At 41.1% G+C, this 72,089-nt stretch overlaps 1 protein-coding gene across 1 annotated transcript; it reads right to left on the bottom strand.

Annotated features, from left to right (window-relative positions):
• Positions 1 to 4,075: 4,075 nt before the first annotated feature.
• On the bottom strand, positions 4,076 to 25,067 carry Gtpbp4 (GTP binding protein 4). The gene is made up of 17 exons (XM_027405073.2): positions 24,912 to 25,067; positions 21,690 to 21,860; positions 19,731 to 19,834; positions 19,512 to 19,648; positions 18,502 to 18,602; positions 16,889 to 16,981; positions 15,804 to 15,995; positions 15,283 to 15,348; positions 12,677 to 12,766; positions 12,027 to 12,137; positions 10,518 to 10,595; positions 10,083 to 10,134; positions 9,623 to 9,723; positions 8,382 to 8,579; positions 6,860 to 6,925; positions 6,114 to 6,257; positions 4,076 to 5,070 (listed from the first exon to the last, which is right to left on the bottom strand). The coding sequence occupies exons 1-17, from the start codon at positions 24,957 to 24,959 to the stop codon at positions 4,918 to 4,920; spliced, it is 1,905 nt and encodes a 634-aa protein (XP_027260874.1). The 5' UTR covers positions 24,960 to 25,067; the 3' UTR covers positions 4,076 to 4,917.
• Positions 25,068 to 72,089: the final 47,022 nt, after the last annotated feature.

Genomic DNA, 72,089 nt, shown 5'->3' on the forward strand with positions numbered 1-72,089 from the left:
CAGGACACTTTACAGACTCCTTTTCTAATCACCCTTTATACATGCCCGATGAGCTGGAAGAGAAAGATGCCTTGGGAGGAGGGCAGCCCTTAGATGTCTGCAGGCTGAGCTGGGCATCTCCCAGGACCAGGTGGTACTCACTCACTCCATTATGGGACTCAATGAAGGTTTTCATGTGCTCAGGGATCTGTTTAATAGTTATAGTGTCACATGACAGTGCTGTCAATTTCATCCATCAAAATGCTATGACTTGGGAGTGGCTGCTGGGCTAACATGCTTCTGCCTTGCATAAGAAACAGCTTTCCTGTGGAAGTGTCTCAAGCCTGGTCCACAGGACAGGCTGTGAAACTAATCACTGTATTGGAGCTCAAGTGTTTCTCATTTCCATTCTGTTTAGCCTCATGTCCTGTATACATGTGGTCTTCATTGGGAATGAAAAATGACAACACCGTGGCCAGGAATTGTGCAGCCTTCAATATGATCTACCTAACATCTAATTAAAGCTAAAGTGCTTGTGTGGCACTCTGTGAGAAGGAATGAACTGTTTTCTATCTTAATTCTCATTTTCTCTATTATTGAACTAATACTGTATCAACTTTGACAGATTTTCATGAAGGACATAATTATGAACGGAATCTACCACAAGAGTCCTTCTGATGACATGTGGGGAGGCCATGAGATTGGCTTCCTGTTTCTTTGATGGCCTTCTTCAGAGGATGTGTCTCCATTCATTGAGCCTGACAGGATATATGAACTGTGAGGAATAAGAAAAGTAATGTTCAAAGCAGGGATTGGGGTTGAGATGACTCAGCAGTTAAAAGTACTTGCTGCTCTTGCAGAGAACAGGGTTCCATTGCCAGCATCCACATTGTGACTCACAACTATTCATAACTTCAGTTCCAAAGAATACTCTTGTGACATCAGTGGGTACTGGCATGCACAAAGTGGTGTATACACAGACAAATGCAAATAACTCATGCACATAAAATTTCAAAATATCAATAATGAGTAAAACTCATAATCTTTATTATCCAAATTGTATTAAATTCAGTCATCAGAAAATTTGGAAAAGAATAATTTACCTGATTTCTTTTCATTATTTGCATAATGAAGAACTTCTATTTCAAACTCCTTGCTGTCTGTAGTTATATTAGATAATTTCCTTTTTTTTTTTTTGCCCCAAGATACAGCCTCACTATGTACCTCTCTGGCTGTCCTAGAACTCATTCTGTAGACCAGGCTAGCCTCCCACTCAGAGATCCATGTGCCTCTGCCTCTCAGGTGCTGGACTTAAAGGCACATGCCATTATCCAGAAATTGCTTAGTCCATGAGGCTGAATGTTTCAGCTGATTTTCAGTGTATGCTGGAATCCCAAATAAGTAGGCTCTAATTCCAGTGAAGGAATGGACTTGCTACTAGGTGAGAACAAGCAGGCCAAAAGCAGAACCTCCTTCTTCCAAGTCCTTATATAGGCTTCCAGCAGAAGGTGTGGCCCAAATTAGAGGTGTGCTTCCCACCTCAAAAGATCTGGATTAAAGCTGTTATCTCCCCAACCTCAAAGATCCCAAAGAGACATAGCTCTTCCCACTTCAAATTAAGCAAAAATCCCTCACAGATGTGCTCTCCATTTTTGTGTTTTAGTTAATTCCAAATGGAGTCAATTTGACAACCAAGAATAGCCATCACACCACCCCATTGTGAACAATTTTACTTTGATGGAAATAGACCCTACTTCAGATCACTGTATTAGTGGCATGATAACAGAAAGACCTAGAGAACAAATCTAGACCTAGTGAACAAAATAGCCTAGTAAAAAAATAGATTTTTCTGGCCAGGCGGTGGCAAAGCAGGCAGATCTCTGTGAGTTCCAGGACAGCCAGGACTGTTTCACAGAGAAACCCTGTCTCAAAAAACAAAAAAATCGATTTTCTGATCATAAACATTTCTTTTTATGTATTATCTCAGGAATAGAATAAACATGAAATTATCATTCTTACAAACAAGACTGGTATCTTTAGAAAAAAATAGTAAAAATGAGGAAGACAGCTTTTCAAAATATAATCAGTGATTTTCCTCAAGCAAGGATCACCTGAGTACCAAACGGGCCAAGCAGCAAGGCATGATGAGGTCTCTCACAGCCATCTGTGTTCTTTCTCTATTCCATGCATGTTAGATGTTTGGCAAGCACTCTACCAAATACCTAACAGGAGCACTGCAAGGGAAGGGTTTACATTGACTCCCATGCTCACCCACTTCCCGCCACTGTTTGATCTGGCCAATGGGTGTGCAGTAGTGTTTTCTCACTGGTTTGTATTTGTATTTCCCTAATGATTAGGTGATACTGAACATCTTCTTTCTCATGTACTTCTCTGAACATTTGACTATCTTGTTTGGAGAAATATACATCCAGATACTTGCCAGTGTTTGAGTTGATCACCGTTGAATTTTACAAACCATGTATCACTCATATCCCTGATTATATGCCACCTGCAAATCTTTTCTTTCATTCTGTAGTCTCCTTTGATGCAAAAGGATTTTGATGTAGTCCTATTTGTCTACTTTAACCTTTGTTGCCTAAACCTTTGATGTCATATCCAAGAAACTGTCTAATCTAACCTTTTTTTAAAAAAAAGATTTTATTTATTTATTATGTATACAACATTCTGCTTCCATGTATATCTGCACACCAGAAGAGGGCACCAGATCTCACTACAGATGGTTGTGAGCCACCATGTGGTTGCTGGGAATTGAACTCAGGACCTCTGGAAGAGCAGTCGGTGCTCTTAACCTCTGAGCCATCTCTCCAGGCCCTCGAATCTAATCTTAAGATGGTTTTACCATTTTCTTTGAGGCTTTGTAGTTTGGGGGTCTTATACTTAGCCTTTTTTTAAAAGTGTATGTTTCTAGTGTGGTACACGGTAGAGCTTGACTTTAGCCTACACATATCAACATTTTCCCAAAGAGGCTGGTTGGAGACAGTCCTTTTTCTCAATTGTAAGTTCTGGTACATTGTTTAGGATAATTTGTCTATATTTAAAAGGTTTTATTTCAGAGTTGTCTACCTTGTACCATCAGTCCGCATGGCTGTCTTTATGACTATCACAATGTCATCATCATTACTTTGTGGTGTGTTTACAAATCAGAATGAGTCCTAACATTTTTCTTGTTTTGACTATTAAGAGTATCTCTAGAGGGGTTATTGTTGAATCCCTGCTAGTAACCAGCACTACTAAAGGAGCTGGTCAGCAGAAAGATAACTCAGTGCCTACCAATCAGCATCCACTGCCCATTCTAACAGTGATGAGAGCAGATTGTTAATAATGTTAAACTTAACAGTGTTCTGGTCCTAAATAAGCTTAACTCTTGTTTTCAACAGTATTGTTTAGAGATGTCTTTAAAAAAGAAAAAAACAGTATTATGTATGTCAACGATCCTGGTTTCGTAATTCAAGCAGAATTTTCCTAACTTTTGCCAGAGTAGATACAAACTACACTCTAGGTTACACTTGTTTTTCTTTTCCCTTTAATTGTTCCTGGTTCTCTTCCCTTCCTCACTATCTCAGAAAAATAAGTAAAGAAAAAAGATCCTTTAAGAAAAGATCCTTTAAGTAAAAGAACATCTTCTAGAACTTCTACCATAATGTAATCAAGTTATTAGGCACATCAATGGTTATAGACTTTAAGACAGTCACTCCCCATCTAGACATTCAAAAAATGATCAAGATGTTGAATTGCATCAAGGAACACATTAAAAAGCTACTTTAAAAAAAGTCTCAATAGATTATTTCCATATAATTTTAGGAGTTTCTTTGAATGTGTATAACATGTCACTGGGTTTTGACAGAGGTCTGAATTGAAGCTGTTGCTCTGACAGAAAGTACAGACATTTTGAAGACTGTCTTCTATTGTGTGAACAAGTGATGTAGTTCCAGCTGTACTGATTCCTCTCATTAATATTTTTTGTAAGTTTCAGAACACCAATCTTTTGTTTTCAGCTTATTCCTAAGTTTCCATTCTTTCTTGTAAATGGAATTGTTTCTTAATTCAGCAATGGTTCATAAAAGAAGACATCACATTTAATTGTTGCAATAATCCAGGCATTTATTTCCCTGAAAAAGTATTTTTGCAAAGTTCTATCTTTTTGTCTTTGGCCACCATAGCAACTTGTAATTAAATCAAACAATACTTAAGTAATCAAAACTACATTTTTGCTGGAGGTTTATTTTGAATAAAATGGTTGAAATTACAATGATACATTGTACTGAAGGTCTGGAAAATAATTTAAGAGAGTAATTTAAGTTCTGACACACTCCTAAATGTGCCTGTACCCAGGTCCTTAGAAAGGTTATACTTCCCAATGGGGATGTTTTCTTCACAAAAAATACGTACTTTGGATAACAAAGCCATGTTCCACTACAAAATAAAGTTTTTCTCCACCAAAAGCAGCCTACTTATACCAATAAATCTTTACTTTTTTTTTTTTTTTTTTTTGCTTTTTGAAAAAGGGTTTCTATGTGTAGAGCTGGCTGTTCTGGAACCTGCTCTGTAGCTCGGACTGGTTTCGAATTCAAGAGATCTACCTGCCCCTGCCTTCCAAGTGCTGGGATTAAAGACATGTACCACCACTGCCCAGCCACCAATAAAACTTTCCAACAAAATTAGTCCTGCAGCTGTGAAACTATCACATCATTAAGAACAGAATGCTCTGTACTTAGACATCTGTATTATGCAGTGAGCACAACTCGGCATGCCTAATCAGGTTTATCAGTTTTCAGCAAAGCAACAAGTATTTTTAAGTCATTTCCATTGTCTCTTCCAAGTTAACAGATGGTGATTCCAAGTTATATAAAGGGCATCATACCATACCCAGAAATAAACAGTAAGAGTCCAGTCAAAGCACACCAACTGAAGAGAACACTATCTCCTGTCCTTTTTACCAGCTTTCCTCTTCCCAGAGAGCAAGTGCTTGGGCTTCATATCAAACACATGCCTATCTGCTTCCCCTTTCTTCCCCAAGCGATTCATCTTCTTCTGGGCTTTCTTCATCATAGTCTTGGCTTTCTTCACCATCTATACAGGAGAATACATATTCATGAAAACCACATTGCTATCCTGCATTGTAATTACCTGAGAAACATTTTATGACAGCAGATACGAACTATAAAGACCCTGTTGAGTCTCAGTCACTGTTTTCTCTCAGACCACCACACTGTCTGCAGAAACTCAATGACTGTCTAAATATACTGGAGGCCTTTAGAATTAGAAGACTACAGAATATCTGCTCAGACTTTCTGGGTAACACACTGAAACTGAAGAGAGCGCATACTGCCACATCTGACTCCTAACTGTCAATGCCACTATCGAAACCCACAGTTCAGTAGTGCACACTTGTAATCCCTGCTGAAGATGGAAGCTGGGGAAGGAGAACTGTGAGTTTGGACTACAGAGCAAGCCTGACCAACATGGGAAACATAGTAAAACACTGTCTCAACTCAGCACACACTTTCTAGACTTCCAGATGAAGATGACACATAAAAAAGAAAAACTCAGCCTTTCACTAAGTAGACAGTTTGCCAGTTTACATAGGTTTTCTCTTATATTTGAACTTGCAAAACCCTAAAGTTGAAAATAAAATTGTTTTCCTCAAAAAAGAAATTTCATTGAGATTTTAAACACCCATTACATCTTTGCAAAACACACTATAAATAATAACATACTGATCCAGGTTACCACCTCAAGGGGAAAAATTCTAATAACTTAAAAAGACACACAGTATCATCTGGAACTGAACCGAGGCTTCACTGGGCCACTTCCTCACAGGGGAAATGGAAGCCACATCCCAGTATTTTCCAAAAAGCTGGGATCAAAGCTCAGACTGTTCATATCAGATCATGTTTCTGTCCATTCTCCAGAGTAAGAGTTTTGGATCAAGGGGGATCCAACTGCTTCCTGCCCAAGTGCCTCTCCAAAGGACTCCAACAAACTAGAGAATGGAATGAACAGCTAAGCTCTTACTCCACAACCGTGCTCCTCTGAACAACTGTTTGCTGGAGGTTTTGGACGATAAACACCCTGAAGGCTCCTTTCTTCTGTTCCCTATCAAGGAAACTCACCTTGACATCCCGAAGACCAGAAACATCACGTGGAGTTCGAGAACAACTCCGACTCCGGGCTATAGAAGAGGGTGGAACAGATTCTTCTCGTTTTCTTTTCCTAGTGACGCTCCGAGATCTTCTTGCCTGGACTGCATAGTGGGCCTGAAACGCACAAATAGTAAACCCCGTAACAACCAAAATTACTCCTAAGAGAAGACAGTTAAGATTTTAAGAACTATTATCATGCAAGGAAGACTTTGGAATATCTATTGAGATTTACTGGCACAGGGTCTGGGGTGAAGCAAACTAAAGGTCAAAAGCATCAGCACACGGCTATTGTCCCTCCTGGACAATAGAATGTCCAGCTCAGCACCCATGCTGTTGGTAAATCAGATGGTGCTTTTGAGCTGCTGTTCTTGCACCCTGAACCTGAGGATGAACAGGGATTCTCTCTGTGTTAATGTTCTCCCTTCACCCCAAATAGTCTAGGTAGTAGACATATTCACCAGCCAAGCTTATGTATATTATGTGCATGCTATGACACTCACATAATAAAATCACCTAGTGACAGACTGCTCAGAACATATCCACATCGTTAAGCAACCCATGACTGTATGCACATGCCTGACTACTAGCCCTGGAGAACTAGAGGCAGGGAAATACTGAGCTTGAAGCTATAGGTTGGGCTACCTAGTGAGACAATGCCTCAAAACAACAAAAGCACAAATCCTATCTGAAACCATGCTGCTCCTCCACAGACTTACATTGTCTTTATCATCCATGTCAACACCAAGACTACGCATCTCATTCTCCAAGTCTGCCCGTTGAACCTGAAGTGAGGAAGAAAGATAACTTGTTTTAAGTAAAATGTCTGGTGAAATTTAATTTTGAAAGAAAAAAAAGGGGAAAATATACAGATGATACTCTGATACAGATAGGTAAGCAGGCAGGTAAACACATGTTCTGTCCACACTTACTGGATCCCAATCTTCATAAACCCTGTCATTTCCTCGGGGACTGGAACAGAAAAGTAGTGTTTTCCCCAATTTTGTGAAGTACTCTAGTAAATAAATCAAACTCAAAGAGAAGGTCACAGGAATCGTTCTTTGTAGCTGGAGAGCCAAGCTCTGGAGGCCCGACTTATGCTGATGTTTTTAAGTGGGACTACTCTGGCAGAAGGGAACCTTCAGCTTCTCAGATTTGATGTTACCTCCAGGTAGAGGCAGATGATGGGAGAAGTGAACTAAATTAGGGGATACCCAACAGCATCTTCTGAAGGACTGATTGCTTGACGGGTTGACAAGAAGCACAAACATGTCTGCAACTATTAGCAGACACTCAATCACAGGAAAACAGTATTTCCAAAATCAAGAAAGTTCATTATGGTACCTACAGTGCCAAATTCCACTCCTTACCCTCCTGTTATATTTTAACTTCCCAGAACCTTGTCTCTTTTGGGAGCCTGCCACTCCTTTACCCCAACTTTCAGGGAAGCTATAGTCAAAAGGGTAGACATGTGATATGGGCCTGTCATCTAGACGAAAGCAGAAGTAGGAGACAATGACATCCCAATATGAAGCCAAGAAATGGGAAGAATCTGATGTCTTCCATTCACACCTACAGAGGTTCTCCCTAGATTCACCAGTAACAGGGACTGATAAACTGCCCTGTGGATTTAGAAATCTTAATCAATAGAGAAATTAAACAATAAAATAATGTTGGCACTGTGTATGGTGGCACACAGCTTTAATCCTGGCACTTACAGAGTAGGAATCAGGAGTTCCCTGGCAACAAAGCAAGTTTAAGGCTAGCCTAGAGAACGTGAGACCCTATTTAAAAATTAAGCATGGTGTGGTGGCGCATGCCTTTAATCCCAGCACTTAGGAGTCAGGTGCAGACAGATATCTGTGAGTTCAAGGCCAGCCTGGTCTACAAATTGTTCCAGGACAAATGGAGTACACAGAGAAACTCGTGTGTGTGTGTGTGTTGGGGGGAGGGGTCGGGGGGGGGAGGATAACAAACATCTTCAAATTTCAAGAAGTTTAGTTTTAACTTACATAACTGGAGCAATGAGTCAGTTTATAACAGGGATTGACTTGGAGTTGCAGTCCACGAAGAAAAGATACAAAAGTCACAATGTAACAGCTCAAGGCAAAGAATCTTGTAAGTTAGTATAACTCAGTCCCTCAGTGTGCCACCTGACATCCCCAAGGGGTGGAAGAGTGGCCGTTTACACAGGACCCAGCATGAGAGCTCAGCCCTACTTCTGCAATGCTTAAGACTGACCTTCTTAGCAGTTCGGGGCATCCTGGGTCCCTGTGTATTCTTTTCTTTGGACTGTAGAATTTTCAACTTCTTTTTTTCTCTAATTTGTTTTGCCAGCTGTCGGATTTCCATCATTTCCTCATCTTCACTTTCAGAGTCACTGTCATACTCCCCAGCAGCTGTTCTTAGCTCTTCTTCTTTTTCTAACTCTTCCAATTTCTTTAAAAAAGAACCATAAAATTAATAAAGAAAAACTTGCAAGGAAGTTAAGTGTAGCAACATATTTATAGGATCATGTTTCCTTAAGTCTTTGAAAATATGACAATGCTGTGTCATGGTCTAGCCACAACTGGGCCCCACTTGTACATAGCCAATCTCACAGGAAAGGAGATATATGAGGGCCACAGAGACAGCATGAACACTGCATGCTTTATTTTCTGCGGATTCTGTTTTGTCTTTACATTCATCCTCTCAAATAACATCCTCAACACAGTCACACTGTTCACAAAATAAGACAAAATGAAAATTTAAATACATATGTGGGGTTGGGGGTATAGCTATATGGCAAAGTCCTGGCCTAACAAGCACAAGACCCTGGGTTGATCCCCAGAAACAAGAACGCGCGCGCGCACACACATCAACCAACCAACCAACCAACCAACCAATGATGTACATGTGTAAACACTGACATGTAATGAAAAAGCAAGTAAGAGTTGGGTACCAAGGTAGGAAAAAGGTCAGTGATGGCACAGCTTTCTGGGAGAATGTATCTAAGAAAAGGCAGGACCCACTGAAGTTAAACCCCTCTTTCAGATCTAAACATAAACGAGTCAATGAAACACAGAATCTGGAAATCAGAGTTCACACTCCATGGACTCAGTATTCTTGGGAAATTGATGTCACCTGCTGGACTAGCAAAAGGAGAGAGCAGGAGTTCTGAGAATATGAAGAAATTATCTACAACAGTTATAGAGACAAGACTGAACCAGTGACAGGATCACCACACTACAGTACCAATGCAAGTCAAAATGGCACAGCCCATTACAGGCCAGTGTGAAAGGCCTGGGCATCACTAGAACTGCATAGGACAAAGGAAGCATAGTGTCATCTAAGTGGAAGAGTGATGTCTCCAAGTAATGAGAGAACATAGTGGAAGGATGCCTAGGGCATAGAACAAAGAGAGAGCAAAGGGGTAAGAGTCGAAGTTTTGTTTGAATCTTCTAGTCATGTTGAGCGAGGGGTAATTAAAACGGGATACAGACCTTCATGATAGCAGGATCGATATAATCAGCAACATTATGGCCTTCCCAGATCTCTGGTATCTTATCATATTTCTCGGATGAATTCATTAAGTCCCAGTATTCTAACATTCAAAAAAAAAAAAAAAAAAAGAGGTTATGTTTATGGCAGTTTCTAGTATCTTCAAGTACTGTGTCACCAAACTGATGATTCTGGATGTCAAGTAAATCACTTTACAGGGTAACAAAATAGTTGTGTCCAACACTGCCTAAGTTATACTAACAAAATTGACACTGACCAATATCTGTATGTCCAATCTTCAAATACTAAAAAAATAATTCTATCATCTCAAACAAAGGAAAAATAGCACGGAAGACATTTTACACAGTGCTGCAACTTTTATGTAATCTTCAAAAAAAAAAACCCAAACAAACAAACAAAAAAACAAAACAACAACAACAATTAAAAACTCTTATTACTTACTCTGAAGATCCAAAATATAATCATCTCCCATTTCCAGCTCAAGATCTCGTTCCTGAAAAAAACAAACAAAAACAAAAAAACCCCAAAAGTTTACTTTAGCTTTTATGCTCCCAAATGCTTTGCTACCTCCTTGCCAATAACTAGCCTCTGGCCTTTCTGTATCTTTGTGGATCAGGAGGGCTGCAGTATGTCTTGCTCACTGTGATAGAGTAAAGAGTGTGTGTGTTAAGGATTCACCACTCTGTCTGTGAACCTTACAGGGCCAAACCCTGAGCACTCTCAGTTTGAGTCTACTGGATCAAGCCTCCTTCTTGTGACTAAAGCCCCTAGGCCTCTGTTACACACCCAACACCCAACGCTGCTTTTTCTGCTGCACAGGCAAGTCTTTTGTTACACTCCAATAAGAAACCCAGACAAAGAGGTACAGTGACCTACCCTCTTCTTCCTGGGCTCTACAATCTCCATTCTTTTCCTTCGAGCTACCACTCCTTCTGGGATGAAAGGGGGTCGCTCCTAAGAACACATTATTGAAAAAATGTGAAATGCCTTCCAGAATATAAGAGAAACTGAAAAGAAAGCAAAAACTAAAAACAAAGGCAGTATACAAGAGAAACACAAAACCACCAACCAACTGAAACAAAGTGCATTCTAGCGAGGGAGTTTCAGGGCCAGAATGGGCCTGAAAGAAGATGAAACAACCCTCAAAACTGATTGCAGAGTTCATTGGGCAAAAATAAAAAGTATCCAGAAAAATTATATAAGAGAGTAAGACAGGAAAATAGATCAACCAATGAAATAAATCCAAGACATAAATCCAAGTATGTTTAGAATACAATGGCATTAAATTCACTGGTTAGTTGAGACCAATGACTACCCCATGAAACTAGGCCCACAAGCAATAAACCACACCTCCCTCAAAACAAAATAAATCTAGCACACAAACCTTCTATCCAGAAGAGAAATTAAAGCAAAACAAAACCAGGAAAATCATACTTTAGGAGGGAATATAGCTTGTTCTCTGTAGAACTCAAAACCTAACAACTATGAAAGAAGTATTATGTGTCAATAGTCTGAAAATTTGTAGCTTCTTTGAGATGTTAAAAAAAAAAAAAAAAATGAGGCTGGCAGTGGTGGTATACACCTTTAATCCCAGCACTCTGGAGGCAGAGGCAAATGGATCTCTGTGAGTTCCAAGCCAGCCTGGCCTACAGAATGAGTTCTGGGACAGCTAGGACTGTTTAAACAGAGAAACCCTGTCTCAAAAAACAAAACAAAAAATGAGGCATTGAAAATATGGCTCAGTAGTTAAGAGCACTTGTTGCTCCTGCAAACCTGAGTTCAGTTCCCAGCACTCATGTGGCGTCACCACTGTCTATGACTCCAGTTCCAGTGGATCCCATGCCCTCTTTTGGCCTCCATAGACACCAGGACACATAGTGTACATACTTACCAAACAGGAAAGACACTCATACACACAACAGAAAAATAAAAGTATTAAAAAAATGACAAAGATACACTGGGAGGTGGTGGTGCACACCTTTAGTCCCAGCACTAGGAGGCAGAGGCAGGCAGATCTCTGTGATTTTGAGACCAGCCTGGTCTATAAGAGCTAGTTCCAAGACAGCTTCCAAAGCCACAGAGAAACCCTGTCTTAAAAAAACAAAAACAAAAACTTCCATTGGCTCAATTGAAAAAAAAGGGTTGTGGTGGTTTTACATCCAAGCCACTTCTAAGGAACAAACAAAATAGTTCTGGCAGTAAGAAGCAGGGTGCAGAGCTTTTCTTTACTTTGGTTCTTTCCCTCAGGCCCATGTGACTATCTCTATGTGAAGTCCATTTGTTAAACAATCTTCAACACCAAGAAAAGACGTGTGGCAAGCACCCACTGACCAAGTACAGCAACAACCAGTGAATGGCAAAGGCTCATGCAAAGGGCCACCTTACCTTATCATCTCTCTTGTTTGGCACAGCTAAATGCAATCTGTTCAGAACCTCATTCACTTTATTTCCTTTCATTTTTGTTTCGACTCGATGAGCCAAAAGCCTATCACAAGCCTAAGAAAGTACAAAAGCAAGGCAGTCACAAAGCCATACTACACCAGGCCCCTGCCCCACGTAATTACAAGACTCAAGTGCCCCACACAGGTTGACAACTGTGTATGGAACTTCCTCCACATTGTCCTTCAGCAGGTGGGAAGACCAATTTTCAGCCAGCTTTTTCTGGGCTGAAGGCCAACCTAAGTCTAGATCCTGAAGCAGCTGGGGATGCTTACCCCATTCTTCCTCAAACACATACAAACACACAAAAGTTCCCCCATAGATCTCTAGCAATTTGAATTAATCCTATACAAAGAAAATGAAGCTGGGCGTTGGTGGCGCACACCTTTAATCCCAGCACTCGGGAGGCAGAGGCAGGCGGATCTCTGAGTTCAAGGTCAGCCTGGTCTACAAGAGGTAGTTCTAGGACAGCCTCCAAAGCCACAGGGAAACCCTGTCTCGAAAAACCAAAAAAAAAAAAAAAAAAAAAAAAAGAAAGAAAGAAAGAAAATGAAAAACCATCTGACGTTTCTAAAACAAAAACAGGAAGCACCAACCTCTGTTTTAACCTGAATGACACCTTCCTCAGTCAGGGTGCTGGTCTCGATGACAGGGAATCCTTCAGCCTGCAAGTCGGTAAATATTTTCTAGAATACAAAGAAAATAAGTGAAACATGCACTGTTATTTTCCAGTTTCCCAAATCCCAAATCACTAACACCCTAGAGAAGGGACTTGGTATGTCCTCCATCAAATGTCATGTTTACAACTACAATGCAAGCTGTATTGTTTTGGTTTTGCAAATGGAAGCTGCAAACATTATTTGTTCAAAAGCCATGATTTGTTTTTAACCCCTGAAGAACAAACAGCTGTAAGTTAATTTTTCCAATATTCTTATACAACTGAAAATAACAGAATCAATGTCACATCAATCCAAAGCTCTACAGAACATTCTATAAGATCTCCCCTCCCATCCAACTCATAGTACCAGAACTAAGCTGCCACTGACCTATTTCCCCAGCCCCAAGATGTAATTTTTGTTGTGTTTTGTTTTAAAAGGGCAGGGGCCTGATTTGTAGCTCAGGCTGGCCTAGAACACAATATGGAACACAGGGCGGCTTCTACCCCAGCCTCCACCTGCTGGAATTGAATGCCTATCTCTTTATGTAGAAAAGACAAACTTTCAAAAGATGTTTTCAATGCTACTTATTATTTTAAAGTTTCTGCCAAAATAGCTCAAGAGAACTCTTAGGAAAGTATAAAAATCGTTTATTAATCTATCATTTTATGAATCACTAACACCCTAGAGAAGGGACTTGGTATGTCCTCCATCAAATGTCATGTTTACAACTACATGACACCTCCCTAGTTTAGAGGCAAGTGACCAACTCCCAATAGACAGACACTAAGGTTCCCCATGAACAAGGTCAACTTCTGTTATCAAGGGACTAAAGCATGGTTCGAGAGAATCAGGGTCTGAGCAACAAATGACCTGGTGCGTTAATGGAGTCATGAGTCTCTGTGCATGTCATTGTTACTACCATGTGATGATAATATTGTTGAAGGACCGGATAAGTAAAAGGACTGGCTCCATTATACAAATGTTAAGCAAGCTGTAGATTTTTAACAGCATCCATTTCCCAACTACTGTAATACTAACAACTGAAGATGTAGGCATTACCTTTACTAGAGAGATAAGTCAGGGTCTAGAAAGATGACCTAAGGTGATGTCAGTTCTCTATTACACAGCTGGCAAGTAATTAATTATCTAGACATTGCCTTCAATAGACAGACAACTGGGCCTCAGAAGAGCGACTCACTTTCCTACCACACTGTTGGTTGAGTAGTGAAGCTGGATCTGAGCCTGACCCCAAAGCCTGAACATCTGACCAGTTTGTTTTACTTCTCAAGCCTTCCTAGTGCTACCCACTCTTCAGTGCCTTTCAGATCAACAAAGTGAAATTACTTAAAAGATGTAACAGTTGTTTGTTTTTAAGACAAAATGATTCTGACATCAATGGCAGCTAATTATTAACTTAAAGAATCCAGGGAGGATCAAGAGTTCAAGGCCACTCTGACTTATACTACACCTGTCTTTAAATAATCACCAAACAAAACCAAACAACACTGTGTTCTAATCTAAGTAGACAACTTAAGATAAGCCAATCCTTACTATTTATAAAATACCCCCAAAGAAGAGTCCTTACCACCTAGAAAATACTCCAATAGAAGAGAGCAGGAAACAGATGCTCTCAGAAAATAAAACGTCCTGCCTACCTCAGGAATATTCTACCTTAATTCAAGTATTACAAAAGATATAGCCAGATAGCCTTTTCCATTCTAGTATACTGGTTTTCAGAAAGCCAGTGTGCACCAATTACCTACGCAAACTCATACTGTTAACATACCCCAGAGGTTTGGACCAGGGGTCTGTGGGCCCAAAAATATTAATTTTTGACAAGCTATCAGGTAAATGTGAAGAAAGCTTCTAGTCAGGGACCATGGCAAGAACACTGTGAGAGTACGTGTCTTTCCGAGCATTTATCCTGAAAACTGTCTAATAAAAGGGTCAGTTATTTGAAAACTTATGTCTACCAACACTGCCTGCCTCATGGATACTATTGGCAGATGTGGCAGCATGTTCACAGCTCTGCACAGGACTTATTCTGGGAGCTTATAGATTCCTGTCCCCTTTCACTCACTTCTCAACTGTGTTTACCCACAGACTCCTTTACATAATAAAGTAGTAACAAAGTAAACCATACTCCCTTTCTAAAAAGAAACTTGCAGGAAATGCTCCCCTAGATCACCTGATACCCTAAGGCCTGGGAAAGATAAAATCGAACATCAAGGTACCTGGCTGCCTCTTGGGTACCAATTTAAAAGCAGTCCTTTCCTCGGTAACCACATTTCCCATTGGTTCAGCATAGCAACCCCCTAAAACACAACTGTTTCCACAGACTGAAGACAAAGCAGGAAACTATATTTCAGGTTTAATGTCCTGCCACTAAACCACAGAGGGTAATCTTAGTTTCTAGAATAAAAAAGTGGTCTAGAAGAAGTAAAATCCCTTCTAAATGAACATCTGAGGATTCAAATTGGTTTTTTAAAAAAAGTATATATATAAATATACTTTGGTATGTTTAATATACCAAAGAGGTTTACCTGATCTTCTTCAGAAAGCTCAGTTATTCTCTTCACATCACATTTGTTTGCTACAACAATAAGAGGCTAGCAAGAAAGAAAAGAAATTAGTACTTTCACACTACAGAATGACACAATCCCACTACTTGTCCATGCCTTTGCTTTCTGCAATTTCATTTACCCAAGCTAAGATCAACTACTGCTGGAAATAGAAACTGGATAGTTCTATAAATAATTTGTAAGTCTAAATTGTGGCTCATCCTAAGCAGTGCAATGAAACCTTTTGTCTTAGTGCTGCATTCCACCCAGGACACAAACCATCCTTTTGTCTGGCTTATTCACTGTGTATGCTACCAGGCACCAGCCACTTGGTTTGTGTCAGTTATCACATCAACTGTCACAGTACTGTTTGTGGTCACGAAATATAGAACATTCAGTATCAGCTATGGTTTCAGATGTCCACAGTGATTGTCTTAGAACCCATTACCTATGGGTAAGAAGGTACTGGTGTGTAAATTAAAGTATATTTTTACCATACTTACCTTGTTGATAAACAGAGGTCTGATATTCTGGAAGAGTTCTAATTGCTCCTTCAACCCATGTCCACACTGCTCAGACAAATCCATCACATACAGAACTGCAGCTCGGAGGTGGGCCAGGGCTGTGATAGCTTGCATTTCAATGGTGTTCCGATCCTCCAAAGGATGATCCAAAATCCCTGGGGTATCTACAACCTAAGAATCAGGCTTCATTACCCAAAGTACACTCATTCAAAAATGCCTTGGCTGGTCCCAGATTCATTCTCTTACACCCAAACCAGTTCTAGCAAAACTAATACATAAAATACTACATCAGAACCTGGCCATGATAAAATAAACAAAGGAACAAGAAAAAATTACATATTTCTTTATAAAGCAAAAACCAAATCCAGGAGCCTGTAATCCCAGCACCAAAGAAGTAGAAACAGGGAGGACTGCCATGAGTCTAAGGCTAGAGTGACCTACACAGTGAGCTTAAGGACACCCTGGCTAGAGTGAGGCCCTGAATCCAAAGGACAGATACAGGGATCTAAAGAAACCTGCAGAGCCCATTAAAGAGATACTGGCCTTGAGAGAAATGAGCCCTCTTTTCACACAATCATCAAAACACAGAGAAACTTTATAAATGATAGCTCTCCCAACTCCCAAGATTTGGATTCTTCATCTTTTATAAAATTAGATTTGAGTGTAAGCTAGACTGTTTCATGCTTTTCAATAATAAATGCTATTTCTAGTGACAGAGCTCAAAATAACACAGACAGTATTTTATTCATTAGAGGTGTCACTGGGGAAATGAAATCATCCCTGCAGGAGCAATGCAGAAATCCATAAGGTAGCTGCCAGCTTCCTCTCTGTTACATAAATATGATCTGTCATTACACATCTCCAATGGTAGGGCCAGTTCTCTTTATCATGAGGGAGAGATCTCAAGTTCTTGGTGAGACCAGAGAAACTATCCCCCACCTCTGAATTGTCCCTAGAGGATGCTGCTCACCACTGACTATACTAAGTGCACTATGGGACGGAGATATGCTACAGCTCCTAAGAAATCATCAAATGTTTGTTCTATGTTTAGAGACGAGACTCACCTGCCAGCGCAAGTACTTATAATCCATGTGCCCAACAAACAGAGATTTGGTGGTAAATGCATAGGGCTGAACATCCACATCTGCTCTTGTCACCTTGAAGGAGACAAAAATGATACTTTCACAGTCAAAAATGATACTTTCCCCCCAAACAATCTAAGCATGGTACCCACACTTTATCAAGACTAATTTTAGACAAACACAACACTGCTCAAGTCCCAGCCACACAGGGTACTGATGCAGGAAGATAACAGGCTCAAAGTCAGTCTGGGCAACTGGGAAAGATTATCTCAAAATTAAAAGCTTGGTGATAGCAGTTAGTGGAAGAGCACTACTTAGTAAGTGTGAGGCACTGAGTTCAATACACACACACACCCTCCCTCCCTCTCCACCTTTTTGGTAGAAAATAAAATCCCAAGGGACTGTATATGAGTAAACTACACAGGACAGATATTATTTTCTTGGCAAATGCCTGGCTCCTCTTCCCTTAAACGGAGTGACCAGCCACTCTCTATTCTTCAAGGTTCAATACACAGTTCATGTCACTCAGGAACTGAAATTTTCATCTTGCCGAATTAGTTTAAACCCACTGTACTCCCCTCCCCCACCAGAGCACAGAAGAGTCATAGCAGATTTAGAGCAAGCTGACAGGCATTTGAAACTTCCATTAGAACCCTGAGAATGTTGTTTGCTACCAAGTCGTTGTTTGCTACTAAGTCAGGGCAAATCGTGAGCAAAAATAAAACCTACTGGGCCAGCAAGGTGGCTCAGTAGGTAAAGGTGCCTGCCACCAAGCCTGATAACCTGAGTTCAATCCAGGACTCACATGAACCAACTCCTGCAAGTTATTCCCTGACCATCACACACACAAACTCACACACACACAAAGCTTCAAAGCAAATATGTTCTAGCCCTGGGTGGGTGAGCCCTAATATATCCAGAAATTACTTTTCATTAAATGTCACACCAGAGCATAATAATTCTACTCTGGTAAAGGAAGACACAGCCCAGGCATGGAGCCTTATATAATCCCTGCACTCTGGAAGGCAAGAAGATAGCAGGCTCAAGGTCAGCCTGGGCTACATAACATGACCCTGTGTCAGAAAGAAAGAAAAAGAAAGTAAAGAGAGATTCAGAAAATCTCTACTACAATGGAACATAGTTCATATGAAAGCTGACACAATCACCAAGGTAACAAATCACCCAAGTAGCTTTAGGCTGGGACACTCTAGCTCAGAGAGTGCCACCAGGAATATCAGAGAACTCCCAGAATGAGCTGACACAACACTATCATGAAAACCTCTCCGTCAGTTAACAAAAATTTAACGGAGATGTCTCCTACTCCTGAGAATTTGTAGGGTACACAAGAATCAAAATGAATGGTGCTGGCAATCACTACATAAATCTAGGTTCAGACAATGAGTTAACCCCCTCCTGAAAGGAACCTGGATGTGCTTACACATCAGAACATAGCAAAGACAAGGGCAATCCTTATTAATGGCTACTCAAAATATTCCCAAGCCCATCCTGAATCCAACAAAGGAAATGTGGTTAGTACTTTGACCTAAATTAAGAGGCTGCTTTACAAAAACAAACAAACAAACAAACATACCCACCTTATTGATGAAGCTGGATTTCCCAACATTTGGATACCCACACAAAAGCAGAGTCCTTGTATTTGGATCAATGGTTGGCAAGCGGGATAAATGTTGACGTACTATAAAGAGTTAAAAATTAGAATTTAAGATTGGCTTGAAATTTTACTTTCTATTGAGTCATATTCCAGGCTCATTGTTATTTTAATAAACTAAGATGGTACAAATTCCTCACTGTAGCTTTTTGTGGGGCAACAGGAGTATACTGGTTGTTGAACCTAGGGCCTTACCATGCTAGGAAAGAGCTGTAACAATGAGCTACATCCCCAACCCTACCTTTTATTTTGAGACTTCACTAAGGCAGGCTTTGCACTCACTCTAGCGCCAACAGGCCTTGACCTTGCACTCCTACCTCAGCCTCCCCAGTGGCTGGGATTACACTTTTATAACCCCCAAAATGATGGAGAAAATGAGGGGGGTAAGGAATAACTGTAGAAACTACAAAAGAGCATTTCCAAATGTGGCCACACCAAGAGTCATGTTTAATTTACCAACCTGCTATTTTGGTTGCTTTAGTCAAAGTGAGACTAAGAACCATGCTTGGTAAAAATTATAACTGATAATTGGTCTACAGTATATTCTGAAGCATGCACATGCTGTTACTTGAACTATTTGCTTAGTTACCTCACCTGTAACACCAGCAAAACTCTAGCATATGGTGCCCACTGGGCTATCATGAGACCCACACATCTGTGGGAAACACATCCAAAGAACCTTGACAAATCATTTCAGGGAAAGAGAACAATGCCAATCAAAATGATTGTAGGGATAGGGGTGTAGCACAAGGTCCAGATTTCCAGCTGTGGTTAGAAATTATCCTACTAAATAAAGTACTTTTAGGAGTATGTTTTACTTACTAAATACTAAAAACATGTATTTCCCAAACCTCCAAAAGGAAAACAAAGTCAAGAATAAGTCCTGAACATAAACGAACACCGTAAAACCCATTTCCGCTTATGTGTAACAAGTACCTTGTTCCAAATACTCCAAACTCTGTTTCTGTCTCTTGATAATAGTACACATGCGCCCAAGGGCAGCGCGCTTCAGCTGCTTGCAGCGGTACAGAGAATCACCGTATTTCATAAGCCGCACATAATCTTTAGCAACACTTAGAAAAAGAGAAAATATCTAAGATTTTTTTTGTATATTTATAATAACTTACAAGATACTATAGTAAGAAAATACCTTACTTGTCCACCAAATTTTTGGCAATATTTATTTGACCTAGAGCCAACTTGTAATGATCTTTGTCATAGAGAATATTCATCAAGTCAGCGTAAAATGGATGGATATCCTATAATGAAAAAGTGAAATATACAATGTCACTGTGGTGCAATAGTTTCATAGTCTTATGCAACAAACAGTAGAGACTAATTTCCCTTTCCTCTAACCTCTGATCCTCTAACCCATCTCTTTTCCAGTAACCATGTCAAATTACTCCTCTAAGGAAACAGAAGCAATCCCCAGGGAAGGAGCTAGAGTCACTTGCACTCACCCCAACCTCCATCCTATGACAGTGTCAGAACTACTTAGGACAACATGCATGCACGCGCACGCGCACGCCCCTCCAGGAACTTAGCTGATGCTGGCAGGAAGGGAGGCATTTCACCTTTTCTTTCCACTTGAACACACTTAACCAGAATTTTTATGAGCTTAAGTTGACTAATAACTCCCCAACTGCTAATTCTCACTTCACACACCTGATGCTTACTCTGCCTACACAAGTCACTCTCCAATTCTCTCAGTCTCCCTGCAGACACCTTATTTCCTAACTAAGCTTTCTTTCTTTGATATGACATGCTACATATTTTTATGTTTATAAGCTCACTCTACTAGAAATTTGTTTTGTTTTGTTATGAGACAATCTCTTTATTAGCCTTAGCTGTCCTGGAACTCACTATGTAGATCAGGCTGGCCTCACACTCACAGAGATCTTCCTACCTCTGCCTCTAAGCACTAATAATTTTAACCTGCTTTTCAAACATGTTTTGTAGCAGACATTGTCATGCAGGCCTTTAGATCCAGCACCAGGGAGAGAGGCAAGTAGGTCTGTGAGCAAAAAGCCAGCCTGGGATACAAAGTGAGTTCCAGACCAGCCAGGGCTCTAGTCACAGTCTCACAGGAAAAAACAAACAAACAAATCCAAAACTGTTTCTTTCTATGTGTTATGTTTTTGACAGCTGCATTATGCATCCTAGGCTGGTGAAGATCCTCTAGCTCAGCAGAGGAGAGTATCTTTACCGCTGTTCTATCCCTAGTGCTTGGAACTGTGCTCTCCATATAATGTTTTCAATGACTTAGAATTCCAAAAACTGTATCCACCTGAAAACAATTTCAGAGTAGCAGGGGAGACTGCCACTAGGCAGTAATAATAGAACAGGCAAGTGTTTGAGTTCTCCGGCTCTCTCATGCATAAAAAAATGAAGAAGATATATGTAAAAAGAACCACAAAAACTTGATTATAACTACTTTAAAATACAGTTTACTAATAATCGAGTATTTACTAATATTAAATCAGTTTAGATCATTTCATTCTTTTTTCTAACCCTCAAGTGCTTTCTAACACTTGGCCTTTCCCAAGAAATGAACAATGTCTCTGCTCTTCTGTTTCTGAAGCTGAATAAACACGTGACAGCAGTCAACTGCAGGGAAGTGAAGTGTGTTCAGTGGTTGTTTACAGCTCTCTGTGCTATCCCTTGTCAGTAAAGGAAATTGTCAGTGCTGAACTAACCATCACCCACAAAGTCACAAGCTCACAAACTTTGGCCACTCATTCTGTTGAACCCAGAGGAAAAGGAGCCCTCAGAACAAGGAAGGGTGAAGGTTAGACAAGCCATAGGCCACCCAAGAAACCTGGGCTTCAGAATATGCAATCAACAGCTTTCATCTAAGCCAACATTGGCACTGGCAAGTCCAGACACTCACTACAAATAAAGCCTGGGGAGATAGCTTTGGGACTACTGAGACAGGGTTTGGGAAGAACACTAAAGATTCAGAAAGAACCTGGATTCCAAAACTAGCTTTGTCACTGAATCACTTAGTAACCGACAAATCAATTATTCCACTTCTCTGACAAATGAATACATCAAACTGGCTAACCATTGATTCTCTGAAGGCTTACATCTGTATAAATCATCCATGTCACTTACATCCAATTTGGGGAAATCTGTCAAAATCTGTGACAGTCTGTCATGGTAATTCTGTTGAGTAAATTTGACTTTTCTCATATAAAAATGTCGAATTCGGTGAATTTGATAATGTTTGTGAATAACTGTTGGAGTCTTTCTTTGAGTCTTCGATAATGTCAGATCAATAAAGTCCTATGATTAAAGAAAATAATTAAGACACAATTATTACTTTCCATCCATTTACTTACTACTGTCTTAAAACACTAATTCAGTACATGTTTTAAGTACAAAATTTACTTTTCTAACTCTCTCTCTCTCTCTACACACACACACAACACACACACACACACACACACACACACACAAAAAAAAAAAAAAAAAAAAAAAAACTTGGCTCATCTTTATAGTTTCTGGCCTTTAGGAAAACTTGCTAGCAGCTACCAAGACCAAGATTGCTGGGAGACTCTCCACTTTCCTCAAGAATGCCTGAGCAAAAAGGGCCAGTGTTGATGATGTCCATTGGTGTCAGAAGCCTTGCTTTAATTATGCCCCCACTCAGCCCCTACACCAAGTATGCCACCAGGATTACCAGGCCACAACTACCCAGCACCTCTTCCAGACAGTGGGAAAATGCTTGATGTGCCTAGCCATACCCAGGCCCTTCACCTGGAACGGCTGAAAATCCTGTGAGTACTCCCAACTGATGGAAGAGGCCCCTCCAGGAAAAATTGGGGCGGGGCAACTTGTTAAATGATTGTTGAGATATATTTTACCCCATGCTTTTTAAAAATGCTATTTTAGCTTTCAAATCTCTAGGAAAAGTCAAGAATAAATCAGAAAAACTACTGAAAAAAAGTCAGTATATCAATTCCAAGGTCTTTGCAGCTTTAATTATAAGAGGATAGAAAATGAAAAATATTAAAACCTATCATCTAAAATTTCCTATGCATATAAAGAACAATTTGAGGATTTACATTTATTTTTTGTATTTACTCCTCAGTAGTAGGGGTGAGAGGAGACCCTGCTTCTCTATCTTGTGTCTCCTCAGTCACTTCTACACCATATAAAGCTATTTTAATTCCCCTTGATCACTTCCATTAATTCAACAACATTGACCATTTCCTATAAAAGATAAAATGGATACAATGCTGAAGATAAATAGTGAACAGAACACCAGAATCCAGTGACAGGAGAAAAAAAAAAAAAGAAGAGCAAACAGGCAATCACATACAGTCTGTCAAGGATTATGAAGAACATGGATGCTCCTACCTGCCACTCCTCTCCTCCTTTCCATGGTCACATCTTTAAGGTGACAGTTTAAAAGATGCCTACTAAAACGCATCCCTAGACTGCCCCCCCACCCGCCCAGCCCCAGCCCCTGCCCCCGCCCCCCCACCCCCAGACAGGCTCTGTGTAACTTTGGAGCCTATCCTGGCACTCACTCTGTAGACCAGGATGGCTTTGAACTTACAAGAGATCTGCCTGTCTCTGCCTGGAAAGTGTCGGGATTAAAGGCGTGAGCCACCACTGGCTATCTATATATTCTTATTCTATATATACTGATCTAGATCCTTGGTATTTATGGGGAATTTGTATTCAGCCCCCCCCTCCAAAAAAACAAGTAAACATTTGACTTCATTATAGAAAATAGCACAGTTCTTACACAGAAGAATCACATACACCTGTCATATACTTTAAATAGCTCTAACACTATACGAAGGGGATGTTTTTAAAAGTCTGTGCACCAGGCCTTTGCATGGTAGCTCATGCCTTGAATAACAAGTCTGGAGGCAGATTTAGGTTAAGTTCCAGGCTAGCAAGGGCAGCATAATAAGACCACATCTCAAAATAAATGGGAAAGAGAGAGAGAGGGAGGAAGGGAAGGAGAGAAGACGAACAGTCTGTACATTAAATATAGATCAATTTTCAAATAGCGTTTTTGATCTACAGTTGGTTGAATCTGGATTTGGAATTCACAAACACAGAGGGCCAACTGTATTTTGTCACATATTTCTCCATCATACTGTGGCTATAAAAGCATTTATTTATTCTTTAGAAAATGATTCTTAAGCTATTATTTTATCTTGTGTAAATTTATACACAGTACTTAGCACACACTTTTACAAACGTATCCCATACTCTTCAGATTGAATTTTTATTTCAAACCCCCACAGAATAACCATCGCTTATCTTCTACACACATGCAAACTCATTTATTTTCTAGAAACAGAATTCATCAGGACAACCGAGATACATGCTGTACTAAAATGTTTTCAAAAATTCTTCAACTAAAACACAGGATGTGATTCCTACATCCAGTTTCTTTCCAAATATTACAAACTAGTGAAAAATTTACCAGAATGATTATCAGAAAGAGGGAGAAATAACAAAGACATGTAAGGAAAACAACTCTGTATGTCACTTATGAAAAATATGTTTATGTATTTTTGAGACAGGTCTCTCTAGATCCACCTGCCTGTGCCTCCCTAGGACTGGGATTAAAGGTGTGCACCACCATACCCACTAGAAAATACTAGTTCTTCACAAAATTTTTCAAAACACGCTCATTCAGAAAGGGGGATACAGAAAATACCCACGCTGCTGTAAACTGAATGACAACAGTTCCTTCTCTGAATTGATCCTACAATTCAATGCCCAGAGCTTGCCAAAGAAACGCCGTGTATCCCCCGGAGGTTCTTTAACTTAGCTAACTGATACGACACTTTAGGGGATGTATCTTGCTACGTTACACAAATATGGCCTGGCTACGTTCACCTTGGCATGCTTAAAACCAATTACATTTCCCAAGTCCAACGACAGATGACAACTACCTACAAATTCTTCGGCTGTTACATCAATGAATAAAGTTTAACTTAATCCTAAAGCAGGGATCGCTCGACGCTCACCACTGAACAGCTCAGGCTTCCTGCCTCGCTCCTCACTGTGGCCACCACCCAGTGGTGTCACATCGGCTGACCATACAAGAATCACAGCTTCAGGAGGGGTCTTGGAGGGGCTCTAGGTTTGGGAGACCCACGGACAGGAGTGGGGTTTGGATTCAGAGACTGGGCCTGATCTAGGAAGATCCCTAAGACAAAGCCTAGCAAGTGGAACCCGGCACTGAGGGCCGAGCGGATCTACGGGAGCCCCCCTCTCCCAGCCCCGGGGATACAAGCCTGGACCGTCCCTGGCGACTTGTCAGGGAAAAGGGAAATAAATGGGAACGACCTCTGTCGCCCCTACCTTGGCAGACGGCACCACCGTAATCTTCTTGAAGTTGTAGTGCGCCATGCCGGCGGTGGAAGACACGAGGAAACCTGAAGACGCGGAGGACCGGACTTCCGTTGCCGGGGGCGGGCGGGACTTCCTCCATTCTGAGTGACACAACTTTAGCCGCTGGGGTCAAGCGTTGCGTCACTTCCTGAATATGGGCGGGGGGGGGGTGTCGTGCTTTCGCAGTAGTGCGCTCCTAGTCCCGACACCGCCCCCTATCGGCGAGGAGGTTCACTGCTAAGAGATGTCCAGGCCAGGCGAGCCACTGAAGAGGTCGACTGGATTTGAGAGATGGGGGAGTTAAATCCTTGCGGGGTGAAGAAGAGACTCCAGACTGGCCACCTTGGGGAGGTCTTTGGAAATACTACCTTCACCAAAGCCGGCTTCGGGGCTCCAAAGGCTGTTCGCCGCCTCGGGGGACGCCGCGGTCCGGCTGAGTGACAGAGTAGCGGGAAGATGCGGCGCTGGGCACCAGCATCATTTGGTGTTCGCCTGGGTCTGTGTAAAGTTATTTGTTCAAGTAAATGATACCTCTGCTGGCGGTAGAGACTGTATCCTTCCGGGAGGCCCGAGCCCCCTCTCTTGACCTTACATTCTCAAGGCGGTTTGCAGATGCACGGCCTTCACCTGGCCTGGGCCAGTGAAGAAACCCTGCCCAGCACTGCTGCCCAGGCTCAAGACAGAGACCCACAGTGGATTGGAGCCAACCTTCCCTCCCTTGTTTTCCCTGTCAGTTTAATTTAAGCCACCTATTTCTTTGGATCCGTGGGATCCCGCCTGGCTCAATCCTTCTAACTCTTCCTCCCTATATGACACTTTCTCAGCGGGGCCGTGGTGGCCCACGCCTTTAATCCCAGCACTCGGGAGGCAGAGGCAGAAGCAGAGGCAGGCGAATCTCTGTGAGTTTGAGACCAGCCTGGTCTACAAGAGCTAGTTCCAGGGCAGCCTCCAAAGCCACAGAGAAACCCTGTCTCAAAAAAATAAAATAAAATAAGTGACCCTTTCTTAGGTATCATCATCTCCTTCAAAATCTTTAATGTTTAGAATCCAGTTTTTTGTTGTTTTTGTTTTTTTCTTACTTACCTTCCTGCTGTCTCTTTCTAACTAGATTCTCCTCAAGGTTCTTCCTCTCTGATGTCTCCTTTCCTTAATGGTGGTTTTACATCCTTCATGTGGACTACTTTGGTGATGCGGGTTTCTGTCAACCTGTTTTTTTTTTTTTTTTTTTTTTTTTTTCAATTCCAATCTGACATTTCAGTCAAGTGGAATTTCTACACTTCAGGATTCCAGATATGTCAAATTAGGCATATCTGAAAATCAAGAGCATTTACTTTCTGCTTTTCTAAGTAAGTGCATCGCTCTGTGTTGTTGAAAAGAACAGCCTCACACCCTGGCTCCCACCAGAGTCCAGACAAGGCTGAATACAGAGCCAAAAGCAAGGCTGACCAGGACTTTATAAGACTTGGCAAAAAATTGTAGATGGGACAAAGGTGAGGTCATAAATCAGTGGTCCCACTGATGATAAATCCCAGGACCAGGAGCAGAGAAGTAAAATGGTGGGATAAGGCAAAAGAGCTGCAAGTAATCCCATACAATGGGTTAGCAGGCTCCAGGGATGCACCTGAGAGACCCATCCCTCAGAGCCCAACTCAAGTAGGGAGAAAGTGAATAAGGATGGAACATTTGGACAGTTAATATAATTTCCACTGTCTCATATTAACTCTTATATTAAGAGTTCCATGTGATGTTAAACCTTACACAGGGCTGACTGTAAATCAGGCACTGTTCAAAACAGTTGACCCCAAATTAACTCATTTAGCTCCTACAAAAACTTTACGATGTTGGAGAGTAAACAAAAAAAAAAAAAAAAAAAAAAAAAAAAAAAAAAAAGCAAGGCCAGAAGACCAGCATATGGCTGCACAGATAGGCAGCAGAGTGGCTGAATCTAAGTGGCTTGGCTCCTGCAAAACCTGCTTTAACTTACTACTTCTAAGTTGGTGTGCTCGTGTTCACTCACTTTTCAAATCTTTTAACAAGTCCTGTTCTTTTTTAAGTGAAATTCGATCTCATATAGTCCAAGACTCCAAGAATAAAGATCAACTTGAAACATGATTTTTGCCATTTACTATCTTAACATTATTGCCCACTTTTTTATGTCAGCATGCTAGATAACCGTGCTTCCTATGTCTTTGATAGTTCTAAAGGAAACCTCCAAGATCATTAGAGTTTACCAGCTGTAATCACATACTACCCAGGAATGCCCGTCCATATCTGAAATGAGCAAAGCTATTTCCCTACCCCCTCTCCCCTTTGTTTGTTGTTTTCTCAAGATAGGGTTTCACTGTGTAACAACCCTGGCTGTCCTGGAACTGGATTTGGAGACCAGGCTGGCCCCAAACTCACAGAAAATGCTCCTGGCTCTGCCTCCCAAGTGCTGGGATTAAAGATGTGTGCCACCACTGCCTGTATTGCCTGTTCAGGTCCTGTGTTTTTCTTAAACTCTCAAGATTTTCCAAACTCTCATAGGGCCAGTTTCTTCTCTTTTGTTTGTTTGGTTGGTTGGTTGATTATTATTTTTTAATGAAGTCTTTGTAGCCCAGAGAGAGGGGTTTGAGATTCATTGGTTAGCCCAGTCCTGTCTGGAACTCACTATGTAGCCTAAGATGGTCTGGAACTCACTATATAATAGTTCAGACTTGCCTGAAATTTCTGTTGATTTTCCTGCCTCAGCCTCCTGGGTGATGGGTTTATAGGTATGAGACACCACAGTTAGCTAAATTATTATTGTTTTCTTTTGAAGACTGGAGATTGAACTCAAGCCTTCCATGTACTAAGCATTCTGCCACTGAGCTCCACCCCCAGCCCTCAAATTTTTCTTTTACCATCATTTAGGTAATACTTTATTTGCTTCTGATGGAATGTCATCCTTTCTTCAGAACTAATGTGAGGGAAATAATTAAAAATTATCTTGGTTTTATATGGTTTTAAATATTTTTAATATTTACAGAGTCATTCCATTTTTATTATTTAAAAAATTCCCAGCAATAGCCAGGCATGATGATAACCGCCTTTAATCCCAGCACTCAAGAGGCAGAGCCAAGTGGATCCCTGAGTTCAAGGCCAGCCTGGTCTACAGATCAAGTTCCAGGAAAACCAAACCTGCAACAGAGAAACTATGTATTAAGGAAGGAAGGGAGGGAGGGAGGGAGGGAGGGAGGGAGGGAGAGGGAGGGAGGAAGGAAGGAAGGAAGGAAGGAAGGAAGGAAGGAAGGAAGGAAGGAAGCGACCTTCTGATCTGATACTGAGATTAGAAACCTCTTATCCAATGTCACACAGATGTAAGTGGCAGACAGGACAGATCATGCTGAAGCCTGCTGTACTTAATCAGCTATCTCATAAACTGTCATTATGTACACAACACACCTAAGGGACAGAAGGTTTTACATAATATGAAATGTCAGTATATGTGATCACCCTGATTCACTCAGTACAGTTAAAGTTTATCTTTCATTCAGAAAAGGAATCACTCATTAAAAGAAATAAGGATGCCGGGCAGTGGTGGTGCACACCTTTAATCCCAGCATTCCAGAGGCAGAGGCAGAGGCAGAGGCAGGTGGATCCTTGTGAGTTAAAGACCAGCCTTGTCTACAGAATTCCAGGATAGCCAGGGCTATTCAGAGAAACAAAAAACAATAAATAAATGAAACCAGAGTTATCTTTGGTAAAGAGAAAATGGAGTTGATGTCAGAAAATAAGCATGCAATAATTTTATAAACCAACAAAAAGCTAATATCTCAGTTTTTTTACTTTTCCCCAAGAATTTGAAATTACATTTATTTGTATTTACCTTGGGTTTTTTTTTTTTGAAACAGTTTCTACATAGCCCTGGCTGTCCTGGAATTCACTATGTAGATCAGGATGGCCTTGAACTCACAGAGAGCAGCCTGGCTCTGAGTACTGGCATTAAAGTCATCACCACCATGCCTGGCCAAAATTCTATTTACTTAATCAAATGCAGTAGAGTCAAAAGATGAAGCTCCAGTTTACAAGCTGTATGAGACAGAACATATTACTTAATCCTTTTGATCTCAAGTTTGCTCATTTGTAATATGGGAGGGGGGCTAATACCCACTCTTTAAGGATTACTGATGGCAGCTAAGAAATATGAACACAAAAGCAAAGCATAACTTGAGGGACAATGCAGTCACTATTATCACAAAGTTTAATTCTAAAATTCCTTTTGGTCATAATGTATTTGATGCCAAATTTCTTATAGAAATTCTTCCTTCCTATGAATGCCAATAAAATAATCTCTTAAACTGTTTGTAAGATAGGGGGTGAGTAAACCTTCTAGCCTGTTTGCTTTTAGTTACTTGTTTTAGCTGACTCTGAGAGGTCAGATAACTGAGCACTGTATTATTAGTTTCCCACTAGCTTTTCATTAGATAGTCCCCAATGAGAATGGCCATGGTAATGGTTGCTACCTAGGTTACTTCTCAGGCACTCAAGACTACTTTGTTGAATTCAGTACCTTTTTTTTCTTTTTCTTTCTTTCTTTTTTTTTTTTTTTTTTTGAGACAGGGTTTCTCTATGTAGCCCCTGGTGGTCCTGGAACTCACTTTGTAGACCTGGCTGGCCTCGAACTCGGAGATTCACTTGCCTCTGCCTCCCAAGTGCTGGGACTAAAGGTGTATGCCCACCACTGTCCATAAAATTCAGTTACTCTTTATTTAGGTCTGCATAAGTGTCCAGCAGTTGACTTTTTTAGGTTAGGAGGCCAAAACTCTACCTTCAGATCATGCTAACACTATAATTTTCTGAATATGTGCTATAAAGATTAATTATACACAGTTGCTTTACCTCAAATCAACTTTCCCCATGCTTTAAATTATACCCTTTATCACACAAATATTGACAAACCCTACCCTCAGTTATGTAGATTTGAGACTTGGGTCTATCTTCTTAACCTTGGCATCTTAGAATAATTCTTGATGCTTGTGTGTGGGGGGGATCCTCATCATTTCAGTTAATTTCCATACAGATCTGGTTCAATAACACAGTCATGAAGAGCCTGGATTATTTGTTAACTTCTAGGGATTAAGAATTTATCTGTGAATATGAAGTTGGAAAATCCGGTCTGGAAACTAAAGCCATTTACCAGCAGCTATATCTGCTCTGAAATTGTTCACTTGGAGAGGATGCCTATAAAGACACAAACATCATGACTCATCACGAGCTAGTGTTAGAATTGCAATGAGGAGGTACCAGGTACCTTACAGCACCTGCCTAAAGCTGAGAATCACCATTCCTCCCACTCATTGTTTTCCTGCCTCAGTGCAGCTTCAGAAGGGCAGATGTGTGTCTCAGATATTCGAGAGCAGGTTTTGTTGTGAAACATACTTGGATGTGATTTCCCACATCCAAGGTGAACTCAACACTGGTCCCCTTCTCCAGCAAAACCAAACTGTTGAAAGCCTTTTAAAAGGAACTGAGAGAGCCACCAGCAACAGAAGTCCAACTGCCAATCTTCTACCCCATTGCAAAGACATCCAGTTACCAGAGCTAAGACAGTGTACCTTAACTCTGGAGGGCAAGCTTTGGCTATAGTCAGTGGTCATTTTCAAGCAACCTCTGCCAAGCTTCCACCTGCAAAGGGTGTCATGATTTAAAAAACAAACAAACAAAAAAACTTTTCAAGCCTCTTTAGTTTGTAGGTGTGGTTGTTTTCCACCTGTAATTCTGAATGATGAAAAGTACAGGGGAAATGTGACTGAACTTTTTAACCTAAAAGGAAATTTATGTGGGGATTAGCCATAGGTAGTTGTGCTGTCTGAGGTATTAGCAGTAACTTGAGTGTGTGTGTAGGTTATTTCCATGGTTCTCCTTAGAAACTGTTCTCATGGGAGGTAGTGGTGCACGCCTTTAATCCCAGAACTCCAGAGGCAGAGGCAGGTGGATCTCTGTGAGTTCTAGGCCAGCCTGGTCTACAAGAGCTAGTTCCAGGACCACTTCCAAAGCCACAGAGAAACCCTGTCTCGAAAAAGAAAACAAACAAAACAACAAAAAACAAAAAAAGAAAGAAACTGTTCCGACAACTTATTTGTTGTGATTCAAATGCTGCATTGTGATAGAAATTATCCTTATGTCTAACAGCTATAGCCAGCTCTTCAAGGGCCGTTTCTCAAAGCAAACAGCACCACTCTGAGCATGCATAATGGCTGGAACTCCACTGACTGAAAACTAGGTTAAGTACCTGGTACTCTTGGGGAGCAAACATTTGAGGGTCTGTGGCCTCTTTATTCACCAAGCTGTTTTACTGAATTAAAAGGCTGTTGAACTCCCTGTGCATAGCCCTGAAATAGGTCAGAACTCCAAACTCTATCACACAGGGGAGAAAACCCACACTGGCCTTCCAGTCAAATGACAACTGGGACTTGTTGCAGGCCAGAAACATGTAAATCTCTGTCCCTTTGCAGTCAGGAAAGTTATGCAGGACCTCAAATTCAGGGACTGCAGCTTGAATCCTAGTGGTCATACACTGCTCAGATGAGGCAGTGCTCAAGAGTAATCACTGCTGATTCAATGATACCATGCTGAAGTGAAAATGCAGCCCATGTTCTACTCCAGGGCCATTCTGTGACTCTTGGCCCATGCCTTCTAGCATAATTTGATACCCCAGTTGGTCAGTAAGGGCTGTAAGCTGCGTCCACACAACATAGGTCTATCAGTGTTTAAGTATTTGGTTATGAAGAGAACTCACTGAAAAAATTAGTGGTTAAAATTTACTCATAGTTTTTCTTTATTATGATAATGTAAACAGCAGATGGGACTTATATCCAAATAGCATTAGTCAATAGGTTTGGGAGTCTTTTGTTTGTTTGTTTGTTTGTTTGTTTGTTTGTTTTGAGACGGGGTTTCACTATATAACCCTGATGGCCTCGACCTGGCGACGCAAACTAGGCTGGCCTCTGATTCAGAGGTGCTGCTGCATCCTCCTCCAGAGGGCTGGATTAAAGGCATGCATCACTATATGTGGCTTGACTTTAATTTTAAAAAAAAAAACAAACCTAACACTCTCGATTTGTGCAAGGTCTACAGGTTTTTTTAAATTACATTGATTGATGGATGGATGGATGGATTGATTTATCCAGGAGTGTGTTTAATGCATGTGGAAGTCAGAGGACAACTTGCTGGGGTCCACCATGTGGGTTCCTGGGCTCATACTGAGGTTGTCAGGCTCCACAGCAAGTGCCTTTACCAGCCAACTATCTTACCCACTCCCAGTTCTGTAATTTTGGTTGAAGTGGAGCTACAGGACAGGCATCTTAACTTTATAGGGGTCTGAGCCCAACAAGGAAGTCACAATAATACCCTCATGCAGGCTATTGATGACTGATGATAGATATTTTAGTTTATATGTGTAATTTATTTATTCATATTTTATGTATGTTGGTGTTTTGCCCACATATATGTCTGTGTGGGGGTGTTGGATCCCCTGGAACAGGAGTTACAGACAGCTGGGAGCTACTATGTGGATGCTGAGAATTGAACCCAAATCGTCTGGTAGAACAGCCAGTGCTCTTAACCACTGAACTGCAATGACTAATGTTAAAGCCACCCCCCCAAAAGTATCATTCAAACATCATTGGAGTTACATGACCATTTAAGAGTGTATGTTCCAATTTTGAGACCAAGCTCAAATGTGATCCTGAATAAATATTCCAATGTCAATAAGCTTCTGTTTCTTCATAGGTAATTTGAGAGCAATAATAGGATAGGTTATTGAAAAATAAAACTAATACGTGTAAAGCATTTGCCGTATGCCTAGTGTGTAGTTAACTACACTAAATTACGTATTATTTTGTATCTGTTCCAATAGAGTACTTAGTTACAATAAAATTTCCTAAATTTTTACTCTATTTATTAAATTATCACAGGGTGGTGGTGCACACACCTTTAATCCCAGCACTCAGGGGGCAGAGGCAGTCGGATCTCTGTGAGTTCAAGGCCAGCCTGGTCTACAGAGTGAGTTCCAGGACTGCGGTAGCTACTCAGAGAAACTCTGTCTCAAAAAACAAAACCAAACAAAACAAAAAACCTCATTGAGCTTTAATAATTATAATGCAGAAAACAATTACTACATGCCAGGTAACTATTTGATTCCTTCAGTAAAGTGGACACAGATAAGAATGCTAGTTGTGATCTGAGCATAGTGGTTCATACCTGGAATACCAAGGGCTTGAGAGACTGAAGTAGGAGGCTCATAACTGCCATGCCAGCCTGGGCTATATAGCCAAACACACTCCTCCCCATTAAACACACACACACACACAGCCACGCTGGTTTTGGAGAGACTGTGTGACTTGCTCACTCTCCCACAGCTAATAAGGAACACAAGTGGAGACTGAGTTCAGAACTACTGGACTCCAAAGCTATTTTCTATTATTCCGGTACCTCCCAGGAGTGACTTTGTTTTTGACCTCCAAGTTACTACCTTTTTGAATGCAACTGCCAGTGCATGACAAGTTGCCCATGGGGTATGTGTGTAAGCAATCCCACTTCCTGAGTACTTCACTAAAGCACTGGGTGCCCATGCATTGTTTGCTGTTCTGTGAGAATGTTGTTTCTGTCCTTAGTGTATGACACACAGGTGAGATAGTTGCCACCGTGCTGGTGAACTTCTGCCCTCACTAACATCAGCAGCTGTTGATGAGACATGTTTCCATGTGTTAATTATAGTAATGATATGTGACCATTCATCCCACTATATTAACAGTGTTAAAAACATTCTTTCCATCTTGCAATTCCCCAAAAGATGTTTTGGGTGTAATAAAAATCTTTCAACTTCCTTTCTTTCTAACTTTTAAAATTATTTTAGAGACTCATGACAATAAAAGTGTGGAATTTGTTTATTATGTATGTTTGAATGATCAGTTCACAAGTGATTCCAAATACCTGCAGGCAAAATTTCTTAAGATCAGAAGGCTGTGCCATACCTCAAAGACAAGCTTCATCTTGTTATTTATGAAAACTAGTTAAGCAGCTATTTGTGCTGTCTACTCCTCAGGATAAAAATAGGAAATAAATTTTTCTGGCGCTAAGCAGTGGTGGCATATGCCTTTAATCATTTGGGAGGCAGAGGCAGACGGATTTCTATGAGTTCGAGGCCAGCCTGGTCTTCAAAGAGAGTTCCAGGACAGACTCCAAAACCTATAGAGAAACCCTGTCTGGAAAAACCACACACACACACAAAAATTGATTGTGAACATTGGTCTGAGAAGATAATTTCAAAAGAGTCTTGAAAAAAAATGTCAGATAACTTCCATTGTTTTTTTTGTTGTTGTTGCTGTTGTTTGTTTTGTTTTGTTTTGGTTTTGGTTTTTCGAGACAGGGTTTCTCTGTGTAGCTTTGGAGACCAGGCTGGCCTCGAACTCACAGAGATTCGCCTGCCTCTGGCTCCCGAGTGCAGGATTAGAGGCGTGCACCACCAACGCCTGGTCCCATTGTTTTCAATATAAGACTGTTTTGGATTCCTAGCTGACCATGTGAAAGAAATTGAACACTTCTTAATTTTAAAATTTGTTATTGTAGGCTAGAGGGATGGCTCAGCAGTTAAGAGGGCTTGGTGCTCTTCCAAAGGGCCTGAGTTCAGTTCCTAGCCCCTGACCTGAACTCATGTTACACACACACACACACACACACACACACACAGAGAGAGAGAGAGAGAGAGAGAGAGAGAGAGAGAGAGAGAGAGAGAGAGAGAGAGAATTTTTAAAGTTTTTTTCAGGTAGAAATACCAGTACACAAATGGAGGGAAGAAGATATGAGATATACAGGAAAGTGCCAGCACTGTGACTGACATCACATATGACTTGGACACACATCAAGGTCAAGGGAGACCAGGGATGACAGGCAAACAGGAGAAGATAGGGGAGAAGTGGAAGAGGAGCCTCTGTCTCCTGGAGCCTCCAGAGGGCTCCCTGATGATGTTGGGCATCCAGCCCCATAAACTGTGGGAAGAAAATTTCTGATGGTTAAGCTTTCACATTTTGGACCGTCATTACACAAATCCTAGGAAACTAGTACACAACAAATTCTTCATATTGTTTATCATGGCACTGCTCAAGTACCATCTCCCATCATTGAGTGAGCAAATAAAATAAGTTCAAAATAAAATGAACCATGCATTAAAATTTTCTTGAAGAGTAATCACAAAATGAAAACATTAGCTACACACATTAAAAACAGTATTTGTCTTTTTTAAATATGGTGTGCACCTGTGACCCCAGCACTTGGGTAGTTGAGGCAAGATAACCATGAGCTCCAGAGTAACTTGGACTAAAAAGCATGTCTATAAATGAATACATAAATATGAATGCATTTCTAGGGTCTAAATGATCATAATGATGAGCTACCAGTTAGTTGATATGCACTGACAGTTGTAATGTGCAGAAATATATCACATGTAAAACTAAGTAGAATTTAATATGTAACATCTCATTTAGTTCTGGGAATTTCAGTTTTAACTGGCTGGGCAACAACTGAATGGCAAGCAGTCTAAGTTAGTGCCCTTTTTTTTTTTTTTTGTATACAGTCATACATCTACTAGTTGCCCCTTTCCTGCTGTCTGTCCTGATTTTCTCCCCATCAGAGACTCTCACATTCCCTCCATGAAGTCTATTTTCTCTTCCCGAATTCCTCATTCACAAAACTGCACACATAAGCACATGGACACACACAACTTTGTTTCTTCACAGAAAAACCTTTGTTTTGTTTTGTTTTTCTTCACAGTGTCTGTCCAGTACTGTAAGGGGTCTTAAGTTCTGCCATGTGCTATATGAAGATACACTTGTACTTTAGTACAGTCACATCACTAGCAGAATGTTGGTGTGAGCTCTCCTAAGACCTAGCTAATTTTACTACACTAAGTATGAGGAAATGTTTTAGACCAGAAACCGGGACTGAAAGCTTAACCTTAGGGCTGTTTTGACACAATCCCATAAGAACTGCCTGCATACTGCAGGCCAGACTAGAAATGCAAACCAGAGGTTCTGTAGCTCCAAGTTGAGACATCATTGTGAGATTTGTTATAAGTGATTTGTTACTAAGTGTTAAGTCCTCAATTTCATCAGAGTTACTCTTTTTTTTTTTTTTGACGACTCCTTGTGATGCCACTCAATGATTTATCTTCTTGACTAGAAGTGGGAAGAGTTACTACAACCACACCCAGTTAATTTAGCCATCACATCTTTTCTGGGTACCGTGGTTGTGTATGGAACATATGAGTGTAGTATCATGCCAGAGAGAAACTGAGAAAGTCTGGGTATACTTGCTGTGTTAAACACGTGAGTGGAAAACACTGGAGTCAAGAAGGCTTCACTGAAGAGGCAGGATTCAATCCACACCTTGAAACATAATTGGACTTCAAACGTCAAAAGGGGCATATCAAGGAAGAAGAGATGGGTTATCCAATTAAGAATAAGTTGTAGGCCGGGCATTGGTGGCTCACACCTTTAATCCCAGCACTCAGGAGCCAGAGGCAGGCAGATCTCTGTGAGTTCGAGGCCAGCCTGGTCTCCGGAGCGAGTGCCAGGATAGGCTCCAAAGCTACACAGAGAAACCCTGTCTTGAAAAAACTAAAAATAAAAAAAAAAATTATTTTTTTATTTTAATCTCTATTTTGTAATTAATGGTTAAAGCACATGGTGCCTGTGAAGGAGATGATAAGATAACCACTTCTATATTTGTTTATTTCTGTGTGTATGGTGTGTGCACATGCCTGTGTGCCTATGGCCAGAGGCAAGAGAAGAACATTGGGTGTCTGGTTCTGTCACTCTCCACATTATTCATATGAGGCAGAGTCTCTCCCTGAACCTGGAGCAAGTCTGTCAGCCAGCAAGCCCCAGTTTATCCTTGCTGTGGAATAATCCTTCTGTACACTATGAAAATGTGTTGTGCTCACTGTTAATAAAAATCTGATTGACCCATAGTTGGCAGGATTTTCAGGACAGAGAGAATGCTGGGAAGAAGAAGGGAAGAATCTGAGGAGACACCATGAGATGCAGATCAAAAAGGATGGGAAGTATGTCCATGAGGTAAACAAGCCACCGGGCAGCGCATCGATTAATAAAAATGGGTTGATTTAAGTTACAAGGGCTATGGGCCAAGCATTTATAATTAATAATAAGTCTGTGAGTGGCTATTTGGAATACAGAGAAACTCCACCTACAGATCCTCTTCTCTAAATCATCCCAAATCACTGGGGTTACAAGCACACCTGGCTTTTTACGTGCATGCTGGGTTTTGAACTCAGGTCGACATGCTTTTGCAGCAGTTACTCTTCTTGCCCACTGAGTCATCTCCCTAGTCCCAAAAATCGTCTCATACCGTATCAGAAAGACAAGCTTCCCACTCACTGAACACCTGGTAAGCAGCAATGCCCCTATGTTGCTTCTTTTCACTCTCACAGTTAGTGTGAGGAGAGGTCAGTAACCTGAGTAGGGGCATAGTCATTACTCTCTTTTCTCTGGCTTGAAAATGAAGAATTTTATGCCCAGAGTCTTCATGTCTCCTGCCCAAACCAGACTCAGATTCCCAGCCACTTACCAACAGAGGCAGAAAGGACCAGGCTGAGAAACGCATGCCCATTGAGGCGTGAAAGTTCTAGGGAAAAGTGAGCATTGAGTTGAAGATGACAGCACAAATCGTTTTTATTTTACGGAATCAATGGCATTTTTTGTTCCTGTAGCATCTACCAACAGGGGATTGACAGTTTATCATATTCAGCTGGGTGATTCTATGGATGAGTGGGGTTCTGTAACCCTTACAAATACTCTTTGAGTAAGCATTTCCCCAAAGGAGACAGCCACTCATGGCTGCCAAGTACACACCTTGAGTACAGCACAGTTCTGTGGGAGACAAGGAATAGTTGTGAGGATTCAATCTGCTCATTTTTTTTCTGTTCCCTGAAAGTTATCCAATGGTTTGGGTGATCAGAAATGAGTCTGTTTAAAGATATTTTGCTTTTTCTAGACCAGTGGTTCTCAACCTATGGGTTACAACCCATCTGGGGGTAAAATGACCCTTTCATGGGTTGTGTAAGACCATTGGAAAACACAGATATTTACATTGTGATTCATAACAGCAAAATTACAGTTATGAAGTAGCAACAAAATAATTTTATGGTTGGGATCACTGCAGCATGAGGAACTATATTAGAGGGTCACAGCATTAAAAAGATTAAGAACCACTGCTCTAAACCAAGCTGTGCTAGGCTCAGGGTAGGTGTAAACATTTAACAAACAGTGCTGGGAAAACTAGAATTCTATATAAGAAGATTGAAATTAGATCTGTATTTCTCACCATGCATAAAAATCAATTCAAAATAGAACAAATACTTGAATGCAAGATCTGAAGCTTTTGAAATTGCTAAAGTAAACAAGGAAAAATACTTCAACACTTAAGGCAAGGATTAGTTCTGAACAGGATTCCAAAAGTACAGGAAATAACCCTAAGAATTGACAAATGAGATTACATAAAATTAAAAAGCTTTTTCACCATAAAGGAAACAATTACTAGAGCGATGAGTCAGCCTGCAGAACAGGAAAGACTTCTTTTCCAATTACACATTGAGCAAAGGATAATGTCTAGAATATATAAGGAACAGCAAAGCTTAAACACTACGAAACCAACTTATCCAGTCAAAAGTGGGCCAATGAACTGAATACAGTTCTCAAAAGAAGGAATAAAAATGACTAATAAATACTTGAAAAGCGTCCTTAGCCATCAGGGAAATGCAGATTTAAACTGCTGTAAGATTCCATCTCACCTCAGTCACAATGTGTATCATCAAAAAACAGATGTAGGTGCGGAAATAGAACAAGAACATTTACCACTGCTGGTGGGAATGTAGATTAGGGTAGCTATTATAGAACTCAGTACAGATATTTCTCAAAAAACTAAAAAGAGAGCCGGGCGGTGATGGCGTACACCTTTAGTTCCAGCACTCGGGAGGCAGAGGCAGGAGGATCTCTGTGAGTTCGAGACCAGCCTGGTCTACAAGAGCTAGTTCCAGGACAGCCTCCAAAGCCACAGAGAAACCCTGTCTCAAAAAACCCAAAAACAAACGAAAGAAGAAGAAGAAGAAGAAGAAGAAGAGGAAGAGGAAGAGGAAGAAGAAGAAGAAGAAGAAGAAGAAGAAGAAGAAGAAGAAGAAGAAGAAGAAGAAGAAGAAGAAGAAGAAGAAGGTGAAAGAAAGGAACCAACCAGAAAAGGGCATAGAGTATGGAGGAGGAGAGCAGTGAGAGAGGACAGCTAATGAGAACAAAGTAAAAGGACATGTGCCCACGAAAATGTCAAATGAAACCCATTACTTTGATGATAATCAGTAGATAGTCTGGGGGCTGAAGAGCTAGCTCAGCCCTATAAGAGCATGTACTGTTCTTGAAGGAGACATGGCAGCTTAAAAGTATCTGTTATTCCAGTTCTAAGGTATCCTTCCCTTCATATGCAGCTACTCCTTCCAATTAGTTGCATGCAATTCTGCTCTAATTGCATATGGCCTCAGGAAGGGGCTAGAGTATATAGGACCAGGACTGTGGAGAGGGCTCTATTTATGAACCTAGGGGAAAGTCATCATTTCTGCTGAGTAAAAACTGTCCAGTGGGGCCTTTTGGGAGGTCACCCACATTCCTGAAAGTAACCCCTCACCTATGCTCCGACATAAGTCCAGTAAACTCACAGGCTCCCCAGAGTGAACTTTGGTAGAATTGTACATTGGTTCATTGCTGGGACTTTAGGGGAAAGTATATATCTCCCTCAAGGAAAAAAATTGTAGTAACATAAGATTAAATGCTTTGAATATTATAATCTAAATGAGAGGGCTGATCTTTGCATTTGTCTTTCTTTAGGAAAACAAAATAAATGTGAGCTCTGAAAGTATTGGGAAATAATTAAAGCAGTTAAAAGTCAGCTCATTATGAATCAGATAGTGTACTCCGACCTGATGGGTGTATAATGTAAGTTTTGACAAGAAGAAAAGCAAGCTGCACTAATATCATCATTGGTCCTGTAACAATAGGCTACAGAAGATGAGACAAGAGTGACAAGTACTACTTGAAGAATACAGCAAGGGTGGAGCACAGTAATGATGAAGTCTGATTTCACATAAAGCCAAATATTCCTGGTAATGTAGATGTCTCTAAGAATACTCTAGCATCTACAATATTTTATTTTAGATTGCTAAAAATATAGATAGGTACTGAAATCTACCTGCATATATGTAAATCTATTAGTGGCTATATATTATGAATATTTGTCTATCCATCTAGCTACTGATAGGTTAATAGTACCTAATATAGATGAGAGACTGAGTGACTGGAGAGATGGTTTGGCAGTGAAAAGCACAGGCTGCTCTCCCAAAGGACCTAGGTTTAGTTCCTAGCATCCACATGGCAGCTTGCATCCATCTGTAACTCTAGTTCTAGAGGAACCTAATGCCATCTCTGGCCTCCAATAGCACCAGCATGCATGTAATACACATACATACATGCAGACAAAACACTTGTAAAATAAAGGTAAATCTCTTCGTAGAAAGAGATATGGATAAAATTGAAGCAGACCCCTCCCCCATTTTAGATTTCTAAGGAACTATCTCTACTTATATAAATACCAAATATTAGGTCTTACTCTGTTGGGTCCAGTAGATAAATATCATAACATAAAAGTATTAAGGACTGAGCTGGAGATGTAGCTCAGTTGGATTGTGAGTATGTGTCTGGCATGCACGAAGCCCTGGCTGTGGTAGAACCTGCTTGTAATACAGGCACTCAGGAGATGGAGACAGGAAGATGAGTTTAAGTTAATCCTAGGATACATAGCAAATTTGAGTCCAGCCTGAGATACATGAGAGTAATATTAACCTATTAGTAGCTAGATGAATAGATAAATATTCATATGTGTATGTATGTGTGTTTTGAAAAACAAAAGCAAAATAAAAACAAAAAAGAAGAAATCCAATGCTTCTCAAATTCCAAACCAGTGAGCCCTGAACACAATTTCATTATACATTCCTCTCTACTACATGCCTGGTTGCAATTGGCTGCTTTCATGTAACTCAGGTCTATTCTGCAAGAATCTCATTTCAGAGCCAGGTATGATGGTACACTCCTGTCATTCTTTTTGTTTTTTTTTTTGTTTTGTTTTTTTTTTTTTTTTTTTTTTTTGTTTCTGTAGTTTGATTTCTCTGTAGCTTTGGAGACTGTCCTGGAACACATTCAGTATACTAGACTGGCCTTGAACTCAGAGATCCACCAGTCTTTGCCTCCTCCATGCTGGGATTAAAGGCGTGTGCCACCACCACCACCCAGCACTCCGGTCATTCTTGTACTTAGGAGACTGAGACAGGAGATTCTTGAGTTCAAGACTAGCCTGGGATATATATTTAGACTCTCATATCAAAAACATTCACATTTTACAGATTTAAGAGTGACTCCTAGCCAAGCAGTGGTGGTGCATGCCTTTAATCTCAGCATTCTGGAGGCAGGCAGATCTCTGTGAATTCAAGGCAACCCAGTCTACAAAGCAGTTTCTGGGACAGCCAGGGCTGAAACCATGCCCCCAAAAGAGAGAGATTCCTAAAAATTAAATGATGGGTCTGATTCTCCTAACTGCAGGCTACACCATCTGAGTTTCTGTTCGTTTTCTGTCTTGTGCTTCACCTCAGTGCCTTGATTTTATCACACCCACTCCAACAGCTATGATGTGCGCACATCCAATCTATCTGACTCTCAGTGAGATCCCCAAATGCATTATTGTATCTAAGAAAACAATATCTATCTCTTTTCTTCAAGTCTATTTGGAAGTCTAACTCCAAAGCCCGTGCTTCAGTGGCTGGGACAAAGTATTCGAAATTGTAGTATACCTCTTGAGAATTTAGTAGAACAGTCAGGTATTTGCATAACAACAGCAACAATAGTAGCCAGCCAATAAATATTAAACCCCACCTGTGCTGTGGGCATTGTTCTGAGCACTTGAAATGAGATAGAATTATTTTTGCCTTCAGAGCATTTGAGCTAATCTACTATAGGTGGATGTTAATAGTTCATTTTAGTCAGGAAAATCAATTTGAACAAGTGTCTTTCTAACTGGTAACTGTATTGTAATCCCAACCACCACTCCAGGCAGGGTCTTGCTATGCACCCCAAGCTGACCTGCGGTATATATCACCTAGGCTGACCTTGAACATGCAGTCCTCCTGAATCATCCTCTTGAGAGCTGCGATTATAGGTGTAAATCAGCACACCCCACTTGGTAATTCATTCCTAATTAAAGAATTTTTTTATTTTCTCCTGTGTACTGGGAGTCGCTAAAAAGAATTTGTATATATTTTGTGTTTAAATGTTAATTAGCCTCCACAAACGCTCTCATCTAGCACATAGACATTCCTATGTGCTGTGATATCAGCTGTGACTGAGACCACTAGGCAAAGAAAGAAACTGGCACTAGGTGTGAAGAAGGTACACCCCCACATTTTCTAGACAGAGAACAATTCTAGATTCTGGCTCCTGGCCTTGCCCCACCTCCCACTGCTATTTTCCCAGTTATTGTGACATATCAAACCTGTTCCCAAACCCTTTAATGACAGGGTAAGAGGGTCAAGTATTTGCATAACAACAGCAGCAATAATAGCTAACATTTGTTGACAGTACATCGCATGCCTAGTTGGGTTCCAAGCATTTTATGTGCATTAATTGTCTCAAGTATCACACCAGTCCTTAAGGTACATACCAATATGATATTTTATAATACGTATTGATACTTTTATAAACACCAACAGTTTGCAGTAATGACTATGGGTGGTCTAACTAAAGACCCTAATTACCCCGGTGTTCTGAGACCATAAGGCTATGAGTATTAGGGATTATTTATATTTAATATTGTATGTTCGAGGTGCTTTGCTTCAAATAAATTATTCCTAACCCTCACAGCAATCCTTCAAGAGCTACTTTGTTATTCTCAATTTATAGATAAGGAAACTGAGGCTCAGAAAAATGAAGTAACCCATCTGAAATCACACAGCTAGTAAAGGAGCTGAGGTCACAGACATGCAACCCTGAGGAAGAAAACCTAGACACGCTTTCCTCAGTGATGATGCCCATTGTGAGAACACAGACTCTGGAGGTACCTTTCTTCTCCCCCAGATACCAGGCCACATCCCCTGCAACTCTTCCTCTGGAGCGAAGAATTGATACGAGAGCATGCTGCATTGTGGCTTTGCAGTCCCCCTTTTCATCAGCTATAAGGTAAGTGTATTTGTCCAGTCTAGTGCCCATCTCCCTCCCCACTGGCATTTAGGCCAAGCCAGACTGGGATGAAGCTTGTCCACCAGCCCTGTTCTTCAGATCTGAAAGAAGTCCTCTCTCTACTCTAAAGGTCCCATTGTGCTTATCTATGGCCATGAATGTCATACAGCTCATCTGTAGTTCAGGAACCATAGGGTGTGCCTCAACCTTCAGGACCTCTGCCATGCTATGATGGTGGTCTCTCCTAATACAGGTCCTTGGTGGACCTGAAGGCCAACTTCCCCCTTCTGGATTCCCTCTCCTAATGAAGCCTTATTAGTTATTATTCCCAGGAAGGTTTATTTCAGAAGCTCCATACAGTCCATACAGTTGGATCTTGTTGCAAAGACTGTGCTTCAGATGTGAGAGGGCTGCTTGGTCGTGTTAGACCCCCGGAAAACTCAGGTATCCGGGGTCCCAGGCCACGTTCGGGGTCACCCCAATCACCAGGCGGATTCGAGAGCTTGATGCAAACTGCACGAGGCTTTATTGTAATTTAACGAGCTAACCCCATGTTAGCTCAGGTCTTTCACCCACCTGCCATGGCGGATGGCTAGCAAAAAAGACAGCTCCTAGGGGCTGACCTTCAGTCAGTAGAGTTGTGCTGAGTCACACCTCATGGGACCTTGACCAGGCTGCTCCCATTGTTTACTCTGCTGCTTTGTTTGGTGAAAGAATGTCAGTGTTTGCTGGTGCTAACCAGCTCTTGCAGACCCGTACAGAAAAGGTGTTCTGTTCCACTGGTCAAGTGGAACCACTTTCATTTCCCATATTCTCTGAAATTTTAAGCATCTCTCTGTCTGTCATGGTCTCTCTTTTTAAATACAAAGCATTAGATATTTGAGATGTTGGAAATTTGTTTGATACTTGTGTCGTGTTATGTTTATCTTTATAGAATTTTGGAGGTCATGATTGTGCCAATGGCTACCAGGAGCCTAGGTTCATCCCATTTTACCCAAAGACTGTTTAGAATATCCACCTCTGCTGAAGTTAAACTACACCTAACTTCAGTTATAGGTCAGATTTAGGGAAGGTGAAATTATTTCATTTTACAACAATATGAATAAGAGGACACAAATCTAGAACATGTTTTTGTTTTTGTTTTGTTTTGTTTTGTTTTAATACATGACTGTTTTGCTGGTATATATGTCTGTGCACCATGTGCATGCAGTGCCCACAGAAACCTAAAGAGGGCATCAAATCCCCTGAAACTAGAGTTACAGACAATTGTGAGCCACCATATGGATGCTGGGAATCAAATGGATCCTCTGGAAGATCAGCAGTGCTCCTAATTGCTGAGCCATCTCTCTGGCCCTTGTTTTATTTTTTCACCTCTATTATACATATGTATGTCTGAATATATATAGACACATGTGCTTATGTGTGGGCATGCGTGTGGAGGTCCAAGGTTGATGTCAAGAGTACTCCTCAGTCTCCCTCCACCTTATTCACTGAGGCGGGGTCTACCAGGTGAAATCAGAGCTCTCCTGTACAGCTCATCTAGGTAACCAGCTTGTTCTGGGGATCCTCGGCTCTGCCTCTGAGCACTGAAATTACTGGCAGACATCCACACCTACCCAGCACCTACATGAGTTCTGGGGGCCAAATGCAGATCCTCATACTTGCATGGCAAGTGCTTTGCTTTATCTACTGAGCCATCTTCCGAGCATGAATGAGTCTATTTTTCTAAGTACCACAGTGTGACTACTTCCTTGAGGCATTAGAAGAGTTTGTGTTGTTTATAAGCCCTAAGTTCCACATGAACTATAATACCATTTGATCAATACCATTTGATTTCAAATGAAACTAATGAAAGACAATGTTTCTATTGATAAAGCATGGGGGATTAAGTTAAAAGTTAGGCAAGTTCTCAGATGCAGCAGTGAAGCCTGCCTTGCCTAGAGCAAGGAATGTACTGTATGTTTCCTGACTGTGTATACCCTGGGTGCATGAAGTCTGCTAAAGTCTCAACCAGTTAACTGCATGCATTATTGCCCCACACTCCCAAGCTGTGCCTGTTCTTATTAAAGCCTTCCCAGAGACATACTTGTTGGTATAAGTTGATATTCCCACCTATTTGGGAGCTTGAGGCAAGAAGATTGAAAGTTCAGTGTCTTTGTGGTATGCAGGATGAGTTCAAGGCTAGCCTGGGAAACACCCCCTCGCTACACTTCCCCCACTCCCTCGAACACCCCACCTTGAGATTCTGTGTAGTCCTGGATGTTCTGGAACTCACTCTGCAGACTGGGCTGGCTTAGAACTCACAAAGATTAAAGGCATGCACCACTACTGCCTGGCTTTCTCTGGAGAGTCCTCTTTCTCTTCCTGTCTCTAATGAAATAGGATCTCTCATTGAGTCGAAACTTGTCAAATAGACTAGGGTGGCTGATGTGAAAGCCCAAGGATTAGTTTGTCATCATGTCCCAAGCACTGGGATTACCAGCACACACCACCATATATAGCATTTTTTGTTTGCTTGTTTGTTTTCAAGACAGGGTCTCTCTGCAAAGCCTTGGCTGGCCTGGAACTCACTCTGTAGACCAGGCTGGCCTCGAACTTACAGAGATCCACCTGTCTCTGTTACATGCACCACCACCGCCTGGTTATGTATATCATTTTCTAAATCAGTGCTGGGAAGCAAACTCAATCCCTAAAAAACATTTTAAATCCCTAAAAAGTTCTTTAATCATGTATTTCATTATGGCTTTGCCATAATGTGTACTATTGTATCTTCACCCACTCCCCAGTTTATCTTTCATTTTGCCCCTCCTGATGATCCCTTTCCTACCTTGCTTCTGTTTTTCTGTCACACATAGATATAGGTATAGACATATACATCACTGAAGTCCAAGAGTTTTTGGAGTCTGGGCCTTCCTCCCGACATCTGTGAGAAAGGAAGAGGCCCTCAGTGGAGTAAATGAATGACCAATCAACCAAGCATTTGCCCTTTGACTTCCACCCATGGAGCTCCTGCTGTGAACAACCTCCTTGTGGAACAAGAGCACCACAGTGGGTGGTAACTGCCAGCTCAAGGAGCAAATCTGACACAATAACAGAGAGGTTCTCAGTGGCCCACTGGACAATCTCTACAGAAAACACTCTCTATAGCAGAGAAGTGGCTCCCCTAAACAAAACATCAGAAAGAGACAAATGTTCTGATGCCAAGGACATTGCTTTTCACCATGGAAGAAGATAAAACAAAAATGACTACCAGTGTCTGTGTCTTTGTTTTATCCAGTCACTTTTTTTTCTGCCTTTTGACACTTAGGTATTTACTGATGTGTATTGTGGACTCAAGAGTATTTAGTATTCTCAACAACTGCGTCTTGAAAAGGCTTAAGAGACAAAGACTGGTTCATGATTGCTTTGAAGTTGCTAAGTACCTCTTTCTCAATCTGCTAACTGATGCCATGACTAGTTGGAGCTGTCTTTCTTTGACTTTTAAATCCTAGCTCCCTTTTTTCCCTTTTGCTGGGGCTTTGCTATGTTGTTGTCCAAGCTAGCCTCTAACTCCTGCTTCAACCAATCCCCCTGCTTCAGTACCCAAGTATATAAAGGACTACTACCCGGCATCCAGGTCTTTCTTTGGATCTGATGTATGCTAATCAACCTCTGTCTCTCTGTCTCTGTCTCTTTGTCTCTGTCTCTCTCTGGGTCTCTCCCTCCCTCCATGGTGTATGTATGTAACCAGGTTTGCATGTCTTTGTACAAGTACAGAGGCCAGAGGATACACGGGTGTTCTACTTATTTTATTTCTTCATTCTCTTGAGACAGGTTCTCTCACTGAATCCAGAGCTCACCAGTTCAGATAGACTGGCTGGCCATCAGGACCCAGTGATCTTCTTGTCTCAGACCCCTACAGCGCTGGGCATATAGATATGCATGGCAATGACATCTTGCTTTTTACATTGATCTTGAAGATCTGAACTCAGGTCCTCATGTTTGTACAGTAAGAGTTATTGGCCACTGGGCGGTACCATCTTCTGAATCACTGACCCCTTTGAGAAAATAACTAAAGCAGCAGACTATGTCTGACAAGAGGACAATCTTATTCCTTCACATCTTTTCCAACCCTGGTGGGGGGGGCATGTGGATAACAAACAAATAAATAAAATCACCTTTTCTGAGTGTGCAGAGCTCTTAAGCTTTATGAGGCAACTTGGTCAATGACATATGGCTCTGGTCATCTGCACATCATTTGTGGCAACCTGGCTGCTATGTGACTTACTCCCTCTGAACTTCAGTTTTCTCTTATTTAGCTTGCCTTCCTCGCTTTAGACTTGTATTGCTGTTGTTATTACAATAATAAATAAACTATGTGAAGCACTCACATAGTTCCTTGGTGCACAAAACTTATTTCCTAAACATCAAATCACAGCACCACAGCTCAGCTCTGATCTCTCATTTTCCTCCTGCATTATGATTTTCAAGGCCTGTGCCAAATGTCATCTATTATTTTCCCAGAGCAGGAGCCTTTTGATGGCTCTTAATGTACTGGGAGAAGACTAGGTGCAATGGTTGAGGACACATTTCAGCTGAAGGCTGTATTAACAGAGCTTTGAAGCAGCTTTTCTTTCTTCCAATAAGCATCACAGAATACTTAACACCTTATTACAGAAAGCAATCCCACCTTCCTCCACTTGTATTTTGTCCAGATTTTTCTAAGGCAAGCACTTAAAATGCCATCATCTACATTCTGTTCATGGTGTAGGAATAAATTTTATACTCTACTTACTCCAGGGGCAAGAACAACTTCTAGACCCAGGCTTTAGTTAAAGTAGCATTCCCAGACTGCTGCTACCATTGAGTGTCACAATACAGCCTCTGCTACTCATCTTTTGGTTTAACCAACTCAGTGTTAGCATCAGCTTCCAAGCTGGGGACATCTTTAACAGGATTCCAAAACCAGTGGAAGCCAACACAAGCCCCTTGGGCCTCACCCTGGCTCCTGACCTCAAGATATTCCTCGTGCCTGCACCTGGTGGCACACACCTTTAATCCCTGGTAGGCAGAGGCAGATGGATCTTACAAGGTTTGATCTTGGTCTACATAGCAAGTTAGCAAGTTCCAGGACAGCCAGGGCTGCACAGTGAGAGCGTGTGTGTGTGTGTGTGTGTGTGTGTGTGTGTGTGTGTGTGTGTGTGTGTGTGTGTGTGTGTTCTCTACTTATTAAAGCAAGAGGCATTTTTATTGCCAATGCCATGTGCTGTCCAAGCAGTAAGTGCAACTAGTTAATGGAGGGAGGTGGGAGACAAGCCATGACAGGCAATTCCTGGGAAGCTCAAGCCTCCTGCTAGATGTGCCAGTAAGTAGCCATTCTTCCTAGGTTTGGCAGCTGCTGTTAAGACTGGAAATCTACCTCTTCCCTACATTTTTAAATGCTTGATATTCTGCTAGATTAGTTAATTCCAAGCTGAAAACATCATAACTGTCACCACTAGAATGCACGCTGCATATTTGCAGTTTCGAGATTCAATTTTGAAAACATCAGAGAAGGAGGGAAGACCCTTCTTCAGATTCAGAAAGAATGCATATATATGTCTTATGCTAACCAGCTGCCCAACTGGTCATCCATACTTCCAAGTTCTACTTTGTTGGGAGCACAAAGGTCCTTTTTGCCCACAGATCTCCAGGGAAACTAGGACTATTAAGCGCACAGGATTGACCTCTCAAAGGAATGGACATATAACCTGTTCTGTTCTTCCATCCAGAAAGCTGGGGATTGGAGGTGATTGACAGCCTTGTGGCCTGTGTTACCTGTTGGGCCAGGCCATATCAAGTTCCTACAACCAGGACTAGAGGTGGCTAATAATCTGAGTGACCCTTACATTACCTGTACAGCTTGGGGCTCCTCCAAGCTACCACACCAGGACCTCCGCACTATCTGTATGACCAAGACCAGGCCAGATCTTTCCCTGGGCCCTTAATCTAATTCAGGTGGCCTATCTCCAGAACCCATCTTTTTGGAAGAAATGACTTGTACCCTGAGTTGAATTTCGATGTAATTATGCTTTCTTGTGTACCAGAGATTGTGTTACACCATGAATTTTTTTCCCCAAATTATACTGGGCTTAAATATGCTGACAATAAACCACCTTGTATCGACTCCCTGAAGTTTGATCCAGGTTGACAAAGTCAATTAGAACTGAATTTTTATTCTCACCTTTTCATGATTCATTTCCCTTCTGGCCTACACCTGAAGAGATCCTCCCAACCCCCAGACTATGTGGTGTCTTAAATTCCTGTCAGGGCCTCCACTGGTCACCTAGAACACCAGCTGGCAGAGTTCCTGAGTATCACTGGACTATTCTAGAACATCTTGTCTGTGAGATGCTAGTGTGCCACTTTTGCATGTTAGCATTTACTCTGCACCTGGAAAGTCCAATTATTAAAATATCCATCACCTGAGAAACTTTCATATGTCAGACAAGTGCCAAGAATTTCTGGGGTTTTATTCAGGTGTTGATGCTGAGAAATCCAGACTCTGAGACCAGCGGCTTTCTCAGAACAGTAGGACACCGGTGTTGCGTAGACTCTCACAGGTTTCTGTGCTGCCCCTGCAGCCTAGCACACCAGGCCACATCAGCATGCTTCTCGTTCCATCCTGTCACTCAGGGCCTAGGAAGTTCTGCTCCCTGGTCCTCATCTTCCTCTGAGTGGGGCTTATGAGCAGAAGCTCAAATAACACCTCTGATGGTGGTGCACCAGGTTACTAAAGAGAAGGACCATGCTGGTTTCTTATCGAGTGACTCCAATAAGTAGCAAGGAATTCTGCTGCACAAGCACAGAATGCCTTTCTATGTAGTGAAGTGGGTGGAGACCTTTGACAAGCCGGAAACTCTCGCCTCTGACAGTGTCCCTGGCCTTTCTGGCCTGTGGATTTACCAGCCTAGCCAGTCAGTGAATAGTTTCTGAGAATCCAAAGAATCTCTAGCCCAGCTAAGACAACAGGGTGTTTAGTAAGCTCCTACCATGTACCCATACTAACATTTTCTGAATTAAAAATTCCCTTGTAAGATTCTGTTTAGAACTCAGAATAAAGGCCAAAAACTCTGTGCTTTCCCCCATCTGAATTCTATATACTAAAACCAAGATATGGTATATTTGCTGATATCTGAATATCTGATATATTAATAACTATGCAGTAAAAATAACATATACTTGTAGTAGATTTTCATATCTATTCTATCTATCTATACATATATAGATGTTTTTTTCTCCAATAAAGTCCCAGTGTGAGAAACATACACACACATATGTTTATATGTGTTTGCCAGATCATTTAAGATACTAAGTGTGGCCTGAGTTTCATTTCCATGGCACAGTGCTATTCTAAGACACTCATTTCTGACCAGAACTAACCTTCCCCTAATCTGGTTCTCACTCTCTCTCCCCACCCAGAATTCACGAATTTGGTTGCCTCATTGCATCTCTCTGACCCTTTCATAGTTCACATCACCAATAAGTTAAGTCTTTTCACACAACACAGCTGTGATATGGCCCCTGTTACTCTTTCTCCCTGACCTCTACTGGGTGCACCCAGTCATGTACAGTTAGCACCTGCCCTTCCCACACCCTGCTTAGAATTTGCAAAGGAAGTTCCCCATCTATCAGTAAGAAGTCTGATTCATCTTTCAACGCTTCCTCCTCTCCCAGCAATCAAGGAAGAGTGCTGTTCTCTTTACCCTGACTCCTCTAGTGACAAAAGTTATATATATGTATATATAATATATATATTATATACTATACCCTGCCTTGTATTGACCACATACAAGGCAGGAGTTGCTGTGTGGCACCTTCCCTTCTTTAGTTTTATTCCTTGAAGGCAAGGAGGTAGCTGAATCACGGTATGCTGTTGGTACTTTGTAACAAATGAAAAATGATGGTGGTTGGGAAAGAGATAAAGGAATGATACAATGTGAATAAACTGGAGTAATTTTAGTTACCTGTTTCTGGTGTATATTTATAAGAGCCTTACTCAGCCATTACTAGACAAGGTATCAGTTCTTCATACTGGTTACATAATCCCATTATATAATTTCCCTCATGCCTTCTTTTTTCCAGTGGCTACCACTCATATATCACCCAGTCATCCAGTCACCAAGAAATAAACTTATAAGCCTGGTGTGGTGGTACAGACCTTTAATCCAAGTACTCTGGAGGCAGAGGCAGGAGGATCTCTCAGTGGTCAAAGCTAGCCTGGTCTACATAACAAGCTTCAGGATAGTCAGGACTGCATAGAGAGATCCTGTCCCCCACAAAATAAAAGGACAAAAATCACAGATAAGGTTCACTATTGCCATAGGCTCCTTGCTTTGGTGCCAGAGTCTTGACAGAATTCCGGAGCAGGAACTTTGGAAGGTGAACCAGTAGGTGGGGTTTTACTATCACCATTACATGGTAAGAGGAAAAGCACAGAAGCTGTCCTCTATTAACATTCAGGCACTCCTAGAATTCACACCTTAAAGCCACTGGAGGGAACACTGTTTTTAAGGCCAGCCTTAGGCCATTGATTCCCATCCCATCCCCATAAGCCTCAGAGACTATACCTCTAGCTATACAGACAAAGTACCTGCCAGGAATATGTTTCATCAAAGGATATCATAGGACCCAGGAGCTTTAAGAATGGAAAAAGTACAGGCTGCCATCAAGTACCATCAAGGTGGAAGAGGAGGGAGTCAAGGGGATGGAGACATTAAAGACAAAGAGAAAACATTTCCTGAATTACTCATCATTTCTCTTGGACTACCTACCTACCTACCTACCTTGGGTTGGTTGGCATCTTCAGAGTGAGTATTTCTACCCAGGAATCACTCCAGAAGATTCTAAGCTCACAGAATTGCTCTTTGCTTCATCTTCCATTTTAGCTTATGACCAGGAACTCTGGTGGAGTCAAGAAGATTGGGTTCGGACCCCACCACCACCACTAGCAGTTGTACAGAAGTGGATGAGTGATTTGTTTCTATGTCAGTTTCTCAGTATAAAATTGAGGGTAATAATGATCCCTGCAAAGTTAAAAATAACTCCTAACACATCCCAGTCCTCAAGACCTGTGACTGTGTCATCTTCAATGGCAAATGTGGGACTTTGTATATGCAATTAGAATTGCAGGGCCTTGAGATGGAAAAATCATTCTAGATTATTTAGTCCTAATTTAATACCATGCATATCTGAATGTGGAGAATATTTTTCATCTATAGTCAAAGAGAAAGAAGTGACCAGGGAAGAAAGGACCAATGTTGCTAACTTTGAAGATTGAGGAAGGGGCCATGAGCCAAGGAGTGCAGAAGCATCTAGTAGCTAGAAAGACTAGACAGTGAGAATTTTCCCCTATAGCTATCAAAATCAACCAGCCACGCTGATACCTAGGTTTTTAGCCCAATGAGACCTGCTTCTTCTGGGACTTCTAACTTATAAGACTATAAGATAATATATTTGTGTTCACTCAAGTCACTGCTTTTGTGATAGTTTTACAGCAGTAATACAAAATTCATCTACTTACCTCATAGGGTTGTTAATTAGTTGAGATCCTATGTCAAACTGCTTGGAATAGTGTCTGCTAAATAGTGTTTTAGAAATGCATGTAAATGATTTTCACAGAGACACATGTTCACTCATGGGTGTTTTCCATCCTCGGCACTATTGACCTGGGAACTAAATAATTCTTTGGAAAGTTGTCCTGAACATTGCTTTTCCTTTTATTTTAATTACACTTTAAATTTACAAATTAAAGTGTGTGTGTGTGTGTGTGTGTGTGTGTGTGTAGGAATGTATATGCTTGAGTGGAAGTCAGAGAACAACTCAAGTGAGTCAGTTTTCCTCTTGCCATTGTGTGGGTCATCCAGCTTGGCAGCAAGTGCCTTTATTGATTAGGCCATCTCTCCATGTTCCATGTGTTCCAAGATGCTCATCAATATCTGTCCTGTATTCACTAGATGTCAATAGGTCTGTCTTCCTCCTTCACTCTTGCAAGTTCTGAGTAATAGAAACATTAATTGTTAGTCTTAAAAGTGATCCTACCAGAGTTAAATTTTGATATATGATGTTCCAGACCTCTGTGAAACCAGCCCATCTGATACACACATATATGAGTACACACACAGACAAAACTCACACACATGGTAAGTATGCAAGTTTGTTAGCCATTCAGTAATTTTCCTAACACAGCCAACCATTGTATTATACAGATCAATCTAGCTCTCAAAAGGGTTGCTGGAGATTCCACAAAGTTCTTGGTGTAACACAGGTTTACTATCTGTTAGACCAAAGGATGGTGACAACATGATTGAAGTATTGAGAAATAGGACGTTTCAAGGACATGTGGGGGTATTTTCAATACAGAGGCTTGAAATGCTGGGAGAAATAGCTATCATAAATACTGTATCAGTGGGTAAAGGCGGTCACTCCAAGTCTGACAACCTAAGTCTCACATGGTGGAAGAAGAAAATCGACTTCTGCAAGTCATCCTCTGAGTCCATGCATATGCCACAACATGCCTATGTATGCATTCATACACACAGGCATGCACACACCAAATTAAATAAATAGGTGTAATAACAAAAATTAAAAAGTTGACTAAATAGTATTTATTAGATGATGAATAAAATAGATGAGCATTTGCTCTACAGCATGTGATGATGACAGTAGTCAGAAAATAGAGAATCAGACACTGGAAGAAAGAACGGAGCAGTTGGAGCCTCCTGATTTCTGGGGCTCCTTACCAGAGAACTACAAGTATATACCTGATTCCACAACAAGATTTTTCTATATATATCCATCCATAGCACTATAAGAAATTGCAGGGTTCATAGCAAGGCTGAATCCAGTCTCAGAAGAGATTCAATTACTCTCCTTAAAATGTGATTTGCATATAACCATTAACTAAGTGGCTATCTATATCGCCTGAACATTGACTTGTGTTTCAATAGGATAAACATAATACAAATACTTCCCAAGCTTTCACTTTTTTACTCAAAAGCATCAACTTCAGGAACATTTGACGTTGTTTTATGCCTGGACCACTTGGCTTGCTCTTCACTACAGAAGTCTGTAAGGCAGGAAGGAGAACAGTGATAATGATGACTGCTGCCTCTATTGTTGCTATAATCGCCTCCTAGAGGAATTGCCTACTGTTTCTATACATTTTGATTTTACTCTCCTCCCAAATCAAGGAACTAAATCACTATGCCTGGAAGTCTCCAGATTTCAGCATTTCTAGGGCACTGAAAGATTTGGTTGCGAAGTTGGACAAGAGCTGTGATTTTTAAATGTGGTCCGAGGTTGCTTGTCCCATATCACTTGCATCAACTAATAAACTCATTTATTAAATAAGAATTCTGGCCCTGATGAGATAGCTCAGACGTTGAGTGCTTACTGCGAGCACCTATGTAAAAAGCCGGCTGTGGTCCTGTACATGCCTGTAACACAAGCACTGAGAGGAAGAAACAGGAGGATTGCTGGGGTTCACCAGCTGCCTGCCTCAATGAGCATGAGCTCCAGGTGCAGAAAGAGACCTTACTTCAGAAGAACAATATGAAGAGTGACAGAGGACTTGATACCCTCCTCTGACTTTTTTACCCATGTATGTACACATGTATTCACACATAAACACATACACACTTATTTCTTTTTTTGTTTTTTGATACAGGGTTTCTCTGTGAAACAGTCCTGGCTGCCCTGGAATTCACTCTGTAGACCAGGCTGGCCTTGAACTCACAGAGATCTACCTGCCTCCCAAATGCTGGGATTAAAGGCATGTGCCACCACCGCCCGGCCGTATACCTTCTGTCTTGTCCCCATATTTCCTACTTCATTGAACAGTGAGGACAAAGAATAAATCTGTGCTTCATGGTTTAGTTTCTAACTTTAAGTTACCCACACCCTAACTCTGCTTGGCAAACATCTGAGTATTGGCAGTGCTTGATGATATCTTACTCCATGGTCTCAAGGATATCCTGTATTCCTAATTCCATGATGACTTCTAGGACCACCTTATTAAATGTCTGCCCTGCTCCAGCCTATTCATGGCATGGAAGATGATGTATCCCTATCAAATGCCATTCACTGTATGAAGCTACTTAAGCTGTCATAACAAAATAACCATGGACTTGGCATAGTACCAATTAATTTTCCCAAAAATCTGACTCTGGAAATAAAAGATCAAAGTGTATGTGGCTTTGACAACGAACTTTCTTTTTTGTTTGTTTGTTTTTTTGTTTTTTGAGACAGGGTTTCTCTGTGGCTTTGGAGGCTGTCCTGGAACTAGCTCTTGTAGTCCAGGCTGGTCTCAAACTCACAGAGATCTGCTTGCCTCTGCCTCCCGAGTGCTGGGATTAAAGGCATGAACCACCACCGCCCGGCTTTGACAACGAACTTTCTAATTTGGGAAGAATATGGTGTGATGGTTGATTTTGGTCACCAGCTTAACTGGATTGAGAGTCACCTTGGAATTAATAAGGTACACCTTGGGTATATCTGTGATGGTTACAATTTGCCCCTTAAAATAGGCAACATGATAGTCTGTCGGGGGGGGGGGCTAGCAGAATAAGTGGAAAGAGAGGAAAAATCTTATTGTCACAGCCTTTTTCTCTATGCTTCCTGGCCACCACAATTGAAACCTCTGAAACTGTGAACAAAATCAACCCTCTTTCCCTTAAGTCATATGTGTGAGATACTATGTCACAGTGATGAAAAGTTTAACCAGTCTAAGAATAGGTGAAGAATTTCCAAATCTTCAAATCCTGTTTCCTTGACAGTTAATTCTATAATGTATCTTCTCTTACATTTTGCAACAATCATCAAGGAGAAACAAAGCTATACCTTCAATATTTTGTTAAGTGTCCTAGTTCATCATTCTAACATTTACCTTCCACAAGACATGAGAATTACGGTAAGAACCTGTTTCCAAAAAACCCAATAAACAACAAAGACACTAGAATATAATTTAGTCAAGTTCCTTGAATTTTATTCTCAATTTTCCAACAGTGTGGTGCTTATTTTTGAGACTTCATCAGATTCACCTATAACACCCATATTCCTACCATCAGTTTCTTCAAGACACGCTAGAGCAATGGTTCTCAACCCGTGGGCCACAACCCCTTTGGGGTTGACTGGCCCTTTCACAGGGGTCACATATCACATATCACATAGCCAGGTGTTGGTGGCACACACCTTTAATCCCAGCACTCAGGAGGCAGAGGCAGGTAGATCTATGTGAGTTCGAGGCCAGCCTGATCTACAGAGCCAGTTTCAGGACAACCTCCAAAGCAATACAGAGAAACCCTGTCTCGAAAAAAAAAACAGAAACAAAAACAAAAAACCCAAAAAAATGACAACAGTAGCAAAATTACAGTTATGAAGTAGTAACAAAAATAATTTTATGGTCGGGGTCACTGCAACATGTGGAACTGTATTAAAAGGAAGGTTGAGAACCAATGCTCTAGAACTTTGTTAAAAAGGAAGTCAAAACTTTTCTAGCCTCTACCCATGATCTAGAGCCAAAGCCATTTTTATACCTCAGAGTACTTGTTAAACCAGTACCCCACCTTTTGGTACCAAAATCTGTGATTATTCAGGATTCTTCAGGAAAACAGACCACATAAGGTATGTATTATGTATGTATATCAGAAAGGGAGACAGATAGAAAGATATAAATAGGATGTTTGTTGTTTGATTAATTTATTGATTGGTTCATGAGGCTGGACAAGTTTTGTGTGACTATTCCTGAGATATGAACAATATAAATAGGATGTTTGTTGTTTGATTAATTTATTGATTGGTTCATGAGGCTGGACAAGTTTTGTGTGACTATTCCTGAGATATGAACAAAGTTTACCCACCCCAGATAGGCAACTGACAACAGTCTAAAGTAAGGATACTACCAAAGTCCAACTTGGTGAACTCATTAATTTACTGGGGTTACTTACAGGAGTATGGATGAGGTGTTACCTACAGAAGAGAAACATCTCAAAAGTAGCTGTATCTCTGAAAGCCTACTCCTGCATGGATGATGTCTCATGAAAGTTGGACTCTTTTGAAGACATCTTTATGGCTTATATAACCTTGGGGAGAGAGGGGTCTTGTGCATCTGGTCAGTTTTGGGGATTTCCTAAGACTACTGGGTTGTTTACTTCATGAATCTGCAGGAGTGAGCCTTCCTTTAAAATGTTCCAAGTCTCTACAAGACTTCTTTAGAACTTCCTGGATCCTAGGCGCTTAGAAGAAAATTGCTACAGAATAGCAAAGGGGATCTGTCCCCCTGTATTCATTCTCTATAGATCAATTTTTTTTCTAGTTTCGACACATCAGCTGATCCAAAGAGACTAGCTCAATTATGGAAAGCAGTCTGCTTTATTCAGCAAATATTCTTTTTTTTTTTTTCCCAGACAGGGTTTCTCTGTGTAACCTTGGCTGTCCTGGAACCCATACTGTAGACTAGGCTGGCCTCAAACTCACAAACTCACTAAGGTCCACCTGCCTCTAGCTCCAGAATGCTGGGATTAAAAGTGTGTGCCACCACTGCCCAGCTTCAGCCAATATTCTAAATGTTAATCTCATCCCAAACACCTTCAGAATGTTTGACCCTTTGTCTGTCCTAAATTGACACATAATACAAATGTTTATGTCTACCGCAGCTCTTTCATGTCTTTGGTTTTCTTATCATCATTATCTGTTTTCTCTGTTTTCTCATTAACCCAAAAGAGAAGTAGAAAGCCAGCCTAGGGAACTAGCAGTAGCTGCCCCCACATAAGGAAGCTTGACTGCCAAGATAGAAGATAAATAGCAGGACCAAGAAAACATGTAGCACCCCCTCTTTTCAACTGCACATTTCTTTTCTCAGAGATGAAGGTATGGATTAAGGTAGTTGACTGAAGCCACATCTATTATTGTGGTTTTATAGGTAAGTAACAATTATCTAAAACTATTGACATTCACTTAGACTCTTGTGGGTAAATTGGATAGTGGAGTCATCAGAGAATCAACATATGTTTGAGGCAAATAAAACAAATACCCACAAATCAATGGTTAATACTCTTCTTCACATCCTGAAAAGTTTGGGGTATTCCATAAATGCCAAAGGCCTGGTTTGGGGTGAGGGGAGAGATTGTTTGAGTGGTAACTCCACAAGCCTGAGCTATTCTTTCTCTGACTTTACTTTGTTGCTGGATTTTCTTGGCCCACCAGGTCCTGCCACCCTTCTCAGTCCCAAATACGCACACAGAGACTTATATTAATTATAAAACTGTTGGCCGATGGCTAGGGGATGTTCTTCTGTATAAATGTTTCTCTTCTTGGTTGATGAATAAAACATTGTCTGGCCAATGAGGCAGGAAGATAGATGGGACTAGGACGAGGAGAATTCTGGGAAAGGTAGGCAGAGAGAGCCGGCCAAAGACAGTCGCTATGTAGACCACAAAGGAGTAACAGGTACGGACATTCTCTGCTAAGCCAAGACCATGCAGAAATACATAGATTAGTAGTTATGGGTTAATAATTAATACAGAGCTAGCCAATAAGAACCCGTAGCCAACTGTCAACAGTTTAATAATTAATATAGCATCTCTATGTGTTTAATTTGGGGCTAAAGTGGCTGTGGGACCAATCTGGCAAGAAAGAAAATCCAACAACATTACTTTTTAATGTTTTGGTTCTTTTCTCTGTGTGGCTGTCCTGGAAGTCACTCTGTAGACTAGGCTGGCCTAGAACTCACAGAGATGCGCCTCCTTTGCCTCCTAAGTGCTGGGATTAAAGGCGAGTGCCACTACCGCCTGGCTCTGACTTTACTTTCTTAATCTCTACAATTGAACTATGTATTGTATACCAACCAGGCACCTGTAATTCCAGCTCTTGATAGGTAGAACCAGGAGGATCAAGAGTTTAAGGTCATCTTCAGCAGCATAGAAAATTCAAGACCAGCCAGGTGGCACATGCCTTTAATCCCAGCACTCAGGAGGCAAAGGAGGCACATCTCTGTGAGTTTGATGCCAACCTGGTCTACAGAACAAGTTCCAGTACAATCTCCAAAGCAATACAGAGAAACCCTGTCTCAAAACAGTCAGTGAGTGGAGGGGGCCGGTGGGAGAAAGAGAAAAGAAATTATGGATCTGGGGCATCTAATACAGTTGGCAGAGTACTTTCCTGTCATTCAGGAAGCCCTAGGTTCAATCCCCAGAGCATCATAAAACAAGACGAGGTGGCTCACACTGGCACTTGGAAGGAAGAGGCGGAAGACTCAGAGTCCAAAGTCATTCTCAGTTATATAGTAAGCTTGAGGCTAGCCCAGGCTACATAAGACTGTGTCTCAGAAAGATGGGGGGAGAGAGAGGGAGGAAAAGAGAGAGAGGGAGAGAGAGAGGGAGGGAGGAGAGAGAGAAAGTCTGGTATTCATATCAATATATTACTACTGAGGTAAACAAAGTCTGGTGTTGGTGTTAGCTTCATTATTGCCATCTTTTTTTTTTTTTCATTGCACATGGTGCATTGAACCCTGGGGTAATCTAATTAGATTATTGACTTAAAGTGGACAAGTTTTTGTAACACATTATGTTACCAATGCTGGCCCTGAAATCACCATCATCTTGCCTCAGTCTCCCACAAGTAACTTTTAAAGCCATTAATACAAATTTGTTTATTCAAAGTTGAAATAGATAGGGGTTATTATTATTATTGTTATTATTATTATTATTATTATTATTATTATTATTATAAAGAAAGGAGGCTTATTTTGGTTCAGGGATCAGATTCAAGTTCAAAGGCCTTTTTTTGAATCGATTTATTGCAGGGCGACATGATATACAGTGTCTCATGGAAAGAGAAAGAATGTGTGCTTATATGTATCTAATATATTTTATAACATTTAAGATAATCTTTAAAGATGAAACACTCACAATTAATAGTCTATTTTACAGAATGATAATTGGTTGCCTCCGTCTCTAGGCCCAGTCTCTTGGCTTTCATTCAGGAGATCCATGGCTCAAAGAGAATTTAAGACTAAAGTTCACTAACAGTAGGCACCAGACTTCCCAACACTTGGGAAGGAAGAATGAATGGGTCATCTTGGAGTTCTTTGTCCAAAGAAAGCAGTCTGGAAAGTGTTGCTCATTTGACAGTTACTGTAACTGTTAATTTTGTTATTAGGCAAATTAGCACATATTTAGACTAGCAATATCTAGCACATGACCTGGCCCAGCATCCAAGATTGATTGGTACCAGTGGAATGAATGAATATTTTTAACTACATTTACATAAAAATTCTTATATATCAGACACTGTTTTAATTGCTTCACAAATCACTAAAAATTCATTTTTCACAACAGCCTTATATATAGGTGTAATTATCAGCTCCATTTTACAAATGAGAAAATTGAGGTACAGAGGTGCAGGAAAACTTGGCTAAAACTTGCTAGAAACAGACTGTCTATAAAATGTCTTAGAAGCTGTTCGTGGACTCTCTATCACTTTGGTAGCTGGCTAGGGGGTACTAGACCAAAGCTTTGGTACCTTAGAGTTTCTATTGCTGTGAGGAGACACCATGACCACAGCAACTCTTGTAAAGGAGAACATTTAATTGGGTGGCTTACATTTTCAGAGGTTTAGTACATTATTGTCATGGTAGGACATAGCAGTATGCAGGCAGACATGATGCTGGAAGAGCTGAGAATTCTGCATCTTGAACTACAGGCAACAGGATGTAAACTGTCTGCCATAATGAGCATAGTTTGAGCTATGAGATCTCAAAGCCTGTCCCCACAGTGACACACTTCCTCCAAGGCCACACCTACTCCAACAAAGTCACTTCTTAATAGCACCATTCCCTATGAGCTTATGGGGGCCAATTACTTTCAAACTACCACAGTACCCTAGAAAACAACCTGGATCTTAATGTGAATTGTTGATATGATCAAGCTGCTCTCAAATGACTGATCTACCCAGAGCCAGGTATGACATAGCCTCCTGGCATGAGCAGACTCATGAACACACCAGCAATTTACTTTATGTGTGTGTGTATGAGCACACACATGTGTGTGTGCAACTATGTGTATGTACATGTAAATACTGGAGAACAACTTTCAAGAGTTGATTTTCTTCTTTATCCATATGGGTTCCAACGACTGAGCTTGGGTTTTGTAGCAAGTACCCTTAACCAATAAGCCATCTCCTCAATCCCTAATTTTGACTTTCTTCTTGGAGTATGTGTAAGTGTGCTTTATTTGTGCATAAATGGCTCTTTTAATGACTTTGGAGACCTACCTTTATTATATTCTTATCATTAAAATAATCGTAACCACCTGTCCTTCCAGTAACAACAAATAAGAACAGAAGAAGAATTTAACCCAGAAAATATGACCTTGCCAATTTATAGTATTAAATGCAGAACTGGGTAGTCAACAGAAGCTAATTGATGTGGGTAGCTCCATTTACACACTTGGACGCTTTCTTGGCTGTCCAGTGAACTCTGGAAAAGGATGTGGCCTCTGATCTTGTTTTAAGTAGTTCAAAGAGGATAGTAGCCACAGTATGGAGTAAGATGCTGGAACTCTGGATACAGGTGAAAACTGGACTAAGGTGTTTAAGAAAACAAGGAGTCTGGATGCTCTGTGGTTTGGGCTGGAGCACCTGGAAGAAAGTGATACAGATACCCCAGATGGTGAGATTGATGACAAGTATATGGCACTCAGCATTGACTGTGACTGAAAAGCTTTGGAGACATCACAGTGAGCAGAGGTTGAATGTGGAAGTTAGATTAAAAAGTGGTGTTAACAACAAACTATAGGGCCAGGTAAGATAGCCACAAAGGTAAATGAAGAGGTGGAAAGTATGAAAGGGGAGAAGAGGAGCAGGGAAAGAAAGGAGATGGGGCAGGTGTACCCTGGACCCAGGTTCAATATTGAGACCTCTCCCTGCTCCACTGACCTCTGCTGTTCTTATTTCCTAAGTTCTCTGACTCCTTCCCAGGGCTGGCATATGGCCTGACCCCTAACATGCTTGGCTGGAGTCCTATGACTGTCTTGACACATCCTTGCCCACAGGGTTCTCACTTCTGGCTGCTCCCTCTCTGAGTAGACAGCTGTCTGCCTGATGTTAAGCAATTTCTGACTTCATCCATGCTGGGCATCTGTACCACTTGATGAGCCCTGTAGTAACACTCTGGCTTCCCAGATCCCGGTGGTCCTTTCTCACTGGGCTTGATGATGGTGCGCCTCTCATGAGTTACTTCTACTCACAAAGATGGCTCTCAGGGCCCAGAATTCACCTGATGCCATTAACAAAATGACATAAGTTGTGTATATTCCAATGTCATCTGCTGTCTCCAAGTGTAATATTTGATTTTGGCTTCAAATTTTGAGAATGAATGCAAATACTGTCATGACTGGAAGAAGAGAATGGAATTAATATGGTGGACTATCTCATAAGCACTACCTCTTGGCTAATGATTTTTCTGCTCTTATATAATTACATCCCAAAAACTTCTATAAAAGAGACTTTATTCCTAGTTAAAACATGTATTAGTTACTTGTTACCCAACTCCATGAAGTAAGGGTTTACTTTGTCATGGTAAGTAAAGTAGGTCTGCAGGAGCATGGGGCAGGTGGTCACATTGTTGGTCACATTGTAAATGCAGTCGTGAATTTGATAAAAATGAAAACTGGTGCTCCACTCACTTTTTTCTTTTTATTCAGTCTGACTCCCCCACCCCCTAGCACAAGGAAGAGCATGTCATGTTTAGGGTAGATCCTCCCACCTAAAGTAACTGAGTCTAGAAGCTTCTCACAGACACACCAAGAGATAGTCTCCCCAGTGATTCTCAGTCCTGTCAAGTTGACAATATCAACCATTATAAGAGATGAGAAAACTTGGATTTGTCAAGGCTGAGGAGCTTTTATAGACACCTTGACAAGTGGCTGAAGTTACAGTGAGATCTAGGCCTAACAAGCTCATGAGCCCATATTCACATTGATAAGCAATAGTGATGTTACAGGGTACTACTTGTGAAATCCTTAATCCTACCAGGCACCATGTAAGGATCTTATCTCTGTCTCTTACGTTCATCTCCACATCAGTCTTCTATTGATATCAGGACTATATGTTCCACTTAATCCTCCTATCAACCCTATTCCTGTTTCTACTTCACAAATGAGGAATTTAGCGAGTGCCCATGCAAGAGTCTGAATTCAGAAGAACTGAAACTGGTAGTCTCCATTATTCCAATCAGCAGACTTTTGTTCTTAAGTTTATATTTAGAGTGCTCCAATATCAAATCAATATTATGAAAATTTACTGCGCAGTACAGTAAGGAATATATAAAATATTTTAAAATCAGCACAAAAGTAAAATAAAGAATTTAAGCCCAAACCAGAACAATCCAGAAAGCAGGGTACATGCCAGTGGATAGAAAAGTAACTGATATCAGGGTAAGGGAGAGTGTAAGTAAGTTGACTGTCCTATTGAGGGTTTCTATTGCTGTGAAGAGACCACCACCACCACAGCTATTCTTATAAAAGAAAACATTTGGTTGAGGTGGGAGCTTACAGTTTCAGAGGTTTCAGTCTGAGTCCATTATCATCATGGTGGGGAGCATGGTGGCTGGGAGTATGGTGGCATGCAGGCACATATGGTGCTGGAGAATTCTAAGTCTTGATCCAAAGGCAAAACTGAAAACTGGGTGTGGCTTGAGTATATATGAGACCTAAAGCCCACCCCCATAGTAACAGGCTTTCTCCAACAAGGCCATCCCTACGCCAACAAAGCCACTCCTCCTAATAGTGCCGCTCCCTATGAGCTTATGGGGGCCAATTACATTCAAACTACCACACTGACCTTACAGAATTCTTGCTAAAGACAGGCAATTGGGCATAGACATTGCTTAGGAGTGGCTGTGGGGTAAGGATCCTTGGCAGGTATTATGGATAGTCAGATCCAGAATGGTTTTTACTGAACCGACTTAATTCAGGTTTTTTTTTGTTTTGTTTTTTTGTTTTTTCTTTTTGTCAGTGGTGGATGTTACAAGTGAATATGCAGAGGAACCAACAGGAGGTTCAGAATCCTGATTAACATTTGTGTAAACAGAGAGCCTTTCTTGTGTCACAGGAAAGTTAACTCCAGAAACATGCCGAGAAGTGTTATTTTACTAAAGGATGGTCATGCAGAGTAAAAACCATGTCAAAGGAATTCACTCAACTCAAACACACTGTAGCACTTCCCAGTGCAGCACTAATTACCAACTAAACTTTAAGAACCGGTTAAGCAAATGAACTAACAAAAGCTCTCTTCACCCAACCGAGCCTCAAAACCAAAGACTTGGAACACATGAAAATTTGGAGCCTCTGCTTCTCTAAAGCCAGCAATGCTCCAGAATCTAAGACAAGGCTTTCAGGGGCTGAGCCTTTCAATATAGGATCAAACTGCAGCCTAGAGTCCAGGAAGTAAGCTAAGGATATGAAAAGGCTCATTTCATAATCCAACCTTTGTTTAAGAGGTGGGAGACAGAATAGTTTCCATGTTATTAACCAGAGTTTGTTCAAATTTCCAGTATTTCAAATATACACATACTGTATGTGCTACTGTGCATGTGTGGTGCTCTGAGGACATCTTTCCAGGTACAGCCCTCCCCTTCTACCATGTGGATCCTGGGGATGAAACTCAAGTTGTCAGACTTAACCACAAAAGTTTTACCCATTGAGCCACCTTGCCAGCCCCTGCTCTGAAATGTCTGCACAGATCACTCTTTTCTAAAGCTCTGTCTGGGTTTGACAAACTGCCAAAGGCACTTACTGGGCAAAAACTGCTAGGGCAGCTCGAGGTGTGTGTGATAATGCCACTTTAATTGGTTTTTGTAAATACTGACAATTGCATCTGACACAACAGAGCAAGCCCAGGACAACTGAGCCAAGTCCAACACTTGGCGACTAACATGTCCTGTCATAAAACTTTCAGTTTGGCTTTGGAGTGATGTTTGAAACATTTCCACTCTTTCTGTACAATGCTTACCTTCCTTTTCCTTTCGCCTGTAATCCCTCCAGCTGTGCTAAAAATGTCTTCACTTTTGATGCTTAGTCTTGTAGTTACCACAAAAACATAAGAAAGCACATTCCTTAGACATCAGAGAAGGAAACAAAAGCCATACTTCCAGCTCTGAGAACAATCAAAGCTGACACAGCTGCCTTCTCCCCTCTTTGAAAAGAGTTGTGTTGCCTACTCTAGGAGCCAGAGTAAAACAAACACTTCAGTTGTTATTCAGCAAAAAGTGTGATGACACGGAATGCTGACTGATTGTTTCCTGGGGGCCCCTGTGCTAATATTTACTGACTACTTAGATCAGCCATCCCCTTGCCACTGTAAGGAAGCTATTCAGAAAGTCATAGAACTAAGCATTGAAGGAGTGGAAAACATCATTCAATTACATTTGTGTCACCAATCACCAGATTTTCCTTAACGTGTTTCTGAAGGGCTTACATACCAAATTTCTGCTCTGTGACAGGAGCTCATTCCTCTAGAACCATCTGAAGCAATTGCTGGGCGGGTTCAACAGAAAGTTGTTTCTTGTATTAACTAAAATACCCTTTCTATAACCTTTTATGTATTGATCTTCTCTGTTAGGCTGTAGAGGTGTACTATTCCAGAAATAATCATGTCGTGCAATCAGCTTACATTCTAATTAAAGCCTCTTCCAGGCACTGATGACAGAGTACTCCATCTGGGTCATTACTGGAGTCCCAGCCACTTCCCTGTAGCCTCATGTCAATGAGAAAGTCCCAGAAGTCCATGCAGAGCCAGATATTCAGAATCGGTTCCCGAATCCTTTGTCAATCAGTGATGCTTGTTACACTGAAATGTTCATGGCTTCCTGCCCTTCTAGATCCCTCGGGGAATGCTGTGAGAGTGCAAGCTGCTAATGCCACAGCCATGGAACCCGGAGGTCCCTCCTAGGGTACTGTTTTCCCTTTATTCTAAAAAGTAGCACGCTTCAGACCAGGAGACGTTCCAGTGGATAAAGTAAATGCTACCAAGCCTGACTACCTAGGTTTAGTCCCTTGGACTGACAGAGTGGTAGGAGAGATCTGACTTTTGTAAATAGTCCATGACCTACACACACACACACACACAGACACACACACACAGTGTAAAAAAAAAAAATTTAGCCCTTTCCTTTGTAGCCCACTACTTCAAACAATTTTCTCTAAATCTTTTTAATAGGCAGAAGAAGCCTTTGTCCCCAGACTTCTCAAAACCCAGCAATTGTATATTCAGTGTCTGATACTAATGGGATGAAATGGGCTTGGGTAGAAGGGAAGACAAGAAAGGGGAATTCAGGAAGACCAAGTAGTAGCCACCATACCTAATTGTCCTGATTAGAATCTGAAATGTCCCTCACAGGTCAATGAGTTTGCATCCTTTGTCTCTTTTGTTAGTCCCTCAGGTATGGCTGGTAGAGGTGAGTCATTGGTGGTGAGACCCTTAAGAGTTATATCCTGGCCTCATTTCCTGTCTTGTGTTAGTCTTGGTTGTCTAGAGGCACAAAACTTATAGAATGAATATATATAATAATGAACACACACACACACACACACACACACACACACACACACAAAGGGATTTATTAGGATGGTTTATAGACTGAGGTTCAGCTAATTCAGCAATGGCTGTCCATGTACAGAAGTCAAGAATCCAGTTGTTGGGGACTGGAGAGATGGCTCAGAGGTTAACAGTACCTACTGTTCTTCCAGAGTTCCTGAGTTCAGTTCCCAGCAAACACATGGTGGCTCACAACCACCTGTAGGCAAACATGCAGACAGAACACTGTGTAAATAATAAATAAATAAATAAAATTAAAAAAAATCCAGTTGTCGTTCAGTTAATGATGCTGGATGTCTCAGCTGGTCATCAGTGTACACTGGATTCCCAAAGAAATGGATTCTAATGCCAGTGAAGGAGTGGATTTGCTAGTGAGAGCAAGAGCAAGCAGGCAAAGAGAGAGAGAGAGCTTCTTTCTTCCATGTAATTTCTAGAGGCTACCAGCAGAAGGCATGGTCCAGATTAAACATGGATCTTCCCACCTCAAAAGATCCTGATTAGAAGTGGGCATTCCTATTGCAAATGATTTAACTAAGGGGAAAAAAAAACTGTCACAAGTATGCCCAGTTATTTGGGTTTTAGTTAATTCCAGATGTAGTCAAGTTAACAGCCAAGAATAGTTGTCACACTGTCCCTCTCTGCTTCCTAGATGGCACCACATGAGAAGACACCACAGCAAACTCCTGCTGCCATAGACTGACCCATTCCAGACACCATACCCTGATGGACAGAGTCTTTGGAATTACAAACCCAAACAAATCCCTCTTCTTTTGTTTCTCTCAGATACTTGGCCACAGTGGTGAGAAGAGTAATGAATACTTCTAGGTTTATTTGGGGTGGGGGGGAGTTCTTGTTTGTTTGATTGGTTTTTTGAGACAGTGTTTCTCTGTGTAGCCCTAGCTATCCTGGAACTCACTTTGTAGACCAGATTGGCCTTGAATTCACAGAGCTCCTCCTGCCTCTGCCTCCCGAGTGCTGGTATTAAAGGCCTGAACCACCATGCCTGGTAGGAATCATTTTCCTTAATTTTAAATATTTTAGAGTACCATAATTGTCTGAAATCATTTCCAAATTTCAGAAATTATTCTCAGCCTTCAATTATTCTTCATAAAACACTTTCCAGAGTTTTCTTTTTATCCCCATCTCAACCTGCTACTGTTTGCCCAAAGTCTCTCTTAAAAATATGGTACTAAGATAAAAATATAGTCATATCTAGACAAAGACAGGCTGCAGATTGGAGTTAGGGTACAGCCATTGTTCTGTGAAGTACTTAGGCTGAAGATGGGATCCATTTCCTGGCCAGACATTATACAGTTAACACCCAATGCATTCATCTGAAGTAGAACTTAGTCTCTCCACCTTTCCCCTAATGCCTTTTCCTGTTACCATAGGACTCATTTCCATTGCTACCACATAGCCCAAGAAGAAAGCCACTCTTGGTTAGTGTTGTGTCACTTCATTCTATCAGCCATCTTTGTAGCCAAAGGGACTTCAGCTTTTGAGAGGTGATCAACAAACCAAGCATGATGGTCCATGCTGGGCTTGTCAGACTTGCAGTGTCTGACTGGCTAGGCCAAGTCTCCATCTCAGCATCTGACTAGCTAGGCCAAGTCTTCATCTCAGGGACCTGTCTTTGTGTTCTTTGGGTTACAAGGAATCTCATTAAAATCAGCTTTTCACATCTTTGTTTAAAAATGGCTGCTGTCTTAGTTTTTTGTTTGTTTGTTTTTTGTTTGCTTGCTTGCTTGCTTGTTTTTTTGCTATGAAGAGACCATGACCATGGCAACTCTTACAAAGAAAATATTTATTTGGGGTCGCTCTCTTACAGTTTTAGAGATTCAGTGTATTATCATCATGATGGGGAACATGGTGGTATTCAGGCAGATGTGGTGCTGGAATAAATAGCTGAGAGTCCTACATCTCAGCAATAGGAAGTTGACTAAGACACTGGGTGGTATTTTGGGCATAGGAAACCTCAAAGACTGCCCCCACAGTGACACACTTTCTCCAAGAAGGCCATACCCACTCCAATAAAGCCACACTTCTTAATAGTGCCACCCCTATGAGATTATGGGGCCAATTACATTCAAACTACCACAGCTGCATATGATAGAACCCTACCAATTTAGACTAATTGGAGGAAAGGCTAATGGAATTAGTAAAGTCAAGCAGATTTAGCTTCGAAATTATGCTAAACCAGAGTTGCTAAGTAAAAGAACATACTTGAAAATGATCGCTAAGAAACTACTTAATTGTACGAATTATTTGCATGTTACATCAGTAATCTTTGACCTCAATTTGATCTTCAGGAGAATTTCTTGCCTAGAAAGCCTTTTTATTAGCTCAAAAGCACACCACAACTTGAGCCCAGTGTGAATATTACAAACTACAAATTACCAGGTTTCAAGTTAATGAGCTTTTCATGCCATTAGGATTATAGGGTCTCAGAAACAGAAGGAATCCTAGTGGGTACTGATTCAATTTTCTGTCCACTTTGAAAAGTTTGTGTTTGATTTTTTTCTGAGCCAGAAATATGTATATGAAGGCACAACATTGTACATTTAAAATTTGCTTCTGAAAAATAGAAAAATGCATATCAAAGAGAAAAAATTCAGATTATAAACTTTATAAATTCCATACTCTGAAAATATATATGATTTTTAAATGAATAAAAGTAAGTGTTTCATTTTGTAAAACTGTCCAAAACAAGTTCTTGCCTAGTGTTTATGTTGCTAGACCCCTCATGTATGAAGAAAGTAAGCTAAGAACTGTTATGCTTCTCACTTCTAGGGACCTGTCAGTGGCTCACACCATTTATAACAGAAACCAAGCTAAACCAAACTGGGTAGTTTCACTACAAAGAGTGAAGGAAAGAGTATTGTCTTGGCACACAGCATTTCATGCAAAAAAAAAAAAAAAAAAAGCTGCCAGCAGAAGAATAGTAAACAAGGCAAAAAGCAGTTACACAGAGTTTTCTAGAAGCATCCCAAAAGAAGGTTACCATATTGTTGTCAGAGGCAGCATATGACTGATCTTGTCCTTAGGGAGAGCCCAGGTACATGAACACACTAGCATGCCTGTCTACCAGTGGGCCCAAGCTAGCACAAGGAAACCATCCCTAAACATTACAGGGGCCAGGAGAAGGAAAAGTGAAAGGGACATGGGAAAAGACAGCAGGGGATAGACACAAGACGAGAAGTGATGGCACAATGTGACCAGCTCTGAATAAATACTATTGTTATTATTTTGGATAGCATCCATTTCATATAATGGAGTGTTAGTTGTTCACTGCTGGCTGTGTCTCTGAACCAAATACACATATACATACACACAGACACCCTCACAGGAACATGCATCCCAGTCACCACGTGTTATCATAAATATTTAGTTGTTCTGGTTGTATCAATGTAAACATTATGTAGTAGATTATTATTTCTTTCTTCTATCTCTTTTTCTGAAAGAAAAATACCATTTCTATCCATTGATTGCCTTTCTGTAAGCCTATTAGGAATTAATGCCTAAATTCTACAAGGAACATCAGTTTCCTTTTAACATATACAGACACCTCAGGGACTCTCTGCCTAGATCATCTCCTTGGTGTTGGTCTCCTGAATCTCTGTATTCTGGTTCCAATCAGAACTGGGTTCTAGTTTCATCTTAATAATCCTAAGCATTGTTCTCTCCTTTCCTCGTTTTAGATTGAGTCATTCATTCCTGAACCCAATGTCCTTTTCTCCACTTACACACTAAGGACTTATCCTTGGCAAACTTCCCATGAAATGGTACATAACAGGTAAACACTTTGAGACTGTTCAACCTTATTAGGTAATTTGGCTAAGTAATAAATTTTGGATGGGCATAATGACACACATTTATAATCCCAGTAATTATGGGGCTGAGGCAGGAGGATTTCGAGTTCAAGAAAGCCTAGGCTACATAGTAAGATCCTGCCTCATAAAAATCTAAAATGGAGAAGAAACAGGAGGAGGAGGAGACTGGAGTGTCTTAGAGAATTGTGAAAGAGGAGACGTGTGTGTAGCCTGTTTAAGGTTCTCAGAAACTTCATGGGGCAGGAACAGAACAGCACGATATGAGGTCAGAGAGAAAGCAGAGTCAAGAGGAGAACTTGGTCTTTCACTCTGCCACAGAAACGAATGAGTACCACTGTCTTCGTTAATGGAGACACCACTGAAGCCATGTAACAACTGGAGAAACTCACAGCAAAGGTTGAACTTCTTGGCTTGGCCCTACATCAGAGTCTTCTGGGCATGCCTCCCACAAGAAGGTATGAGGGGAGGACATGTTCTATAAAGGAAGGGGAATCTGTGGGAAAGAAGACAAGTGGATATGGATCACTAATAGTAGGTATTATATCTCCACTTCTGTATTGAAATATTCCCTTTGGGAGCATCAAGGAGGCTCACAAGCCTCGAAAGAAACAAGACTCATGAGGTCCCTTCCCAAGGTTACAGCAGAAGTAAAATGGTTGGGGAGAGACTCTTAGTATTACAGCTGCATGAAAGTTTCACAGAGGGCTGCAATGATGTAACCCACCCAAGCTGGACTTGTGTGGAGTCGTTTCTATGGCTGTCTTTTTATCATTATTCAGAGTGGACACAGACAGTCTCCTTGGGAAGTCACATTCCAAATTTCCACTCAGCCTGATCCATTTACTACTACTACTATTTCTTCTTCTTCTTCTTCTTCTTCTTCTTCTTCTTCTTCTTCTTCTTCTTCTTCTTCTTCTTCTTCTTCTTCTTCTTCCTCCTCCTCCTCCTCCTCCTCCTCCTCCTCCTCCTCCTCCTCCTCCTCCTCCTCCTCTTTCCTCCACCTCCTCCTTCTTCTTCTTTTAAGCTTTATTTATTATGTATACAGGCAGGCCAGAAGAGGGCACCAGGATGCATTGTAGATGGCTGTGAGCCGCCATATGGTTGCTGGGAATTGAACTTAAGACCTCTGGAGAGCAGGAGGTGTTCTCAACCACTGAGCCATCTCTCCAGCCCCTACTTCCACTTCTTGCCTAGATAAGTGCCCACATCTCAGAGGCTTGGCATGGGGGACGGGGATGTAGAGTGGACACACTGGCTCGGTGTCACTTTTCTTTGTCAATGTGTCTACACTAGATGTGAGTTAGTATTTTCTAATTCTCCTTTCTAGAATGTCCAATAAGCCCTCTCTCCCATGGTGGTGACTTATATTTTCCATTCCCTTTTAAGAACTGCCTGCTCCGGCCAAT

Source organism: Cricetulus griseus, chromosome 3 (genome assembly GCF_003668045.3).
Source record: "Cricetulus griseus strain 17A/GY chromosome 3, alternate assembly CriGri-PICRH-1.0, whole genome shotgun sequence".
Lineage (NCBI taxonomy): Eukaryota > Metazoa > Chordata > Mammalia > Rodentia > Cricetidae > Cricetulus > Cricetulus griseus.

Bases quoted from the DNA above. Each gene is read 5' to 3' on its own strand.
- Gtpbp4 (XM_027405073.2), bottom strand. From the start codon at position 24,959: ATGGCGCACTACAACTTCAAGAAGATTACGGTGGTGCCGTCTGCCAAG. The intron at 19,649-19,730 runs GTAAGGTATTTT...TCTTTTTCTAAG, and splicing joins GCCAAAAATTTGGTGGACAA to TGTTGCTAAAGATTATGTGC. The intron at 10,596-12,026 runs GTAAGGTGGCCC...ATGTGTTCTTAG, and splicing joins CAAACAAGAGAGATGATAAG to GAGCGACCCCCTTTCATCCC.